We start from the raw sequence: 72,089 nt of genomic DNA on the forward strand, positions 1-72,089 counted from the left end.
GAAGTCCGGTAATGTCAGTCCTCCAATTTTTGTATTTTCTTATTATCCTTTTACTGTCCATGGGACCTATAGTGATGTCCCCTCCTTCATTTCTGATATTAGTAGTTTTTGTTCTTTCTCTCACTAGCTGAAGGCTTATCAGTTTTATTGGTCTTTTCAAAGAAACAGCTTTTGGTTTCATTAATTTTCTACCCTGATTTTCTGTTTTCAATTTTATTGCATTCTATTCTACTTTTTCATTTCTTTTCTTCTACTTACTTTGGATTTAATTTGATCTTCTTTTCCTAGATTCCTAAGCTAAATGCATAGATGACTGATTTTAGATCTATTTTCCTGAAATAGTCGTTGAATGCTATAAATTATCCTCTAATCACTGTTTACACTGCATCCCACAAATTTTGATAAGTTGCATTTTCATCTAGTTCACATGTTTTAAAATTTCTTCAGAGATTTTTTTGTTTGATTCATGTGTTATTTAGGAGTACACTGTTTAATCTCCAAGCATTTTTGGATTTTCCAGCTATCTTTCCATTATTGATTTCTTGGTTAATTATACTGTAGTCTTAGAGTAGTAAGATTTCTATTCTTTTAAATTTGTGAAGGTGTGCTTTCTGCCCATTATAACACATATGAATTCATATATGCACAATATACATATACACCATATACTCACAACTATACATATATACCATATACTCACAAGTGAAAATATATGTATGTAAACAATTATCTGAAAGGAGATAGGAAATTGTTGACAGTGCTGGGATTGTGTAAAGTGATATGGATGATTATCAAAAAGGAATTTCCAAGTTTTGCATTACATGCATTAATATATTATAAGAATTCCTGTATTCCTTAGGAAATTTAAAAAATAGGACACATTATCTACTCATTAGATCATCTTGTTTGCTTTGAAACCTAAGGAACCATTTGGTAATTGTTATGATTTAAAAGGTCTGACTGGCAAAGTACAATATCATTTTTATAGTTTACACTAGCAGTGTGTGATCATCATAGTACTGAAATCTCTAAGTCATAGCCAAGTAAAAACCTTACTATTTACCTCCTTAAAGAGCACTTTCAATTATATACTGTTTCCTTCCTTTTTTTTAACCCCTAAATTATTGTGTTTCCCAACAGGGTTCTGTTTGGCAGATATGAATGTTCACAATTAATTTTTATCCAAGTACTATAAGCATTTCTATAGATTTTAAGTTTCAAATGTTTATAATTAAATGTTACACTGGAAGAGGCATTTATGTTTAGCATTAGAAAACAATTGCAATGATGCTTTTATTGAACACTCTGACAGTGTTATAACATAATCTCACTAGCCTCCAAACTGTTGCCTTCCCTCTATACATAACTAATATTAGAGGGAGCATAAGCCTCTTCTAGATACTCAGCAATAAAAGGAAATGTTTAAGTTATCTCTTTATGAATTCTTCAATAACTTTAAACAATTTGGGTGGTTTTACACAATTTTCTACATTTTCTTGTTTTTTCCCCACAAAATTATGTTATTAAAAATGTTTCAGCAAGAATAGAGCTGGGAATATGACCTTTGTATAAAATACATACTTACAGCTATGGTTATATGCTTTGTAAAAAGAGAACCATTATGTTACCATCATAAATGAAAACTCACAACAATGAGAGGAGGTTAAAAACCCTTTCATAGTCATTCATTCTTTCATTCAATTAAAACAATGTAGACTCACTGAAATTTACCATGTGTTTGCAAGGCTATAAGGCAGTTCCTGAGAGTACAGAAATTAGTAATATTCACTTGTCTAGCTCCAGAATCTTATCATCCTGAGGGGATATAAGTGTACATTCATATAAATATGATACAATATTAAGTTACCTGAAAATATAAAATGTTCTATAGAAATGTAGAGATGGGAAAATCTGGTCTACCTTAATGAATCATAGGACCAGAATATTTATGCTGAAAGTAGAACAACCAGTGGGAATTTTTCAGAACAAAAAACATGGGAAAGCAATAGGTATGAGACATAGGAAACTGACTTTGCTTTACACAAACATAAATGAGGATGACATTCATCCATAAATATAAGTGAGCTGTTTTAAGGGACTAGGGGGCACTCTCAGGACCCTTGCCAATCTCCTTCTTTGAACTGTCTGGCCAGCTTTTGTGCTCCGGGACAGGATAGAGAGAAGGACAGCTCTTACAGCTGCCACTGCCCAACACATCTGCTATTTGAAATCCCACTCATTCTTATGTTCCACCCAACTTCAATTATTCTGTGAATACTTGCTTCATATTTGAAGAAAATTGCTCTTTCTCTTGGAGCTTCACTTTATTTGTATCTATTACCATGTGGTAGCGTATTCTGCCCACAGTATAATTATTTTTGTTTACATTTTAAATCTCATGCAAAATGTTGTTTTTCCCTTGCCTGCTCTGTGAGGGCCTAGCTTGTCTTTTACATCATATTAGCTTAAATATCTGTTTACTTTAATTTCATTCACTGACTCTTAAGATATGAGATGATTTAGTATGATTAATTATAGATTTTCAGTGGGTAAATTAATGTAAGAATAGTTAAAGATCACATAAGATGATATATATTATGTAACAGAATAAGAACTCCAGATTGTTTATTGCTTTTTCAAACATATTTATTGCTTTTTTATTTTATAGAAAGGTAGCACCTTTCACATAATCTACATAGTCCCTGGTATCAGAAAATAATCTCTCATTCTACTGTGTTCCTTTCTTAAATCACTAACTGGGACCTTTTGGAAGCCTCATGTTTTTCTCTGATTATCAATAAACTGGTGTGATTTTCTTATTAATCTCATGCCAGTGACTGCAAAGAAACATTATCAGTCATGTCAGCAAGGAAGGGCTATGATATGTGGCATCTGGGTTCCCATATTAGGAAGTCTTTCCATCCACTAAAAACAATAGTGTTCCCTGAAATTTGACAAGATTCATCCTTTAAGTTGTGAGAAAATAATAAAAAGTTCAATACAAACATAACCAGGCAGCATTTTTCTGAATTAAAATAGTGTTTTAGCATCAATCAATCTTCTGTCTCTGGGCATATCATGTCACCAAAGCAGACAAACCACTGAAATCAGCTCTTGGAGCCATGTAGTGTGTGGTACTAGATGGATAAAGGGGTAGATCAAAATTTTCTAAGGATTAAACTCATTCTTTAATGTTTCAATTATCAAATTTGATTAGAGTTTATTTTTCCCTGTGTGGAACTTTTTTTTAATCTTTCTACTGGAGGAAGACTAACAGTGATGATGGCATTCTTTTCAAGAACAAAAATAAACCTAATTGTGTGTAAAAGCTACATGCCATTCTAAGAAACGTCCAAAAACTTCAACTGTGTGGCATGGGAGATGCATTATCATGAAGTCAGTGAAATAACTGAAGAGAAGCAGCAGCAGAGATCAAGAGCCAATGGCCAATCACATTCTATTAGAAGTTGCTTTATTATGAGGCACATCACCACAGAATTTCTTTTTATAACCTTAACAAAGGTGGGGAGAAATGTGTAATCTCACTGATGAAGAATTGGTATTTTGTCTCACAGGCGATACAGTTCTTACCCTTTTATGTTCATTATTAATTTATCTGTTCCCATCCCTGGAGATCAATGTGAAAACCTAAGGTGACTGTTACCTCATAAAATAAACCAAGGAAATACATCATAATTTTGAAAAGAAGTAAAACCTTACAGTTTGAACCCCTACTCAGCTTTGATGATTACAGTTAAATATCAGTTTCCACCTCCAATTCTTTTGTTATCTCACCCTTGAGGACAATTTGGGTCATGTGTTGTTAACATCTTTAATATGCCTCCATAGCCCTTAACACAATCTTGGATACACAGAAATTACACAACAAAAGCTTCTTGATTACATCCAAAATATTTTTGTGTTCACTTACTATTATGATATAGGGTGTGGTGAAAATAAGCCAGATACTAACTTCTTGCTCCATATCCACCCATAGCAGTCTATGAGAGCTTGGACAAATTATGTTGCCTCACCTGTCAAAAAAAAATAATGAAAGAGAGAAAGAGACTGAGAGATTAAACTCTAAGTTTCCATTCATCTCTAAAAATTCACATATCTTTCATCAATATTCAAGTTTCTGAGATTCAGGGAAATCTAGATATGTAGATAGGTTATTTATTGCCATTAAAATAATGTGGGCCTTTCTTGAACTTCCCTTATTACTAAACCTTGATATCCAGACCTATCTCCAAGCGTTATGAAACACTAATAGTTGATTTTAGAGCAGTTATAGAATAATAATGGTCACAGCAAAATGTCTATCCATGATATAGGTGTTTAGGGAATTTATAGGAGATTTAGGGAATTTGTGTTCGCATGCGTGGGCTGGTTGTTTGAAATGTGTGGAGTAGGAGAGGTATGGTAGCATCTGTGCCCTCTAATATGGGGTGATTTATTTTGGGGGTTAGGTATTGTACGGGGCTCTTCTTGTCCTGCTTTTCAGAAGTCATATACCCTAATACTTTTCAATTGTAACTTCTGCTAGCTGAGGATTCCATGTGCTGAGTTCCAGGGTTTGGGCTTTTTTCCTCCCTTTCTCTTAAAAGCCTATTTTCTGTTGTGCTCTAAGGACTTTTTCAGATTTGCTCCTTCGTTAAGAATTTTATTGCTTTTTTTCTTTCATTCAATCATTTGTTTTTTTCTTAAAATCTAACACAAAAGAACTTTTCATTTCTCTTTCTGTCCTCTGGCAGCATGCCAGACTTGGGCAGAGCCTAGCAAGCATTTGCCTTATTGTTTTGGTTTGATAACATCTCTCTTTTGGATCAAGTTATAGTTTCTCACTTGTTTTTCTCACTTTTTTATTTTGGAAAAAAAAGAGAAGTTTCCACAAGCAATATTTTGAGAGGAAAAATAGAAGCTTTTTCCTCAGCAAAACTTATGAGGGAAAAAGATCTTATTCTATCTAAAGAGAGTCTCTACATGTGAGTGACTTATGTGACTGTATGTGTGTATGTGAATGTGTACATGCACCCACATTTCTATGATTGCAGTCTATGTGGACACACTATGATACAAGGATTTAGAATGGAAGATGTAAAATACATATAAAATAAAATTAAATAAATGTTCTTGCATTATAAGACCACAGACCTGTTAAGTGGTCAAGACAAACACATGTGAAACATTTAGTAGCCAAGAACTGTTCTATAATGTATGATTTTGACATTAAGAGAGATCCACTTCTCTCATTTATTATATGTTAAATATCTTTCTCTGTCATGAAGACATATTGTTATGTCAATATTTGCATAGTCTTCCAAATTGTGTGTGTGTGTGTGTGTGTGTGTGTGTGTGTGTGTAGTTACTTTAGGTTTTTGTTGTCACAGGACATATAAGCAATATAAAAATATTTGCTACTACTAACAATCCACAACGTGGCTACAGGCACTTATATCTTATAAATGTATTCATATGCTTTTCTCCAATGCGGTTTTTCCTAGGACAATTTCCTGTTCTCTTAACACAGAACAATTTTGTCTTTTTAAAAAACAATAATATTTTTAAGGTTTAGGTTTGACATTCAACATTTCAAGACACTGTCCGTAGTCATATAAGTTAATGTTTAGTTTTTTGGCTACAGGTAATTCTTTCTTTGTAGCAAAAAAGTCAAAATTTTTATGTTTGTTAGTTTCATAGCTTTTTTTTCTTTTATGAATAGCCTATTCATGTTAATTCTCATATTTCTTCCTAGTGCAGTGTTCATTTTTATTAAATAAATTTTTGAAATTATTTACATAGTAGGAATGCCACCCTTTAACTGTTGTGTATACTATAGTTATTTCTTCATTCCAATTGGCTTTGCCTTTTGATTTCATTAATTGTGTCTGTTATACAACAAAATTACAATTTCACATAGTCAAATATAACCTTTTTTCCCTCTCTTTGGACTGATTGCATCACTCTTTGAATGAAATTAAAACACATGTTTTTCTCACTTTTTTATTTTGGAAAAGTACAGTTTCCTCTGAAAAAATTCAAAACAGGAAAATATGGAAACTTAATTCAGCAATGTATGAAGCAAAAAGGAAATTACAGTCATTTAGCAGGGTAATGTGCAAAAAATCAAAGGCTCAGAGAGTTTTGCATGCCCGTGTAGAGATGACACCTTAGGGGTTAGACCCTGTCCTGCAAGATGTGGTATATATTCTCAACCAGCAGGCATTCCATGAACTAGTGCCCCCGGTGGCTAGAAGGCATGGATCCAGGGAATGAGAGGTGGGAACAGAAGTGGTGCCTCTTGTCTTCACTCCTGTTGACATGCCTGGGGAACTTGTGCTTCCTAGCCAGTCTCTGCCTATCTAAATGTCCCAGTTAGGTAAGCAGAGACTGGCTAGTCTCTACTATAATATGTGTGTGTGTGTGTGTGTGTGTGTGTGTGTGTGTGTGTGTGCGTGTGTATGTGTATTCATAATTAAGGAGAAGTTTCAGAGAGTAACTCATTCAAGATCACACAGCTGGTGAATAGTGCAGACAAAACTGAAATCTAACTTCACATCTACAGCGCCAGCCCTTTTCCTGCACACCTGCTCTGAAAATGAAGGAGGTGCATGAGAATCAGCATATCGTGATTATGTTTTTTCCAATCATGTTCAAATGCTTGGTGATGTGAAGTGTCTGTGTCCCCCTTTTTAAGAAAAGCAGAAAAACACAGAAACTCCTTGTCTTGTTTCAAACCAATGAAGCTGTGACCTGGAGACTGATTCTTCTCCGAATTAGTTTGAAACACAGACAAGAAATTTAAAAAAACATTAACATCTAATCCCTTGCTGCTGTCATCTGATGGCTTTCACTAGAATCCAACAAACAAACACCAACACACACATGCTGCCATGAACACACACACAAACACACCCACACCCAGAAGAAGAAATGTTGGAAATGACTGGCTTTATTTTTTCATTTTAGCTAAAGAGCTGTTTTCCCTCATTGCTGTTCTGAAGTAAAACATGGACTTTCTGATGTTGTGATGACTTCAGCCATTGTTTTAGGAGCAAAAAATTTGTTACCCTGAATTTTCATTTCCACGTTTTCCCATGTTGTAATTTTAGAGTCAGTTAAATTCTCTGATGCTCTGATGATGTGGTTTAGTTCACATATAAATATCAGGTTGTCAGAGCAGAAAATCTATTGTTGAAAAATTATACACCAACAGAATGATTATAACAGTCTCCTAAAGGAAAAGCCCACGTTTTATTTCTGAATTATTCTTGCAGCATTTTAAAAATATTATTTAATAAGTAAGTAGTGCACATTAAGATACTGCATATGTGTATGTTTAAATAAACATTTTACCAGAAGCATATTTGGGCACAAAAGTAAACTTCCGACTATTTGCTGTTGTCAAAATTAGCCTCCTTATAATATTGCACCTACCTAATCATGAATCTTTTAATACACAAACTGTAATAATTAGCTGGTAAGATTCAGTTAAAAATAACCCTGGAAAATAGGAAGAAAATAAGTTAGAGGTATGTATGTATATATATATATATATATATATATAGTCTATGCATATAAGTCATAGCATACTGCTAAAGCTTGGTGCAAATTTTAATTTGTTACTTCCTCCTAGATGAGAGAAAGAGAGAGAGAGAAGGAGTATGAATTATAAAGAAATAACTTTCCCAGGATCATATTATATGTTTATTGAGAAACTGGTACTACAGTACCAATACAGCCTACTTTTATGGAATAATGCCAGTAATAATATTCTGTACCTTAGTTAGTATTTTTCTTTTCCTTTTTGCTGTGGTACCTTTACTTAGAAAATGAATTAGCTTAAGGCTTTTGAACCTTGCATTAGAGTTAAACTGCAAACATGGATGCCAACAAACTCCTATGAGCAAATGAACTTGACCATAATCTTGCCATTCTCCTGTAATTAAAAAGTAAAAATCCCATTCCTTTTTCACAATTCTGGAAGGACAATGGGATCACCGGACTCAGGTCATTTCCACTTATTAGTGTTGCATGCAGCTTCTGATATCTCTGCAAAGAAGCAAGAAGAATGTACTGATGATGTCCTACTGTTTGAATGTGGGTACCACTCTTGTCTTATGGCTATTATCATGACGGTAAGATGGTTTTTATCCCTGTTGCTTCTGCAATGAACTAAATCACCTTTTCTATGTCAAATGAGAAAGGTGAACTCATACCTTAGGTGAATCACCAAAATCTTCAAAATGTGCCTCTCAGTGAGAAGCCAGGTATATGGCAGTGTGAGAATTGTTGTTAGAGAATTGTACTGAAAATAAATGTCATCACTTACAATTCTTTCATTTCACCAGTATTGATGGAGTGCACTAAGAAGCTGTTCATATTTGAGCCTGAACCTTAGAGAAAGATGTCCCTAAGGCCAATGTGATATTGGTGATTTTAATCAGAGCAGAGAAACTCCCAGAGGAGGCAAATGAAGGAAAAGGATTCTGAGATATGTGGTCCTGGCTTTTTCTACCCTGGAGTCTCATTCTCTTGCTAAACTCTCAGTGGCTTTTTCTACTTCTGTTCTATCTTTTGATTTTTAAAATGAAAGTGCTTCTCTCATAAAAATAAATGGCAGAGCGGAGGTTGTGTTGGCATCCATTCCAAGAGAACATAATAAACTCCCATGTATTCATGGACTCAGTGGAACATCTCTATGCTCAGGATGTGATCCTGTATATCAGAGTCATTACAAAAACTCTATTGAGATTCCCGGAAAAATAGTGTTTAACTTCTGCATTTATTTTTTAGATATATTTATATCTATGTCTCGATATAGCCACAGAGCCAAATTAGCAGACATGTTCTTTGATGTGGCCATGTACATCTATAGGAGTTCCTTAAGGAAAAGGGCTCCTTTAAGATAATTTCCCTATTCCGTGTATCACAGTCATTTTTGTTTCCTAAATGACCTCCCAAATGGGTTTATTTTTATTCAGCAGTATCAGATCAGTTTTCTAGAGGTAGCATATGAGCAATTTGGAATGTTTCTAACCTCATGTTTATCTTTAAGCTGCAGGATTTCCCTCCTTGCCTAATGGAAAAGGGATCTAATGTTCATGAGGTAATTTAAATTTTCCTTTTTTCCTTTTACATCCATGTTTTAACTCTGTAGAGGAACCGAAGACTCATGGTCAAATGTCAGCACTATTTCAGTGAATGACAGTGTTTAGTGCAACTATTCCAAACAGTCTATTTCTTTTGCCAACCCAGTAAAGCATCAAAAAGACCTCTGGTAACTATAGCAACATAACCACAAGCTGCTCAATTTCAGATACTCTTTTTGTATATCTCATTCCCTCTCCATTTTGCAGAAAATCAGAAGCTAATGGGACATAGCTGCTTCCACTTTGATTTGCTTATTAAGCTAAATTCAAATTGTGTCTTGCTTTATTCATTTAATTAATATGGTATCCGTTTTCAACAAACTGGTGTATTTTACTTGAATCCCTAAGATTTATGAAAAAGATGCAAAAGCAGAATTTCATCAGAAGACTTGCAGAAAAAAAAATATGTGCAGCATTTTTAATTATTTCATTTAAAAACATTCTCAAGTCAAAGATCTTAATATGTAACAGATGATTTGACTTTAGATTAATAGTAAGTCATTAAGATCCCACTAGGAAATAGCAACACAAAAAGAAAACTCCATTGATAAAAGAGATATTTGGGCATGGAGGTGCTAAGATTCAGTTGTGGGTTCCACCGTAATAACATGCTAACTACCTGTCCTTATGCCATAGTAACAATTAAATGGCAGTGTGCTAATGCTGATATACTAATTAAAGAAGTCATATATGTATATATTAATTATACATATAATTCTTACTCTTGAATTTTGAAGGAAAGATTCATTTACACTGGGAACTAAATCAGCCCAGGAAACCTATATAAAAAAATTCATAAATCAAGAGTTGAAGTTCTGAGCATCTCTTGCTTTTTATTTATGTGGAATTTAATAGTTGCTTTATTTGTCACATTATCAAAAGGACTATGTCTAATTCATCTTCCTAACTGTTGTTAGAGCTGTGCACCAACTAAAATTTCATTTTCCCTAATCACTCAATCATTCCTTTATTTGTCAGGCCACTTGCCCGTTCAGCTACTCAAATATTTATTAAGCAGTTACTAGACTAGGCATGCAGCTAGATATTACAAGTTTTGGTATGAATAAAATGCAGATTACATATGTCAATACATAATTGAAATACAGTTATGGATAACAAAAGAAATTTCATAAAGTATATACTGTAGATGAAATGCATTTTGAAAACTATATATTTAGTGCAATACAGTGAAGGAAATGAGCAATTTCACCTGGGGAAGAAAGGGCAGATTAGGGGAAGTACCTCAGATGACTGATGTTTAAACTGAACCTTAAAGCATGAATAACAGCTGTTCTTCGGTCATTCTGCAGATGCAAAGCCATGGTGGCATAAACCATGTTAAGTGTGAGAAATTGTAGATTGTGCCTTGCAGATTGTCCCAAACCCCTATTAATGTCAAAGGGTGCTCTATTGTCTGGAAATCTGGGAGGGGTTTGGTTTGAAGAGCATTTCCAAGAATTGGTAGCACATCTGTTCAACAACCCTGATTTGAAAAAGAAACTAATAATTATTATGTATCCTGTATGTATCAGAGGCAGGCTATACCCTTTAAATGCCTTTTCTCTAAGCATTATTCATTTGATATGTGGAGAAGCTGAGGTTTAAAAGTTAAGAGCTGTTCAAGATTAGTAAGGAGCAGACACAGGGTTTCAATCCATGTCTGCCTTACTTCAAATGTAATACTCTCCAAATTATCATTCCAATACCACTACCCCAAAGATAAGAGCTTTTGACACAAAAGGAAGCCATGGGTGAAAAGAAGTCATTTAGGCTAGTGATAAAGAATAACAGTCACACCTTGATGTCACTCTCAGGCAAGACGTACCTACTTTCTGATGCTGTCAGGTAAGAAGTATGTAAGAGGGCTATGAGGCAAAGACTTCTATTGGACTCATATGACTCGGTCTTTTTCCCCCCCCTTGGCCAAGATAACTGGTTTATTATACTCATCTTCTGCAATGGACTGTCTATTTGAAGTCACTTCCATTCACCTTTGAAATGTTTTGGTAACCTCCTAGCAAAGGACCAAGCGCCCGAACTCCTACAGCACCCTACAGCTGCCACCATCCTCTCTTGCAGGGCCTATTTATTTATCTGCCTTTCCACCTCTGGGAAAGTATCCTGAAAGTCAGGGCCATGTATCACTTACTATTATACCCACAATGCCTAATGGAGTATCTAGCACATACAGAATTCCAATGAGACTTTAAGAATGTGGATAATGAGGGAAAAAAATTATACATGTACACTGTGAATCTTAAACACTGAACTCAAGACACAGGGAAACAGTAAAGTTCAGATACCAGGGAGTTCTTTACATTGAACTCTGGAAAGAGACAGATGGTGGATACAGGTGAGCTTCCTGCATTAGAGCCTGGAAATCTAAAACTCATATTTTGTACCTTTTGTAGGTCTGAAAAACAGGCAGCTGGTTTTCATCAATCAAGAAGCAAAGTGACCACAGCACAAGTCTGGGTTTTAGGGGAGATGTCAGTTCCTGGAGGTGAGAAAGGGAGAAAGAAGTGAGAGCAAGATTGAGTGTTATTCCTAGAAGGACTGGTAAAGCAATCTAGGCTTAGGTAACAACAGAACAGAATGTACCAGACTTGAGGTAATGGGTGGAAATCTGGTCTCAGAAACAGAAACAAATTTCAACTGTGGTATGTATAGGCCTGCTATAAGGCCAATGCTGCTTAATAATAGTGCATGGTGGTATGAGACTTCAGTAAAGCTTATATATATTTTTATGGGCCCTGGTAGAATGGCCCCCACATCAGCCTCCTCAATGGTATAAATGGCAGTCAGTTAATGGCTTCAATGTTCCTCTCACTTGGGAGTTTCCTAGGTCCATGTAGAATCTATTCATGGCTGAAATGCAGAACTGGCTTCATAAAGGACAAAGATAGCAATGGTGGGGTTTGGGGGTTGGGTCAATTCACTAGACTCTTTTTGCTGACCCATATATTTTAAGCACTTTGTTGCTGGGTTAGGAGGAAAATAAGAAAGGTCACATTCATGATGCCTTATTTGTCCTTGTCACTGATACTTTCTCTCTAACTAGACTTTTCATTCTGTCCTAACTCACAAAATTTTTGTGTATGATCAGAGTTACATTGTTATCAGCTTAAAACATACTTCTGTATTTATATTTTATGTAAGTTTCATGATTACTAACCACAAAGCAAAAACCTACAGCAGATACATAAAAGTTAAAGAGAAGGGAAATCAAAATATATTACTATGGAAAATCATCAAATCTCAAAGGAAGACAGCAGGAGAAGGACTATATAACAAAGGGACTATAAAACAGCCAGAAAACAGTAAGATGGCATTAGTAAGTCCTTACCTATCAGTAATTACTTTAAGTGTAAATGGATTATATTCTCTAATCAAAACACATGGAGGGGCTGAACTGAAAAAAAAACACAAGGCACAACTATGTGCTGCTTACAAGAGACTCATTTCAGCCTTGAGTATACATAAACAAGTTCAAAGTGAGGAGATGGAAAAAGATATTCCATGCAAATGGAAACCAAAAGAAAGCATGATTATCAATAGTTATGTTAGAGAAAATACATTTTAAGTCCAAAACTGATACAAGAGGCAAAGAAGGTCATTATATCATGATAAAGGGGTCAGTTATCAAGAGGATATAACAGTTGTAAATATGTAGGTACTGATATTGGAGCACCAAAATATATTAAGCAACTACTGATCTGAATGAAGAAAAAAAAAGAACATAATAGTAGGAGACTTCAATACCCCACTTTCAAAAATGGATACGTCATCCAGACGAAAACATCAATAAAGAAACATTAGAATTGATCTGTACTTTAGGCCAAGTAGACTTAATAGCTATTTGCTGAACATTATGTTCAACTGTAACAGAATATCTTTTCTTCTCAAGCCCATATTACACATTCTCCAGGAAGATCACATGTTAGTCTGTAAGACAAGTCTTAGCAAATTTTGAAAGATGGAAATTGTAGCTGTTATCCTTTCTGACCAAAGTGGTATGAAACTAGATTGATAAGGAGGAAAATTGGAAAATTTACAAATGTGTGGAAACAACAAAACAAAAAGGTCTGTGGAATGGGAGAAAATATTTGAAAACCACCAATCTAATAAAGATTAACTTCCAAAATATATAGGGAACTCATACAATTCAAGAGCAAAAATCAAATAATGCAATTAAAAATGGGCAAAGGATCTTAACAGACATTTTTCCAAACAATCTAGTCAAATAACCAACAGATACATGAAAAGAAGCTCAATATCACTAAACATTATAGAAATGCAAATCAAAGCTGCAATGAGATATCACCACACAGCTGTTAGAATGGCTATTAATACTAGAGCTAATGGCTATAAAGACTAGAGCTAGAAATTACTTCTGAGGATGTGAAGAAAAGGGAATACTGGTGCACTGTTGGTGGGATTGTAATTTGGTACAGCCAGTATGGAAAACAGTACGAAGGTTCCTCAAAAAATTAAAAATAGGACTACTATATGATCGAGCAATCCCACCTCTGAGTATATACCTGAAGGAAATTATAGCACTGTCTCAAAGAGATATCTGTAATCCTATGTTTATTGAAGCATTTTTCACAGTAGCCAAGATGTGGAAGCAACCTACATGTCCATTGCCAGAGGAATGGATAAAGAAAATGTGATATATATATATATGTATATATACATATATATATATATACACATACACACACACATAGGTAGGTAATGATCTATCTATCTACACACACACACACGTACACATATATGTGTTTGTGTGTGTGTGTGTGTGTATATATATATATATATATATATATAATTGAATAGCATTCAGCCATAAAAAAAGGAAATCCTACCATGTGCAGCACCATGGATGAACCTTGAGACTATTATACTAAATGAAATAAGTCAGACAGAGAAAGACAAATACTGTATGAGCTAAACTAACAGAAACAAAGAATAGCTTGCTAGGTGGGCAATCAACTGGTGGTTGCCAAGGGCTGGGGGTGGGGAAATGTGACATTGTTTGAGGGGCATGACACTCTAGCTATAAGAGTTATAGGAGGTAGGAGTCTGTGGATCTACTGTACAGCATGGTGACAATAGTTAACTATACTGAATTGTGTACTTGAAAACTGCTAACAGAGTAGATCTTGAATGTTCTCACTGTAACAACAATTACAACAAAATGGTAATTATGTGGGTGCAGCTGTGCTAACTAACCTTACTGTGGCTATTATTTCACACTATATATGTGTATCAAATCATCAGTGAGGAGCTGAAACTTATACAATGTTATGTATGTTGATTATATCTCAATAAAGCTGGAAAAAAATAATTTTGGAGGGATTCATTGCTGTCATCTGCCAAGTTTACAAGAATGCAGGAGGATGAGACCATACTGATTATATCACCTTCATCAGGGTAAAATTAATGTCTTTGACATTTTTAACATGTTTTCTTCACCACCAAGGTTAAAAGATCATATTCTACTGGCATTTTGTTTTGTTGTATTTTGTTTTTCCGTTTTTAGTTTTCCCTTTGGTTTGAACATTGATTGAGAATAAGACTTTCAACATTTTCAGCTTCACAAATCATCCTTCTTAGATTGCTTATGGGAACAAGATGATTCTCTGAAGTTATTTGATTATTTAGTCACACACACTGGCAACTCAGCATCATATAATTTATATGCTCCTATGTGAAAAGAGAGGTCCCATGATTCACGTATTTAGATATGTTTCAATATTTGAAGTTAACTATATAATGACAGAGAGAATTGAAACATTCTGTCTCAAAAATATCAGTGCAGATTATTGTACAATGAATGTTTCAAAAATGGTCTCTGATATCTTTTCTATCATTTCTTGAATGGAGCCCAGGGAGACACAGCTAAAAGATTTCCAATGGGCTGATACTTGAAGCAGGTGGGGAATGAAGCTTCTTCAAGTTGGCGGCTACTCAGATAACCCAGGAAGAGACAGATGGAGAGAAGAAGGCCAGCACCAGGGAGACAAGTGCGTTGTCAGGTTCAGATGGATGCCTGAGAATAGGAGCTGAAGGCAAAAGCTGATGTGCTGGGATAATGATAGATTGAAGCAACAAGCAGGAAACAGAAACAAACATCACGTGAGTGGCCGGCATGCCCCAAGAGCCGCTTCCAAGGCTGACTCGTGCGGGTGCCTAGATGCATAATGCCAAAACTAGGGAAGCCAATTTTCACTCATGTGATATTATTTTTTCCTTGTGAGGATTAGTTTAAATTAGGTTTCATGTAGACATTATAATATACTCATGAACTAGTTTCTTTATTCTTTTCTAACAAGATGAGTTTCTCACTATTGGTATTACTAAATTAGGCTTTCCACACTTAGCAAAACTGAGGTATTCCTACTTAAGATTTCAGTTATATTTTCATTTAGTAGAATCATTACAGCAATTTCTAAGGAGTGTAATATAATCTGATTTAATTATATTATAATAGTTAGCAAACTATCTAGATATTTGGAACTGAAAGAAGGCTCATTGAATAAACAAATGAACATCTCAGGTTTCTAAGTGACTCAAATGGTAGAGATTTGGATTCATTAGTTAGATGCAACATTTCTGTGCTGTATAGCTCTTTTATGTATAAGTATGTCAGATCAACAAATGTTCTTACAAAGAGAATAGATACATTGGGAGAGATTAATGACTGGAGTCAAACAATCATGTCTTTTTCTTTTTTTTTAGATAATTATTTTTTATTGAAGGGTAGTTGACGCATAGTATTACATTACATTAGTTTCAAGTGTACAACACAATGATAAAACATTTATATGCATAATTCTAGGTTCCAGCTATCACCCTAAAAAGCTGTTACAATATCTTGACTATATTCCTTATGCTATACATTATATCCCGGTTACTTATTTATTTTACCATTGGAAGTTTGTCCTTTTTTTTTTTTTCTGTGAGGGCATCTCTCATATTTATTGATCAAAAGGTTGTTAACGACAATAAAATTCTGTATAGGGGAGTCAGTGCTCAATGCACAAGCATTAATCCACCCCAAGCCTAATTTTCGTCAGTCTCCAATCTTCTGAGGCATAACAAACAAGTTCTTACATGCAGAACAAATTCTTACATAATGAATAAGTTACATAGTGAACAGTACAAGGGCAGTCATCACAGAAACTTTCGGTTTTGCTCATGCATTATGAACTATAAACAGTCAGTTCAAATATGAATACTCATTTGGTTTTTATACTTGATTTATATGTGGATACCACATTTCTCTCTTTATTATTATTATTTTTAATAAAACGCTGAAGTGGTAGGTAGATACAAGATAAAGGTAGAAAACATAGTTTAGTGTTGTAAGAGAGCACATGTAGATGATCAGGTGTGTGCCTGTAGACTATGTGTTAATCCAAGCTAGACAAGGGCAATAAAACATCCACGGATGCAGAAGATTTCTCTCAGAATGGGGGGGTGAGGTTCTAAGCCTCACCTCTGTTGATCCCCAATTTCTCACCTGATGACCCCCCTGCGACTCTGCCTGTCTTAGGTTGTTCCTCCCTTGAGGAATCTTACCCGTCTCTGGCTAACCAGTCATCTTCCGGGGCCATACAGGGAAATGTAAAGTTGGTAAGTGAGAGAGAAGCCTTATTGTTTGAAATGGTTAGCTTTTTATTTCTTTGCATATTTATGCCCTGTAGCTTCTATGCCCAGCATTTGTCTTGAGGTATCTTTACCACTTGGAAGAATTATGATACTCGGTAAATTTGATATGAGGCACAAATTCTATTTAAGGGTTGTAATTAGGAAGGAAGAAGAAAAGCTATAGAAGTAGCAGGCGGAAGAAAACATGGGAAGATTTGATTATTTCTTTGACATATCTTCTTGTAGAGTAACTTCAGCATGTATAGGTTTTAAGCTACTACTTAAATTGCACACACACATTAACATAATAGGAGTATAGTTACATAACCAAAGCATATCTGTAATTACCAGCCATCTCCAGTGAAACCAAGAAAACAAGTTAGGCACCCTAGGCATTTGTGAAAACTTATCTATGATATGGTGGATATTGTCCAACTGAACTTGAACAGTCTGAGAGAAATCAGACAAATTAAAACAACCCATTCCTGGGGAATGTTCACATCCCTTGTGTTCTTTTAACAGTAAATAGTCTGTAGTTGTAAGATTTTGGAGCGCTACAATTTGCACTTCTTCTAATTCTTGGTTGAGTTCCAACAGTATAGATCCAGTCAAATTTGTTGTTTTACTGTATGCACAGGCCAGCTTAGATATCTCCTTCATTCCCATGGCAAGTCCAGGAGCTGGTGGGATGAGTGCATCTACAGCTGTAGCAGTGCGTGGATCTTTGTTGGGGTTTCTTGATGATCATCTTCTGGCATGAGTCTTCCAGAGAGTGCTGTTGTTGGAAGTTCTCTTTCATATCGTATCTTAGTTCATTTTTGGGGTAGCCCAATTAGGCTTTGATCTTCTGTATAAATGCAAACAGACCCTTTGCCTACACTTTTATATGCCCTTTATACCCTTGTGTAGAACTCATTGCAGGTTACCACACAGGAAATGTCCTTTTTTTTGTTTGTTTGTTTTGTTTTGTTTTGTTTTGTTTTGTTTTGTTCTTGGTATCACTAATCTACACTTACATGATGAATATTATGTTTACTAGGCTCTCCCCTATATCAGGTCTCCCCTATAAACCCCTTTACAGTCACTGTCCATCAGCATAGCAAAATGTTGTAGAATCATTACTTGCCTTCTCTGTGTTGTACAGCCCTCCCGTTTCTCCTACCCCCCATGCATGCTAATTTTAATAACCCCCTACTTCTCCCCCCCGTTATCCCTCCCTACCCACCCAACCTCCCCAGTCCCTTTCCCTTTGGTACCTGTTAGTCCATTCTTGAGTTCTGTGATTCTGCTGCTGTTTTGTTCCTTCAGTTTTTCCTTTGTTCTTATATTCCACAGATAAGTGAAATCATTTGGTATTTCTCTTTCTCCGCTTGGCTTGTTTCACTGAGCAAAATACCCTCCAGCTCCATCCATGCTGCTGCAAATGGTTGGATTTGCCCTTTTCTTATGGCTGAGTAGTATTCCATTGTGTATCTGTACCACCTTTTCTTTATCCATTCATCTATCGATGGACATTTAGGTTGCTTCCAATTCTTGGCTATTGTAAATAGTGCTGCGATAAACATAGGTGTGCAGTGATCTTTCTCATACTTGATTGCTGCATTCTTAGGGTAAATTTCTAGGAGTGCAATTCCTGGGTCAAATGGTAAGTCTGTTTTGAGCATTTTGATGTACCTCCATACTGCTTTCCACAATGGTTGAACTAACTTACAATCCCACCAGCAGTGTAGGAGGGTTCCCCTTTCTCCACAGCCTCGCCAACATTTGTTGTTGTTTGTCTTTTGGATGGCAGCCATCCTTACTGGTGTGAGGTGATACCTCATTGTAGTTTTAATTTGCATTTCTCTGATAATTAGCGATGTGGAGCATCTTTTCATGTGTCTGTTGGCCATCTGTATTTCTTTTTTGGAGAACTGTCTGTTCAGTTCCTCTGCCCATTTTTTAATTGGGTTATTTGTTTTTTGTTTGTTGAGGCGTGTGAGCTCTTTATATATTCTGGACGTCAAGCCTTTATCGGATGTGTCATTTTCAAATATATTCTCCCATACTGTAGGGATCCTTTTTGTTCTATTGATGGTGTCTTTTGCTGTACAGAAGCTTTTCAGCTTAATATAGTCCCACTTACTCATTTTTGCTGTTGTTTTCCTTGCCCGGGGAGATATGTTCTAGAAGAGGTCACTCATGTTTATGTCTAAGAGGTTTTTGCCTATGTTTTCTTCCAAGAGTTTAATGGTTTCATGACTTACATTCAGGTCTTTGATCCATTTTGAGTTTACTTTTGTATATGGGGTTAGACAATGGTCCAGTTTCATTCTCCTACATGTAGATGTCCAGTTTTGCCAGCACCACCTGTTGAAGAGACTGTCATTTCGCCATTGTATGTCCATGGCTCCTTTATCAAATATTAATTGACCATATATGTCTGGGTTAATGTCTGGATTCTCTAGTCTGTTCCATTGGTCTGTGGCTCTGCTCTTGTGCCAGTACCAAATTGTCTTGATTACTATGGCTTTATAGTAGAGCTTGAAGTTGGGGAGTGAGATGCCCAATACTTTATTCTTCTTTCTCAGGATTGCTTTGGCTATTCGGGGTCTTTGGTGTTTCCATATGAATTTTTGAATTATTTGTTCCAGTTCATTGAAGAATGTTGCTGGTAGTTTCATAGCGATTGCATGAAATCTGTATATTGCTTTGGGCAGGATGGCCATTTTGACGATATTAATTCTTCCTAGCCATGAGCATGGGATGAGTTTCCATCTGTTAGTGTCCCCTTTAATTCCTCTTAAGGGTGACTTGTAGTTTTCAGAGTATAAGTCTTTCACTTCTTTGGTTAGGTTTATTCCTAGGTATTTTATTTTTTTTGATGCAATTGTGAATGGAGTTGTTTTCCTGATTTCTCTTTCTGTTGGTTCATTGTTAGTATATAGGAAAGCCACAGATTTCTGTGTGTTGATTTTGTATCCTGCAACTTTGCTGTATTCCGATATCTGTTCTAGTAGTTTTGGGGTGGAGTCTTTAGGGTTTTTTATGTACAGTATCATGTCATCTGCAAATAGTGACAGTTTAACTTCTTCTTTACCAATCTGGATTCCTTGTATTTCTTTGTTTTGTCTGATTGCCATGGCTAGGACCTCCAGTACTATGTTAAATAACAGTGGAGAGAGTGGGCATCCCTGTCTAGTTCCCGATCTCAGAGGAAATGCTTTCAGCTTCTCGCTGTTCAATATGATGTTGGCTGTGGGTTTATCATAGATGGCCTTTATTATGTTGAGGTACTTGCCCTCTATTCCCATTTTGCTGAGAGTTTTTATCATGAATGGATGTTGAACTTTGTCAAATGCTTTTTCAACATCTATGGAGATGATCATGTGGTTTTTGTCTTTCTTTTTGTTGATGTGGTGGATGATGTTGATGGACTTTCGAATGTTGTACCATCCTTGCATCCCTGGGATGAATCCCACTTGGTCATGGTGTATGATCCTTTTGATGTATTTTTGAATTCGGTTTGCTAATATTTTGTTGAGTATTTTTGCATCTACGTTCATCAGGGATATTGGTCTGTAGTTTTCTTTTTTGGTGGGGTCTTTGCCTGGTTTTGGTATTAGGGTGATGTTAGCTTCATAGAATGAGTTTGGGAGTATCCCCTCCTCCTCTATTTTTTGGAAAACTTTAAGGAGAATGGGTATTATGTCATCCCTGTATGTCTGATAAAATTCCGAGGTAAATCCATCTGGCCCGGGGGTTTTGTTCTTTGGTAGTTTTTTGATTACCGCTTCAATTTCGTTGCTGGTAATTGGTCTGTTTAGATTTTCTGTTTCTTCCTGAGTCAATCTTGGAAGGTTATATTTTTCTAGGAAGTTGTCCATTTCTCCTAGGTTTCCCAGCTTGTTAGCAAATAGGTTTTCATAGTAGTCTCTAATAATTCTTTGTATTTCTGCGAGGTCCGTCGTGATTTTTGCTTTCTCGTTTCTGATACTGTTGATTTGTGTTGACTCTCTTTTCCTCTTAATAAGTCTGGCTAGAGGCTTATCTATTTTGTTTATTTTCTCGAAGAACCAGCTCTTGGTTTCATTGATTTTTGCTATTGTTTTATTCTTCTCAATTTTATTTATTTCTTCTCTGATCTTTATTATGTCCCTCCTTCTGCTGACCTTAGGCCTCATCTGTTCTTCTTTTTCCAATTTCGATAATTGTGACATTAGACCATTCATTTGGGATTGCTCTTCCTTTTTTAAATATGCCTGGATTGCTATATACTTTCCTCTTAAGACTGCTTTTGCTGTGTCCCACAGAAGTTGGGGCTTAGTGTTGTTGTTGTCATTTGTTTCCATATATTGCTGGATCTCCATTTTGATTTGGTCATTGATCCATTGATTATTTAGGAGCGTGTTGTTAAGCCTCCATGTGTTTGTGAGCCTCTTTGCTTTCCTTGTGCAGTTTATTTCTAGTTTTATGCCTTTGTGGTCTGAAAAGTTGGTTGGTAGGATTTCATTCTTTTAGAATTTTCTGAGGCTCTTTTTGTGGCCTAGTATGTGGTCTATTCTGGAGAATGTTCCATGTGCACTTGAGAAGAATGTATATCCCGCTGCTTTTGGATGTAGAGTTCTATAGATGTCTATTAGGTCCATCTGCTCTACTGTGTTGTTCAGTGCTTCCGTGTCCTTACTTATTTTCTGCCCAGTGGATCTATCCTTTGGGGTGAGTGGTGTGTTGAAGTCTCCTAGAATGAATGCATTGCAGTCTATATCCCCCTTTAGTTCTGTTAGTATTTGTTTCACATATGCTGGTGCTCCTGTGTTGGGTGCATATATATTTAGAATGGTTATATCCTCTTGTTTGACTGAGCCCTTTATCATTATGTAGTGTCCTTCTCTATCTCTTGTTACTTTCTTTGTTTTGAAGTCTATTTTGTCTGATATTAGTACTGCAACCCCTGCTTTCTTCTCACTGTTGTTTGCTTGAAATATGTTTTTCCATCCCTTGACTTTTAGTCTGTACATGTCTTTGGGTTTGAGGTGAGTTTCTTGTAAGCAGCATATAGATGGGTCTTGCTTTTTTATCCATTCTGTTACTCTGTGTCTTTTGATTGGTGCATTCAACCCATTAACATTTAGGGTGACTATTGAGAGATATGTACTTATTTCCATTGCAGGCTTTAAGTTCTTTGTTACCAAAGGTTCAAGGTTAGCCTCTTTAGTATCTTACTGCCTAACTTAGCTCACTTATTGAGCTGTTATATACACTGTCTGGAGATTCTTTTCTTCTCTCCCTTCTTGTTCCTCCTCCTCGATTCTTCATATTTTGGGTGTTTTGTGCTGTGCTCTTTCTAGGAGTGCTCCCATCTAGAACAGTCCCTGTAAGATGTTCTGTAGAGGTGGTTTGTGGAAAGCAAATTCCCTCAGCTTTTGTTTGTCTGGGAATTGTTTAATCCCACCATTATATTTGAATGATAGTCGTGCTGGATACAGTATCCTTGGTTCAAGGCCCTTCTGTTCCATTGTATTAAATATATCATGCCATTCTCTTCTGGCCTGTAGGGTTTCTGTTGAGAAATCTGATGTTAGCCTGATGGGTTTCCCTTTATAGGTGACCTTTTTCTCTCTAGCTGCCTTTAACACTCTTTCCTTGTCCTTGATCTTTGCCATTTTAATTATTATGTGTCTTGGTATTGTCCTTCTTGGATCCTTTCTGTTGGGGGTTCTGTGTATTTCCATGGTCTGTTCGATTATTTCCTCCCCCAGTTTGGGGAAGTTTTCAGCAATTATTTCTTCTAAGATACTTTCCATCTCTTTTCCTCTCTCTTCTTCTTCTGGGACCCCTATAATACGGATATTGTTCCTTTTGGATTGGTAACACAGTTCTCTTAATATTGTTTCATTCCTGGAGATCCTTTTGTCTCTCTCTATGTCAGCTTCTATGCGTTCCTGTTCTCTGATTTCAATTCCATCAATGGCCTCTTGCATTCTATCCATTCTGCTTATAAACCCTTCCAGAGTTTGTTTCATTTCTGTGATCTCCTTTCTGGCATCTGTTATCTCCCTCCGGACTTCATCCCATTTCTCTTGTGTATTTCTCTGCATCTCTGTCAGCATGTTTATGATTCTTATTTTGAATTCTTTGTCAGGAAGACTGGTTAGGTCTGTCTCCTTCTCTGGTGTTGTCTCTGTGATCTTTGTCTGCCTGTAGCTTTGCCTTTTCATGGTGATAGGAATAGTCTGCAGAACTGGGACGAGTGACGGCTGGAAGGACTTCCTTTCTTGTTGGTTTGTGGCCCTCCTCTCCTGGGAGAACAGCGGCCTCTAGTGGCTTGTGCTGCGCAGCTGCGCGCAGACAGGGTTTCTGCTTCCTGCCCGGCTGCTATGGAGTTAATCTCCGCTGTTGCTGTGGGCGTGGCCTGGCTCGGGCAGCTACTCCAAAATGGTGGAGTCGCGTTGGAGCAGGAGCTGCTGGGAGGCTATTTATCTCCGTAAGGGGCCTCCCTGCTCCCTGCAGCCCAGGGGTTAGGGTGCCCAGAGATCCCTGGATTCCCTACCTCTGGATTAAGTGTCCCACCCTGCCCCTTTAAAACTTTCAAATAGCATCCGCCAAAACAAAACAACGACCACCAAAAAAAAAAAAAAGAAAAAAATTTTTAAATTAAAAAAAAAAAAAAATTTTTTTTCATTAAAAAAAAGGTGGTCGCTCATTTTTCTTTATTCTCCGGTGCCAGCCTCAGGCCTCTGCTCACTGGTCTTTCTGCCCTGTTTCCCTAGAATTGGGGTCCCTATCCCTTTAAGACTTCCAAAAAGCGCTCGCCAAAAGAAAACAGCAAAAAAGCAAAAAAAAAAAAAAAAAAAAATGGTCACGCTCTTTTCTTATGTCGTCCGGCGCCCGGCCTCCAGTGCCTGCTCACTGTTGTTGCTGCCCTGTTTTCCTAGTATCGAGGGCCCTGCACTCTGGCCCGGATCTCTGGGGCTGTGTGTTCAGCTGTCCTGGGCTCCGTCTCCCTCCCGCTCTGCCTATTCTTCTCCTGCCGGGAGCTGGGGGGAGGGGCACTCAGCTCCCGCCGGGCCGGGGCTTGTATCTTACCCCCTTCGCGAGGCGCTGGGTTCTCTCAGGTGCGGATGTGGTCTGGATATTGTCCTGTGTCCTCTGGTCTTTATTCTAGGAAGGGTTGTCTTTGTTATATTTTCATAGATATATGTTGTTTTGGGAGGAGATTTCTGCTGCTCTACTCACGCCGCCATCTTCTGCCCCCTCCTCCAATCATGTCTTAAGAAGTCTGCAAAACTGAAAATAAAACACGAGTTGCCTGTTCACTACAGTTAGTCTCTTTTTGACTGTATGTGTTGATACTAATTTTCACAATGCCAAGATCAATTTCATCATTATCTTCATATTATGGAAGAGAAAATTAAAACGGAGATGCAGAAGACTGGGCTATTTGCCTTGTCAACTTCCAAGTGACAGGGCCAAGTTAGAGTTCTAATTCCTGCATCTTCACCCTTATCCTATACTGCTGGATGGTGGGCTGTCCTTGATTGCAGACCGGTTCCATCCAGTGCCAATACTGGAGCAGTCATACCAATAGGCATGGCTCCCAAAAGGTTCTAGGGCTCTAGAAATGCTAGTGAGCAATATAGAATTTGCTGAATATTTAGAAGACAAGCTAGAGGAGACTTCAGAAAAACAAAAACAAAATATAAAACAAACAAACAAACAAAAAAACCCCTCTTCCTTTACAGCAAATTTAGTTAGGCTCCTCACTGGATTTGTTTCTTCCTATGAGGCTCTGGTGACGTAGCTGAGCTGATGGAGGCAGGGAGCCCGGTTACCTTCTTTTCCCTGTTAGGCTCCTGCCTTGCAGCACTGACCCAAAGGGCTCCTAGAACTAACATCTCCTTTCTCTCCCAATTTACTCTTTTCTCAGGTGTAGGGGATTTCATCCCATCTCTCCTCCTCCTAACTTGCAACACCATGTCTGGGCCTTCAAAATGGGCCTCTAGTTACCAGAACTCCCTGTGATTTGAAGATGAGGCAATTGTGTTATTTTAAAAAAAGAAAGAAAAAACAAAATTTTGGGTTCTGATGCTGATAGGTAATATTTATACCAGTACAACCAGTGCATAAAGGGCCTAAATTGTTTAGTACAAACCTAGTGGTTGGAATTGGGTTGTGGAAAGAGGATTGCAGGTTGTATTTCTGTATGATCTTAACACAAGCCATTAGACAGCAGAATTACCCCCTCCACAGACCTCTTTAAATCAGAGTTGATGGTAGACTTTTAGCTGGCAAACCAACAGGCAGCAGGGGCTCACAGGGGTCTTCCTAAATTGACTTGGCCAAGAAGCAATTTGACAACACACAGGAGGGTCAGACATGATCAGGAAGGAGCTGGGTCATTTTGCAGTGTTTTACCAGGGAAAGAAATGCTAGCATAGCAGCTGATTTCTGAGAGAGACAGATGCACACTGGTCTTAATTCCTTAAATGGTTTATGGGGCAATCAGTAAGGCACACAGGACATGGGATTACAAATTTCTCAACAGTCATCCTATTTAGAAATCCATTTTGTGGTGTCTTACCATGATGTTGAATCTACTTAGGCTCTGTGACAAAGATTAAAGGATTCTAGAGCAGGGGTCCAAGCAGACCATGGCAATGACTTCATTAGGATGTGTTTAGGTGTCTGTGCATATGTAGTTTAATCCACACATATCTTTGTTTCTTGGTCACTGTTCATAGGTGTTGGTCACCAACACATCCTTGGTTCTGTCATTGCTGAAAATCCATCTTGGTGGATGATCTTCAGTTCAGCCCAGAATATATACTGGGGACCTCAGAACCATTCATTTCTCTTCTTTGTAAAGATTTACACCTAAGGCCACATTTTCTTTCCAAACATAGGACTACTGGGTCAGAAATGAAATATTAATAATCACATTATTCATAAAAAGGTACTTAACCTTGGTGTCCCTTACCGTGACTATATCATAACCTTGTTTTCTAATTTGTGAGGTATAAACATAATTTAATTATACTCATATTGCTCACACTACTTGTGTATTTTTTCTACTCATGTTTTATGGTTAACCTTTGTGGGTCAAAGATAAAACCAAATTAGATGGATGCAGCATGCTAAATCTTCCGAAGCATACCTTTACTCTTATTAGCTGATAGTTTACAGGGAAAAAAATTAAAGAGATTAATTTGAAAAGGTATTTTTCAAGGGTGTTTGGCAATTCTGTCACAGACATTTTATGGCTTGGATTATATGGTTAAAGATTTGATACATTTTACAGTGCAACTATTTAATTGGTTTTGTATACATAAGATTCCCCAAATGCCTGCATTTTACACTAAAGTCTCAGTATGAAACAATACCTGTTGTTTGAATTATCTTAAAATATCTAGAAACATTTTTGGCTCTGACTTTCCTCTACTCATAAAACAGATGTGCATAAACACATTCTTTTTATCTCTTTGAATTGGGTTCTTCAGGGATCTTTTTAAAGCTGCATGAGGCCAACTTAAGCTCAAAAGGAGGAAAAAAAGAAGCCTTATTTGAAACTTGCTACCATCTATAAATGGTCAGAAAACAAGATTTTTTAAATTGTGCTGAACAATGGGTTTATAGATCATGATGCTACTGCTGAGAAAGGGACATTTTTTCAGGTTGCCTCTGATGAGATCAGCGTTATTTTAAAGCTATTTTTTGTACTGCAAAAAGCACCTGATGCAATAAGGAACTGCAGTTCATAGTAAATACTTAGTTTTGAGTGTGTCAGCATTTTTTGTTGACTTAAAAATGTACTAACCCTACAAGTTCCTCCCAGAAGGCCAATCACTTTCAGGTAGTGGTAGAGATCTGGAACGACAGTCAGTGTCCAGAGCAGCAGTTAACTGAAACATATCATCTCTTTCAGCAATCTCAAAGGAGGTCAGAGACATGAGTATTGGCTGTGAATAAATTAAGCCTCTTTCTTTGGATTTTCTATTAACTATGCCTCCGAGTGGTGCTCCCCCAATGTGTTCTTAACCTCCTTTTCCATTAACAGCAACAAAAATAATTTTCTTGAAACATTAAATATTAGTGATGCCTTGACCTTCAAATATTAGTGATACAAGAGTATAAAATGTAACCATGGCTGTTAAATCTTTTTAAAACATTTGGATAAAATATTGTTTCCTACTCTTGTGTGCATGCAGGTTAAATATAAATGAATTGAGTTTTATTTAGATTGATGCTGGAATATATTTGCCCTATGTTAGCTACCTGGTCAAGTGCTCTTGTACAAACCTGGATTCAGAGTCTCTGGGTAAGGCTAGGTTAGCAGTAGAAAAATTGCAAAGTCAGTCATTCTGGTGTGAATGATACCTTTCTAAAATCCAGGTGTTTGCAGGAAGTTAACTAAGTTCTGCCAGATGATTTACTTTTTCCAGATATACATCACATGTTCATGAATTGATCAAAAAATATTTTTCCTGCAGATGGAGAGTGTTTACTCATAAATCTGTGTTATCAAATTAAATGAATTTGAAACATTGGAAAAATCCCTTTGAAAGCCCTATGATTTCTGTGGTTTGAGTGTCAGAGGAGATGGGGGCCATTCTGACTGATTCTGATTCAATAATGTACAATGTTTATTTTTGTGTTGAGTTGGAGTTCATAGAGTTTATCTTACTAGATGGCACTTATAATTGATATTCAGTCCAAACATGAAGCTTAAGCTTAAGTCTAAACAGACTGAGTGCTAGGTGATAGAGAGACAGATCACTTGAAATCTAGAAAATTCATGCAGAAATATGACAAACTGCACATTAACAAATTATTTCAAATGATTGGCCTGGAGCAGAAATAATAATTATTTATAGATCTGTGATCACTTGTAGTAGGCATTCTAGCAACAAAATAGAACTCCATGGAAATACAGTGTATTATATACATAATTATATACATTATATAAATACAGTGCATTATATACATGGCAGTGTATTACACACATCCCTGTGAATTTCTCAGCCTCACTGATTAGAAGGAAGATAAACAATTCTTAGCTCAGTCTTACACCATAAAGGATTAAAGATATATACCTTTTTAAAGAAATACCTATTACTTAGGAAGTACTGTGCTATGTTTTTACTATTTAGAGAAACCTAAAAAGTTGTTTATGTCCCCAGAGAACCAAAAAATAGCTTCATATTTGCAACAATATGGTTTTCTTCTTGTAGTCACCTTGGTGCTATAACCACTTTAGTACAGAGCAGAAGTACATGATAAAATCTGTCAAATGCAACTGAAAAGTAAGTCTAGCAAATATAATGTAAAATAAGTGCTCCATCCCCAAATCCCGACAGAGAACTTGATGCATCAGGTTTTCTGGCTGCATAATCGTTAAATTATTAACACAAATAGACAAATTCATCTGAATGCAATTACCAGACTATTTGTTAAAAGGTTCAATTGACCTGTCTGTGGGAAGTTTATTAGTCTGCCAGTTCCCTTAGTCCATTTATCATTAATTCTCCAGACAACTCAGACTGATTGGGTATTTTGGTTCTAGTATGGATAATTCTATTGCCATAATTTAACCTTGGAATAAAGTCAATGAAACTGGGTGGTATCAATTCAACCAAATTTGGCTCACGTGGAAGAATAATTGGCTTAATATCACAGTATTTCTGACATGCCCACTTTATTCCCCAAATAAAATCAAACTTACAGCAATACTATTAATTGTGGGGCATTAGCAACTACTATCAAGATATTTCAACTCACAAATGGAAGCACTTTGATAACATTTTTTTTCACCACCTTGTTACAGAGTAGAGGGTAGAACACATAGGAGTTAGTCAACACTACCTCTCCGCTGAATTTAATTAAAACACCAGTGATAGAAATAATGTCTTATGTTCGGGTGCAAATAAAAACAGTGAGAAACAGCTATGTATCTTTGCAAAGATTGCTTTATCTATAAGGAATGGAGCCAACTGAAGTCAGAAAAAAATGATATGTCAAAGCATAATTTAGAAATTAATGATGAATGAGCCTGGACAAGGCGTAACTCAAATTTTTCTTGTGTCATGAAGACTGTTTATTACTCCAGGTGTAAGTGATTTCTTTCCATTTCTGAGCTTTTGACATTTTCAATACATCTCATGATATAGTAATTTGTGGAGGTTTGTTTATTCCTACTAGACTGTATATGTATATTTCTTTTAGTATTGTTTTATTTATTCATTCATTCAGCATGTGTCTGTTGAATGCCCACTTTATATACAGTGCAAGGAACATGGGAGAAAATCAAGATCATTAAATTATCTGTCTTCCCTTTGGAACTGTACAGATCATTGGCTGAAGAGTGTCTATTTCGGTTACTCCTCTTAAAACATAGCATAAATAAATGCTCAATAAACACTTTTAAAATGATGAAAATAGTGAATGGTAATGTCTGTTTTCATATAAATATTATTATCAGTGTGTGTCTCTCCACTAACCACAGCAGTCTAAGTCCTGAGAAGCTTACTTTGGAACTGGCTCCTGTCCTAGAAAGGGGCCCAGGTATTCTCCCAAATTACTCACGCCTGTTTTTTTGTTCTGACTGCCAGCCTCTTTGACATCTGTTCATATTTGAGCATTTGTAGTCAAATTCTGTTTGCTTTAGGTGAGATAAATTTTTGCCATCAGATCTTGGTGCTTAAATAGACTGGGGAAGCCCCAGGCTATTTTGCTAAAAGTAGGAGTATGTATTAGTCTGTGACTATCTTATATGGCTTTTTTTCCCCCACTGGGAAGAAAAATCAAATGCTCTTGACTATCATGTTCTACCCAATATCTCTCTGCCTCTTTACTATCAAAACGTGGAGTTTTGTTGCTATTCTAATTCATATTTCACAGTCCTAGAATTTCTATTTCTATGGTTTATGAAAGTTTCTTAGAACCCCCTTCATACAATTTTCAAATTGAGAAAATGAATGCATCTTACAGAAATTATTTAACTTCTGTGCCTAAGCTTAACCATTTACATTAAGAAATTTATTACTACTTTTATAGGGGAGCTTTTAGGATTTAAAAGTTAATAAATTTAAACTGGTTAAAATGGTGTCTGATACATTATAAACTAGTAGTTGAACTTTATTAATAGTGTTTCTATTAAATACCCCTTTAAGAGATAGATCAGGATAGTGAATTTGTTGAATTTAAAAATAAATTAAGAGAGATTCAAGATGGCAGCATGAGAGGTGAGATGGAGAACTCCTCCCAAAACCACAAATAGTGCAAAAATATAGTTAATACAACTAACCCTAAAACAGCAACAGGAAAGAAGGCTGAATCAGACCACATACAGACCTCACGAACAGAGCAGACCTCACGAAACAGGGTAACGTAGCAAAGCCTTGACCTGACAGGACCCAGGCCCTTCCTCCACCCCAGCTCACCAGCAGGAGGGAGAGAAACAGAGTGGGGAGGGGATGGAAGACTGGGACTGTTGAACACCTAGCCCTGGAGATAAGCTTTGTGAGCAGAAACCTATATTGTGTGGTGCTCTGGATGTTGGGAAACTCAGACAGGCAGAGTGCTTGAGAGACTGAGATTCCAGCCATTTGTGGAGGAGGGGATCCACATTAGGCTGCTCAGTGCCAGAGGAAATGCTGGCAGTCTGAGAGGCTTCCTAGAAGCGAGAGGGCTGTTATAGGGGTGGTGAGGTTTGCACGGGGCTTGCTGCATCGGGGAAGGGGGAGCTGTACAAGGTTGTCTGGGTGTGCTTTGACCAGCAGGTTGGGAACTTTGAGGAGCTTCAGGTGCCCTATCCCCTTGGCTGACTACTCAGCTCTGAGGCCCCCCACTGTGGCACGCAGCCTGCTGCGCCTTCCTCCTAGCCTGCCACACTAGATCACAAATCGGCAGTCACTGTGCTGGCATCAGGCCAGCCAGAGGGAGGCCCCACCTGCAACAGCTAGAGATGCAAAGCACAGAGGCTTACACCTCTGTGCTTGGCCCACTGGCTCTGACACTGGAGACAGGCACCACAGATGGGAATCAGGAAACAGATCTTTCCTCACCCTCCAGGTACCAGCTTCACTCGCCTATGACCCCAAACCTCACTCTGGGGGCTGAGCAGCTCCAGAGACTGGAGCTTCTGAGCACTAGTGGGCACCACACGGAAATATGAAATGTCAAAAGAACATGGTTCAGACCAAAATATCACAAACCCCAGAAAAAGGACCAAATGAAACTGAACTCACCAATCTTCCTGAAAGACAGTTCACAATAAAAACTATAAACATGCTCATGGAGGTACAGAAAAATATTCAAGAACCCAGGAATGAATTTAAGTTGGAGATTCAATCATTAAGAAATTCCATATCTGAAATGAAACATACAATGGAGGGATTTAAAAGAAGATTAGATGTAGTAGAAGAGAAAGTAAATGGAATAGAAATTAGAGAAGAAGAATATAAAGAAGCTGAGGCACAGAGAGAAAAAAGAATCTCTAAGAATGAAAGAATACTGAGAGAAACATGTGACCAATTCAAAGGGGACAATATTTGCATTATAGGGGTACCAGAAAAAGAAGAGAGAGAAACAGGAATAAAAAGTGTCATTGAGGAGGTATTTGCTGAAAACTTTCCCAATCTGGGGAAGGAGATAGTCTCTCTAGCATTGGAGGTGCACAGATCCCCCAACACAAGGGACCCAAGGAAGATAACATCAAGAGATATAATAATTAATGTGGCAAAGATCAAGGATAAAGACAGACTTTTAAAAGCAGCTAGAGAGAGAAAAAAGATCACATAAAAGGGAAAACCCATCAGGCTATCATCAGACATTTCAACAGAAACCTTACAGGCAGACGGGAGTGGCGTGATATATTTAATGCAATGAAGCAGACGGGCCTTGAACCAAGAATACTCTATCAGGAAAGATTATCATTTAAATTTGAAGGAGGGATTAAACAATTTTCACATAAGAAAAATTTGAGAGAATTTACCTCCCACAAACCACCTTTTCAGTGCATTTTGGAGGGACTCCTTTAGATGGAAGTGTTCCTAAGGGTGAATAGATGTTATCCAAGGGATAGACAAAGAGTACAGAATATAATTCATAACATACAAAGAATGGAGGAGGAAGAAAAAGGAGGAAAAATGAAAAAGAACCTTTAGGTTGTGTTTCTAATAGCACACAAAGTGAGTTAAATTAGACTGTTACATAGTAAGGGAATTACCCTTGAACCTTTGGTAACCACAAATCTAAAGCCTGCCATGGCAATAAGTACATACCTATCGATAATTACCCTAAATGGTCTGAATGCACCAATTAAAAGATGTAGAGTCACTGAATGGATTAAAAAACTAGACCCATCTATATGCTGCCTACAAGAGACTCACCTCAAACCCAAAGACATACACAGACTGAACATAAAGGGATGGAAAAAGATATTTCATGCAACTAACAGGGAGAAAAAAAGCAGGAGTTGCAATACTAGTATCAGACAAAATAGACTTCAAAACAAAGAAAGTAAAAAGAGACAAAGAAGGACATTACATAATGATAAAGGGGTCAGTCCAACAAGAGGATATAACTGTTATAAATATCTATGCACCCAACACAGGATCACCTACTTATGTGAAACAATACTAACAGAATTAAAGGGGAAAATAGAATGCAATGCATTCATTTTAGTAGACTTCAAAACACTGCTTACTCCAAAAGACAGATCAACCAGACAGAAAATAAATAAAGAGACAGAGGCACTGAACAACATATTAGAACAGATGGACCTAATGGACGTCTACAGAACACTCCATCCAAAAACAACAGGATACACATTCTTCTCACATGCACATGGAACATTTTCAAGAATCGATCATATACTAGGCCACAAAAACAGCCTCAGTAAATTCCAAAAGATTGAAATTGTACCAACCAGCTTCTCAGATCACAAAGGTATGAAACCGGAAATAAATTACACAAAGAAAATGAAGAAGCCCACAAACGCATGGAGGCTTAATAACATGTTGCTAAATAATCAATGGATCAATGACCAAATAAAAACAGAGATCAAGCAATATATGGAGACAAATGACAACAATAATTCAACAACACAAAATCTGATGGATGCAGGGAAGGCTGTGCTAAGAGGAAATATATTGCAATACAGGCTTACCACAGGAAAGAAGAAAAATCCCAAATGAACAGTCTAAACTAACAATTTACGAAACTAGAAAAAGAAGAACAAATGAGGCCCAAAGTTAGTAGAAGGAGAGACATAATAAAGATTAGAGCAGAAATGAATAAAATTGAGAAGGATAAAACAATAGAAAGTATCAATGAAAGCAGGAGCTGGTTCTTCTAGAAAATAAACAAAATAGATAAACCCCTGGCCAGACTTATCAAGAAAAAAGAGAGTCTACACACATAAACAGAATCAGAAATGAGAAAGGAAAAATCACTATTGACACTACAGAAATACACTGAATTATGAGAGGATACTATGAAAAATTATATGGTAACAAACTGATAACCTAGAAGAAATAGACAACTTTCTAGAAATATACAACCTTCTAAGGTTGAGCCAGGAAGAAACAGAAAATCTGAATAGACCAATTACCAGCAAAGAAATTGAATTGGTAATTGAAAATCTATCTGAGAACAAATTCCTGGACAAGATGGCTTCACTGCTGAATTTTACCAAACATTTAGTGAAGACCTAATACCCATCCTCCTTAAAGTACTCCCAAACTCATTCTACAAAGCCAACATCGCTCTCATACCAAAATCAGGCAAAGACACCACAAAAACAGAAAATTACAGACCAATATCCCTGATGAACATAGATGCAAGAGTACTCAACAAAATATTAGGTAACCGAATTCAAAAATACTTCAAAAAGATCATCCATCATGATCAAGTGGGATTCATCCCAGGGATGCAAGGATGGTACAACATTCGAAAATCCATCAACATCATCCACCACATCAACAAAAAAAGGACAAAATCCACGTGATCATCTCCATAGATGCTGAAAAAGCATTTGACAAAATTCAACATCTATTCATGATAAAACTCTCAACCAAACGGGTATAGAGGGCAAGTACCTCAACATAATAAAGGCCATATGTGACACACCTACAGCCAACATTATACTTAACATATATGTTGAGTGAGAAGCTGAAAGCTTTTCCTTTAAGATTGTGAACAAGACAAGGATGTCCACTCTCCCCACTTTTATTCAACATAGTTTTGGAGGTCCTAGCCACAGCAATCAGAAAACACAATGAAATAAAAGGCATCCAGACTGGTAAGGAAGAAGTCAGACTGTCGCTGTTTGCAGATGACATGATATTGTACATAAAATCCCTAAAGAATCCACTCCAAAACTATTAGATCTAATATCTGAATTCAGCAAATTGGCAGGATACAAAATTAATACACAGAAATCTGTTGCATTCCTATACACCAATGATGAACTAGCAGAAAGAGTATCGGAAAACAATTCCATTTACAATTGCATCCAAAAGAATAAAATACCTAGGAAGAAACCTAACCAAGGGAGTGAAAGACCTATACCCTGAAAACTACAAGACACTCTTAAGAGAAATTAAAGAGGTCACTAATAAATGCTCTTGGCTAGGAAGAATTAATATTGTCAAAATGGCCATCCTGCCTAAAGCAATCTACAGATTCAGTGCAATCCCTATCAAATATCTAAAGCATTCTTCAATGAATGAACTAGAGAAAATAGTTCTAAAATTCATATGGAACCACAAAAGACCCTGAATAGCCAAAGTATTCCTTAAAAAGGAAGAATAAAGGGGGGGAACTACACTCCTTGACTTCTAGCTCTACTACAAAGCCACAGTAATCAAGACAATTTGGTACTGGCACAAGAACAGACCCATAGACCAATGGAATAGACTAGGTAGCCCAGATATAAACCCAAAGCATATATAGTCTATCAGTATATGATAAAGGAGCCATGGATATACATTGGGGAAATGACAGCCCCTTCAACAGCTGGTGTTGGCAAAACTGGACAGCTACATGTAAGAGAATGAAAGTGGATTATTGTCTGATCCCATACACAAAAGTAAACTCAAAATGGATCAAAGATCCAAATGTAATTCATGAAACCATAAAAATCTTAGAAAAAAACATACGTAAAAATCTCTTGGACATAAACATGAGCAACTTCTTCATGAACATATCTCCTTGGGCAAGGGAAACAAAGCAAAAATGAACAAGTGGGACAATGTCAAACTGAAAAGCTTCTGCACAGCAAGGGACACCATCAGTAGAACAAAAATACATCTTAGAATATGAGAGAATATTTTTATAAATGACATAACCGATAAGGGGTTGACATCCAAATTATATGAAGAGCTCATGCACCTCAGCAAACAAAAAGCAAATAAGCCAATTAAAAAATGGGCAGAGTTGCTGAACAGACACTTCTCCAAAGAAGAAATTCAGATGGCTAACAACAGACACATGAAAAGATGCTCCACATCACTAATCATCAGAGAAATGCACATTAAAACCACAATGAGACATCACCTCACACCAGTTAGGAGGGCCAATATCCAAAAGACAAACAACAACAAACGTTGGCGAGGATGTGGAGAAAGGGGAACCCTCCTACACTGCTGGTGGGAATGTAAACTAATTCAGCCATTGTGGAAAGCAATATGGAGGTTTCTCAAAAAACTCAAAATAGAAATACCGTTTGACCCAGGAATTCCACTCCTAGGAATTTACACTAAGAATGCAGGATCCCAATTTGAAAAAGACATATGTAACCCTATGTTTATTACATCAGTATTTACAATAGCCAAGATATGGAAACAACCTAAGTGTCCATCAGTAGATGAATGGATAAAGAAGATGTGGTACATATACACAACGGAGTATTATTCAGCCATAAGAAGAAAAGAAATCCTACCATTTGCAACAACATGGATGGAGCTGGAGAATATTATGCTCAGTGAAATAAGCCAGGCGGAGAAAGACAAGTACCAAATGATTTCAATCATCTGGGGAGTATAAGAATGAAGAAAAATCTGAAGGAACAAAACAGCAGCAGACTCACAGAACCCAAGAATGGACTAACAGTTACCAAAGGGAAAGGAACTTGGGAGGATGGGTGGGAAGGGAAGGATAAAGGGGAAAAAGGGGCATTCTGATTAGCACACATAATATAGCAGTGGGGGAGACACGGGAAAGGCAATATATACAAGGAGACAAGTAATAATTCTATAGCATCTTACTATGCTGATGTACAGTGACTGTAATGGGGTATGTTGGGGGCACTTCATAATAGGGGGTGTCTAGTAACCATAATGTTGTTCAAGTAATTGTACATTAGCAATACCAAAAAAAACCCAAAACATTCAAAAGAAAGAAAGAAAGGAAGGAAGGAAGGAAGGAAGGAAGGAAGGAAGGAAGGAAGGAAGGAAGGAAGGAAGGAAGGAAGGAAGGAAGGAAGGAAGGAAGGAAGAAAAAGAAAGATAATAAAATTAATAAATGGCATTTTCATTAATATTATTTGACTAATTTCTCTATTTTGGTTTTATTTCTCAATGCAATGCTTCATTTATTTTTTCTCCAAATATTTATTCAACAGTATATATAAGGCACTATTCTAGGTGCTGGTAAATAAAACAATGAATAAAGCCAGCTACAGTCATTGGCTTTATGGAACTTATCTTTTTGTAATGATAAAAGATACAACTATTCTTTTCCTTTGGGTAAAAATAAATATTTTACTTGCTCACATTTGATGCTTTATCATGACTAAAATAGATCACCAAAAAATAAATAAATAAATACATCCTAAGATTAAACAATCTTGTCTATTTTTTTGGACAGAGACCCATGCAAACATGGTCAGAAGGTATTCCCACTCTTCTTACGGACCCTTTATTTTTTCTACACACACACACACACACACACATACATGCACATATATATATATATATATATATATCTCAACATTTCTTTTTGATTGAAGTATAGTTGATATACAATATTATATTGGTTTCACCTGTACAACACAGTGATTCAACAGTTATCTACAGTACTAAATGCTCACCACAGTAAGTGTAGTTTCCACCTGTCAACATATAAAGTAGTTACAGTATTATGATTATATTTCCTATACTGTATTTGCATTCCTGTGACTAACTTATTTTATATTGACATTTGTGCCTCTTTATCCCCTTCACCAATTTTATTCCCCACCCTTTCCTCATGACAAGAGCCCCCAGTCTCTTCTTTGTGCCTGTGAGTCTAAAAATGAACTCATACAACTCAACAACAAAAAACAAAGTGATCTGATTTTAAAAATGTGCATTTTTCCAAAGAAGACATACAGAGGGCTACAAGGTGCATGAAAAGATGCTCAACATCACTGCTCATCAGGGAAATGCAAATCAAAACCACAATGAATTATCACTTCACACCAGTCAGCATGGTTACAAGAGAAGAAATAACAAGTATTGTTGAGGATGTGGAGAAAAGGGAAACCTCATGCATATCATGAAAAACTGATTTTTAAAAATCTGCTAGATACCAGAGCATCAGCATCCAAATCACCTGGGAGCTTGTTGGAAGTGCCAGTTCTAGGCCCCACCGTCACCCTCCTCAATAAGGAACCCTGGTGCTGGAGCCAAGTCTGTGTTTAAAAGAGGTCCAGGTGATTTGTTGAAAATTGTAGTGGGTACAATTGGGGTTGGAGGCAAGGTGGAAAATGTTGGCTTACTAAGTGAGACATATTTAGCTGGCATGACTAATGTTAGCAATTACCATTTGTATATAGAGACATAATTCACCAAGTTATTTTCATAAATTTTATACTAGTCGATCTTTAATGCAGTGCACTTTGTTAAAAAGTATCATCTCAGTGATGGTTAATTGTACGTGTCAATTTGACTGGCCAGTAATCTGGTTAAATATTATTTCTGGGTGTGCCTGTGACGTTGCTTCTGGAGGAGATGAGCATTTGAATTGGTGAACCAAGGAAAGCAGACGGCTTGTCCCATTGTGGGTGGGCCTCATCCCATCTGTTGAGGGCCTGAATAGAACAAAAAGCGAAGGAGGTTTGAATTTGCTCTCTGTCTGACTGCTGAACTGGGACTCCAATATCTGCCCTTGGCGCTCTTGGTTCCCAGGCCTTCAGACCCCGACTAGAATCTACACCATTGGTTTACTGGTTCTCAGGCCCTTGAGTTCCACCACTGGCTTTCCTGGATCTCTAGCTTGCAGATGGCAGATCATGGGACTCTTAAGCCTCCATAATTGCATGAGGTAGCATCTTATATTCTGTGTGTGTGTGTTGTGTGTGCCCTGGTTATGTTTCTCTGGAGAACTCTAATACAATCTTCATTTTACAGATGAGGAAAACTTTAAATGTTATTAAGTTTAATGCAGAGTAGGAAGGAACCAAGGCATCCCGACTTCCACATTATTTTTTTCACTTAAGCACATACTGTGCAGGATTACTACCTGTGTGAGCATACCCTCTATTTGACTTTCAGTGCAAGTCTCCAAGCTAAGTATGCTGTCTGCCCATAAGTCATTTTCTGTGTTTCTTTCTGAATGTTTCTCTTCACAAAACTTTGAGGTTCTAAAAAATTTTACTGGAGCACATTAAACCATCATTAAATGTTAAATACATACCATCTGCTGCTATTATTGTTTAAGCATAAAACCCACTTAGCTGTGCCCCTCCTTTCAAGAGATTAGTGCCTCATTCCAGATGAGAACTGAACTAAAATTAAATCCAGAAAGAAAAAACGTAATGTTCAAAATGCTCTTCAAATTCACTGTATCGAGATATAACTAGCATCACTCTTTTGTTAAGGCTATTGTGACATATAAGGAAAAATGCATGTGGCTTAGGTTTCCTCACAGCATGGTGGCCCCAGAAGTCTGTCTTCTCACACAGGGTACTCAGGCTTTTGAATAGACACGGCCTTACACCTCTCCTCCAACAAGTGCGGCACACGCTTCAAGGACTTTTATGACCTAAACTCAAAAGCCACACAGGGTCATTTCTATCAGAGTCTATTGGTCACTTCTGGCATGCTCTATTGGATGACCAAAGCCATCCTTGCCTGTCCAGATTTAAATGGAAGGAAAACTGCCCTAACCTCTTAATGGCAAGAGTGTCAAGATTGTGTAGGCACATTTTCACTGGTCTCACACAGTGAACTTTGAGACTTTGGCAAAAGGTTATTTCATTTCTTCCTGTGCAAAACATCTTCACTCTACCCTTTAGAGCCCCCAAATCTCATTATCGTATGGCATCAAGCCCAGACTCAAAGTCTAAGAACTTCACTGCTATCAGGCCCAAGTGTGGTTATACCTACTGGTTTGACAGCTTTGGTATGGTTTCTCTTGGCTTGAAGACTTGTTAACCAAAAAGACAAGATACTTGCTTCCCACAAACCCAACATATTGTGGCAGGATCAGTATAATGTAATAGCAACTGCTAATTCAGTCCTGAAGGGGAGAAGACAGGCATCACATGGCTGCCACTGGTCTGCAGCAATATTAAATCTGGCAGGACACACATTACTATCTCCTCATTTAAAGTCTCATGCTGCTCCCTAAGTGCCTTGATGACTATTCATTCCACCCTCTAACCTCCTGTGTCAATGCTAGATGTTTCCTTTATCCTAAGAAATAAGCTGAACTTATAGCTACATAGTTTTTTTCAGCCTGCCTCCTGTTCATAAAAATTTAGAGATGCAAATGCTCATTTTAGTTTTGGGTTCTCTCAGACCCCTTTAGTCCAACCTGGCAAACTTTCTAAAACTTTGTGGGATTCTTATGTAACACTCGATAATCTATTTCATTAGACAAGTGCCACACCATCAAATCTCTTCTGTATAGGCCCTCTAGTCACTGGACTATTTGTGAGGATTGGTAGGATAATACCCTTGAGATTTGTAGAATCCCAGTTGTTTAACAGAGAAGGCCTACCAGGCTCAGCTGTAGGACTTTTAGGATGTCTCTGTCTGGCTGCAAGGGTCTACATGGCACTGCCTAAGATTTCTCTAAGTTCTGAATAAAGGGTTTTACAGTCACACTCATGACTGCATTTTAACCTTTGCCTTAAAACCCTTCCTTAAGTTCAGGTTTCTGGCTAGAAAGATGGTCATGAGCCTTCTACATATCCTCCAAGTTCTATTTGCAAAATGAACACTGTAATTCAAATTGTTCTGAAACTATAAACTGGGTCTTTTGTATCCCAATATGAACTTTCAGCACGTTTTTTCCTTTATGCATAATCAGGTATGTAAGTCAGGTATCCTTAAATATCAAATCTAGATAGTAGAGATTTAAATGATTACTAACTTTCTAAGGGAATTAAAGAGGATTTTAACTCCTCTTTGAATTCAGAATCATGAAAGTACATTAACTGTTTAATTGGTCATTTGGGTAAGAATGGATATCTCAGAGTGACCGTGGACTGTGCTGTGCATGTATATATCATTGTATGATTTTGCATCTGATCATTAATAGACCACTGTTCTTTGCCTTCCAATTTACTTTTAATTGTAGTTTGTCGGGTTTAACCAGGTTTTCAGATTTTTTAAGTAATATTAAAACTTTATAAAAATAATTTTCCTCCTAATTTCTCCTGTATTTTAATTAACAAAAACATCTTTGTAATATTCTTATCATCAGTCTCACATCACTTTCCTCAGGCTGCTGGCTTCATTATAATTCTATTTTTGAACAAAAAGTGTTTGATTTGATTTTTATTCTTCTAGTTACCTATGCATAACCCCTAATTTAAAACCTTCAGTCATTTATATTCATCACCTACACCAAAATGCTTTATCAATAAGAAACTCAGTGTAAAAGTTCAAAACACTTTTTGCTTCATGTTATTATAGGGGCACGTGCTTCTGCTTTGTCTTCACAACTGATTCTTAGAACCAGGAGAAACTGTACATTTAAAAAATCTACTGAAGAGATTCACCAACATGGATAACAGATTTCTTGTTCTCTAACCACTTCATGGGAAGATGAATGAGAAACAAGAGGATGAGAAAGCGTGGTCACCAATGCCTACAGCTTGATGTGGGTAATCACAGTCGTATCAGTGAGAAGTCATTTTTAGGAAACTTATTTGTGCACATCAAAGTGGTGCTGGCCTGGAGAAAAATGAGTATTTTGTAGGGAAATAAGTCATTGAAGAAAAGGGATCGTAGTAACTGCCTGGTATGTTGCTTCCCTGCCTCCATTCTCAAGCCCCACTTTTCCACCAAATTTGATGCTAGTGAGTATCCTTGTTATCGAATGTCTATGAAGTCATTCCCCTGGAAAAGATATCAATAACTCCCTCCCAGTCCTCAAGAAAATGTCTGCTCTGCTTAGTAGGACTTTCATGACCTGAATAATTGACCCTGGCTCCACACTGCCACTTACCTCTACAATCTGCCCCCTGCCTTCTGTCACCACCCCTAACACTGCAGGGACTTTTCTTCAGCTCTGTGAAAACACTCTCATGCCCTCTTCTTGTGTGTTTGGGCCTATGCTGTTCTCTGCTGGCAGGCTGCCCTTCTGTCTCTACTCCTGTCCTTTTGCTTTGTCAATTCCAGCTCTTCTGTTGGGTCACTATCTCTCTCTTTACTTTTTACTTTTCTTCCTTCCTTCCTTCCTTCCTTCCTTCCTTCCTTCCTTCCTTCCTTCCTTCCTTCCTTCCTTCCTTCCTTTGTTCCTTCCTTCGTTCCTTCGTTCCTTCCTTCGTTCCTTCGTTCCTTCGTTCGTTCGTTCCTTCCTTCCTTCTTTCCTTCCATCCATCCTTCCTTCCTTCCTTCCTTCCTTCCTTCCTTCCTTCCTTCCTTCCTTCCTTCCTTCCTTCCTTCCTTCCTTCCTTCCATTTTGTTTATTCTGGGAGGCCTGATTTACATGCCTTTCCTGTATCAATACTACCCATCCTTCCATCTTGTCATAGTATGTTGTTATTGCCATTTTGTTTGTCCATAGCCCCAGTAATTAGATGGTTCAGCTTCATGAGTATTAAGATCATGACTGTTTATTCACTACTATAAAGTACCAGGCACAGAACATGTTCTAGATACATATTTTCTGAATGAATGGGTAGATAAATGAAAGAGAAATCAATTTAAGGATAAAAGCTTGGGGATAGGACATGCTATTGGTAAAAATTATAATTACAAAGAAGAGTGAAGTTCAAACCTTTAAGTCCATATTGAAAATACATTTTCTAAGATGATAAATCCCTTTTTTAATAACTGTGTCATCCACATAATCTGTAATTCATAGACAAGTAGTATAAAATACATTTTTGTTGAATTTTATGTAAATGTTGTCTATCTGAGTGAAACATTTTTCCAGAGCTAAACTTGTAACTTGGTCATTTTTCAATTTCCAATGCTATCACTTGATACACTTACAGCTCTGTACAGAGTAAATACTCGATCTAGAGACTTGCTGTTTGTATACACAGAATACAGGCTTTCGTGGTTCCATTTACATTCTGTGTTCAATCTCTTACATTTATAAAGATGATCTCTTACATCACACTATGGTTGCAGAATGTGTTCCCTCAGGTCTTCCGTTAGCTCTTGAGAGTTCTAACCATTGTTTATTGTAGTTATGATGGCAGCAACTCCAGTTTTTTTCAGTATCCACAGTGGCTAGCACAGTGCCTGGCACTGAGTATATGCCTGATTTTGTATATCCCCAAGATTAATAAATGGAAGAATCTTTGGGGAACAGGGGCATTCTAATAAGATGGGTATTTTTTACAAAAATAACACAATAATACAATTGAAAATACAGGCTTATATTGCACTAAAAGCCCAGTCTAATTAGCCCCTGACTTGTGTTCCTGCTTCTGCTCTTATTGCCCACTTATATCCAGTTCTCATTATCTGTTCACAAAGTGGCATCCCTGAAGAAGATATATGACAACCCAGCCCTCTGTTTTACAAAACTCTCCAAAGTCTTCCCAGCTCACTCTCTGCTGGCTGCAGACTCCTTCAGGATGCACAGCTGTATTTCTCACACCTCAGTTCTTCTCTTTCTCTCTTCCTAGTACATATTATGGACTGAAATACACTTTTCTTTTATTTTGTATTTTTGCCTGACTCCCCCACTACTATGTCTACTCCACAACAACAGGACCTGGTCTGTCTCCATTACTGCTGTGTCCTTAGGGCTTGGCACATAGTAAGCACTCAAGAAATAAGTCCAGTTAGTGAACAAATAATTTAAAGCATACAATTGAAATGCAGGTATTTACATGGAAAACGTCAATGTTCATGCTTAATACAGATTAGAAAATTAGTGAAAGCCTGTATATTAGATCAATAGGCAAACGGAATACCATTAAACACAGTATTTAAGATTTTTCAGAAATACGGTGATAGATTCATGTAAGAAATTTTATCATATTTACTAAAACGAAAGAATTATATTTGTTTAAATGAACCTCAAGGGACTAGTGTGGAGGACAAACAATGTAATTACCTGTCAAGTAGATCAACTAGAAAAATGTAATCTCCACCCAGCACTAAAAAATTACATCAGGTTTTTATTTTCTGTTTTGCAAGTGGTATGAAAGTTTAATCTGAGGGTATTTGGGACGAGTGTTTTCTATCTGTAGATGTTTTGTTTTACTAAGATTTTCTTGTTAGATCAGCAATTAGCAAATTGTTTTTGCTTAAACTCAGGTCACACATTTTATTTCCTAGACTTACATAAAAAATGTTTCTCTAAATCTTATGGTAATCTTATCTATGGGTAACTAGACACTCAACACATTAAATTCTATGGAGTGTTTCAATTTAGAAATGGAGAATAAGAACACTTGCTAGAGGTTTTAGTGTTACTTTCGTTACCTGTAGGTATATGTTCACTTATGAACTCATATTTTGTTTATTTTCACTAAAATGCGGAGAATAGTCCCAAGCATATTTTAAAGAGGGTTATCATAGAAATATCATTCTGAATGTTACTTCAATGTAAAGAGAACTATTATAATTTTTAAAATTGCACTGCAGCAGTCAATTCATCATGAAAATATTTGATATTTAATTTATACATTGCTTTCCCCAAATGATTTATTTAGTACTAATTCATTAAAATTAATTACCTAAATAAGATAATTGGTCAACAAGAAAAGTGAAGGGACTAAACTGATATGTTAATATGTATCAAAGACAGTTTGCTTTAGATTTTGTTGGAATATTTGCTACAAGGAACATCCATTCCATATAAAGATTTCCTGAAAATATATACTAAAATGTGTAATAATTTATAGGATATAAATAGGGAATGTGCACAAAAATGATGGGACACCCCAGCAGACAATATATGTTGCAAAATATCAAACTATAAAGTATATTTTAGGAATAATAGTTGACAAAAAATGTCTGACATTTCTTATATAAGTTTAAGACTAAGACTATAATTTTACTTTAACCCTACATATGAGTTTCAACTACATAAAAATTGTGTTTAGTTAATAAACCGTAGTACTAGTATTCTCATTTTTTCATCTCCTACAGTTTACTTTTTAAATGAAATTAGGGATGAAATGTGAAAAATTATTCAATAATTTCACTAGTATGTCAACAGCTCACATAAAAATATGTCACATTATAACTAAACTGCTGACTATTCATGGATAGGCAAAAAAGTTTAGGCATGTCTTCTACAGAAATTACCTTGAGTCATAAAAAAACAATTTTGAGTTTCAATACATAATGTATGAAATTGTGAATTATTCAACTGTCAGAGCAAATGTTACCTCTAACTATCTTCTGATTGATATAGATACTTTGATTCAGCATTGAAATGACAATGATGGGTTCAGCACAGTAAAAAAAAAATAAGGTTGTATTATTTCATTGAACAGGTCAAAAATTTTAAAAATATTATTGCTATATCCTGACACATTTGCTGTAGGATATTTGTACAGCAGATATTGTGTGGTTAAAAAAGTGGGTAATTAATAGGAAAATTATTTTCCCAAAATCATTTTCCTAGCTGCAAATTTAGCAGTTAGTACGTTGCCATCTTCTCTATTCAATTTTTGCATCAACAAGATATAATTGGTAATATCCAAAGTAGAGAGCCTCTGTGGTGTCCTCACACAACTCTGACAGAGGAGCTGTCAGTGCTAACAGGGAGAACATTTGCAACTTTAACTTGGATGTTCTGATAGTAATAAATGCCAAACAAAGTATCCTGGCATGCCTGCTTTGGTTTCCAGAGAACAAAAATGTCTTCATCTGGGAAAATATTTTTCCTACTTTCCCTCACTTTGTGTTGCCAAGCAGGGTAAGTCACCAATGATGATTTGTTGGCATGTAATAATGGTGACTAGCTAATACAATGAGGGCTTTCTGAAACCAAGATATTATTTGAAAAGGAGTATTTTTAGTATAGCAATATAAATAGTATCTAAATTCTTTTTCATCTTGTTTGTAACCTTTGAACAGATGATATTAGCAACAATAAGAACAGAAATAAGAGGGTTTAGTGGAGAAACTATGATAACTAACTGAACAATCTAGAAATAAGAATTTAGTTTAGGCATACTTCTGGTCAACTGAGAGGCAAAATTACAATCAATTTATGAAAAATGGCTTAGACATTTCTAAATGACTTGTATCAGAGGCAACTTAGAAGAATTATTGAAAGAAGACAACAATAAGGAAATAATTCTGAAAAAGAAATAACCACAAACAAAAACAGTGTGGTAGTGAAGTTACGTACAGATACAGAACTTTGATGGCAAACTGTTCCACAATGACTATGGATGATAATTTTAAAATGATGTCCAATTCAAAAAAAGCCTAATTCTGCAGAATATTTGTAGATATCAACTGAAAAAAATTAGTTTCATGTCCAAATAACACAGGCAACATTTGCATTTAAAAAACTAAGTACATTTCAGTTTGCTATGGTAATTCACAATTAATGTAATATACTTTTAATGTGTCAATATGAGTTGTTTATCTTCTAAAAGAAGATATATATGGAAATCTTTTTTTTTCAGTTTCTTAACATGGATTAGAACACAGAGCAAAACAGAGAATTTGCTGCTCACCACAAGGCAACTGTAGGCTTGAAGGGAAAAGGAAGCTATGGTCACAAGTCAACAACTTAAAATGGATTATTGGATACATCTATTTTTAGAGGTTCTTGGACCACCCCCACCACGACAGCGGTCTCATAACCATATCTCTTTGGGAACAAGCAAACCCCAACGCTTGCTTCAATGATTCCCTTTACTTTTCCACTCAATTCTTGCTAACTTCCAATGTTGAGTTTCCCTTGGAAGCCCTTTATATTTTTCTTAAGACTTTATATTTTTTATAGTAGTTTTACTTTCACAGACAAATGGAGATTTCCCATATACCTTTCCTGACCCCACACAACAGCCCCATTCGAGTGGGCCATTTGTTTCAGTTGATGAACCTGCATTGAAACATTAGCATCTACCAGATCCATAGTTTATATGAAGTTTCACTCTTGGTGTTTTACATTGTCTAGGTTTTGAAAGATGTTACACAAATTTCTACTTCCAGATCTGATGCAGTAACAAGGAGCAAAAATAATCCTTCCACAAAGCACAAGTAGGAAACAAGAAAAAAGATCTATCAACTGCTTTCAGATACTAGACAACTGGCAGAGCAGGTCTGTGATTTCTGAGAGGAAAGAAACAAATGAGGTGAGCCTCAAATTATGATTTTTTTTTTAACTGAAGTGTTTTTTGGAGCTGCAGGAGCAAGAGTGGAAAACCCTACTGAGCCCAGCAGATATTTTCTGAGAAGGAAGAAACTGCAGTTCTCGGAGTGTGAGGAAGAGAGAGTGCAGGCAAAGCACCAGAGAGGAGGGAGCTATACAGAAAGCAAGCTCCAGACACTGGCCAGACAGCCTCTCGAGTCTTTGATGAGTGCTAGGCTTTGTGTGCTAAACTGAAATTACATAAAACAAGGTGAAAATCAAACGTAGAGTTATAAGATAAACAATTCTCAGAAATCAAACAAACTGGGGAGAGATGTTCAAGTTTTGGACAGAAAGAGTAGAGAAATCCCCTTACAGTGGAAACCCCAGAGAGTCCAGCTTTATAAATAAACTGATGTGGAGGGAAGGTTACTCGAGATGTACCTTAGTAAATATTAAAACAGGTATCAAATTAATCTGCAAGTCAATTAACTAACTAATTTAGAAAAGCCCAACTTTTTAAGGAAGTCAGAAAAATTTTCACCCTGCTCAATGTAACTGTCCAGCACCCAAAAAATAGTTACTAGAAATGCCAGAAGTAGGAAAATGTGACCCAAAACAAAACAAAACAAAAAATCAGCCAATACAACTAGACACATAAGTAGTGAAAATGATAAAAATGAGTAAAACTAGGATGAAACAGCTATTATTTACAAATATTTAAAGGAAAACAGACATAATGAGGAAGGAAGTCACAGACATGAAAACAAGCTGAAAGGAACTTACAGAGTTGATAAATAAGAGATTTGACATGAATAGTTCTTCAAATGAGATAAATAGATGACTGGTCACTGAAAGAAAAAGATCAGTGAATGTAAAGAATTAGTGATAAACATAAAAATTAAGGAAATAGAAAGACAAACAAATGAACAAATCTCATTGTAATCTTAAGCTCTCTGATACATGCAGAAATGGAATCCCAAAAGGACTCATAAAATCAAGAGATGAAGGCAATGTGATATTGGTGAAAGGAGGCGGTTGGATGGAACGGAATGGAGATGCCAGAAATAGACCATGTGTATACAGTCAGATGGTATCTGACAAAGCTGCAGGACAATTCAATGATAAAAGGGTAGACTTTTCAACAAATATTGCTGGAACAACTGAACACCCATATTTATGGATTTTTAAATTATTTTAAATATATAATTAACATGGTATCAGTATAAACTACACATATTAGCTAAGCAGGGATTAAAACAAAATACACAGAAATATCTTATAATTTCACCTCCCATCACTTTGAACATTTTGGTATATAAACTTGGAGATTTTTCCCTGCAAAATATTGATTTATCTAGGTTTTCAAAGTATTTATCTACCTGTTGACCTACCTATGTGTCTATCACCTGCCTTTATATTTATATCTCAAAGTATCTTTCTATGTTTCTCTTCATTCATCCATCAATCCTTCTGACTTCATTCATCCATCCATCCACCCATCCATCCATTCATCCATATACATCTTTACCATGTTTTTACTATATATATATAAAATAGTATATTCTTACCCTGAGCAATGTAATCTGTCAGCATCCAAAAAAGTTATTAGATATGCTAGATATAGGAAAATGTGACCTTGTATGTGCATATGTATGTATGTATGTGTATATATATATATATGTATATATGAATGTTGACTATGTAAACATATGTATTACTCTCTCCCTATAGTTTGCCATAAATATAGTAAATATTTATTATATAATTACTGTGCTTCTGTCTAATGTGTTTGGATGTACAGGACTTACTTCTTCAACTACATTGTAAATATTCTGATCACAATAATTTTTCAGAGCTTAATCATTAGTAAAAGACCTTGAAAATTAATTATAGGCCTTTAAGTATATTTGACATTAAGAATTGTTTTTAAATTTAAATTTGCATAAAATTATAAAGTAAATTTTTCATAAATAGACCACAAAGTCAATGTGAAGTGTAGGTGAGTTAAGTGATATGATGATTAGTGAAGAAATTAGTACCTACTGTCCATCTACCTGCTTTTTTGCAGACTTCATCAATGCTTTTTATGAACTGTATGTTAGCTGAAGACAATGGGAAATATTTGCAAATGTTTAAGCAGAGTTTAAACATATATCAATCCTGTCAACCAAAGTCAGCCAGCCCTCATTTAATCATCCATTCTTTAGGAAACTTTACCTTGCCCATGTAGTTAATTTTTCCCAGCAAGGAGCATTGTTCATAAGAAATGACTTATCCTTTCCTGCAGAAATACTAGATCAAGCAAACTTTGGTAGGGGTTGAGGCAATATATATTTGTATCTGTTCAGCACTCAGGATGGTAGAATAACATTCAGCATTCCTTTCTGTTGCCATCGCAGATTATTTCATTTCCTTCCCTACATACACAAAGCAGGATTCTTTCTCGTGACTTACATAAGATTCCAAGTGACAACAGTTTTTGATGATTCTAATAAGGTTGTTGGATATGGTAAATAGACATAAACTAGACAGAAAATGGAAAGAAAATTGATTCTGACATCCTTATGACTAGATGACAGACTGTCCCATCTCCATGGAGGGGTCTCATTTTGTACAAGGTTATATGGATACAGCATCAAATTAGGGAGAATTATTCAGTGAGTATTATGAATGCCCTCTTCCTCAAAAAATCGCTATTCAGAAAGAATAAAAAACAAAACAAACCCCCTTCCCTTCCCCCCACAACAGAAAATAAACAGTAAAAGGAAAAAATAATTTTATACTGTCTGGAAGACTTAATATAAAATTTTATCATTTTATCATCTCTGTCTCCTATAATGATGTTATTCTTAATGAACCAAACTAAAGAAATGGTCTGTAATACAAACACCAGGTTCAGCCGGTACATATAATTGCCTTTCATCCTTGCAAATGTATTTTCAACAGTCTTGTGATTCAGAGATACAATTAGAATGCTTATCCTTCATTCTTTCAAAGAGAAGGTCATATTTCTGGCAGAGAGGAACTGTAATAATTTTCTTTTCTTTTTTTTTCTTGTATATGTAGTATGTTTCACCTCCTACTGACATCTAATTGCAAATAAAACTCTCTTTGGAATGCATTATGGGCCAGAAAATTGGACGGAATATGGATCCTCATTGATAATTGCTACATTCATGAATAGCCAAAACTTTGTATCAACATAAAAACATCTTTGATAGGAAAATATTTATTGCAGTATGCTACTTAGAAAATTAATACATGTTGTGGAAGGAATTTATGGAGGATAGTTAGGATGCTAATCTTACAGCATCTCATTATTTTGTTAACTCCCTATCTATAGCTTCTGGTGTAAGATTTTTTTCAAAGTTAAAAACACAATACCTATAAATTAGTTCTTCCTCGATGTTTAAAGATTAAAGCCTCATAAAATGAATAACCTTCATACAACACAAAATAAATTTCTAGACACAGACTGCATATAAATTGAAGAGAACCAAAGACAATGTTTTTGGTAACTTCTAAACTGCTTCTCTGATTTACATATGCTTAAGGAGATTTTTTATTTTTAAAGACAGCTATAAAGTTTTTATGAAAACAAAGAATTATAATAACATCACAATTTTATCAAAGCATCAGATCCAGAGAGAATGTAAACTTATGTCAAATTAAATAATCAAGCAAGTATGTGAGATTATGAAGATATCTTTAGAGATGCATGGGGAATATTTACTTTTAACAAAATCTTTTAATGAAATAAAGTAACTCAGAAGCAACCCTAGTGAACTGGGACATAGTATATCATTGAGGAATGAAATAAAATACCAGTGTTGGAGAAATTTAGATGGGAGCAAAAGAAGATACCTGGAGAAAGTTTTTCAGAAGGTGAAAAAAGATATTCAATTGATTATCATGTATGGTGGAGCATTTTTGTAACTAATCTTATGACTAGATGGCAGGTCCTTGCATTTCAAAAGAGGGGTCTCATTCCTCTACTGGGTGTTTGATTGAATTTCGGGGGGGATAAGGAAAATGGCTAATATTACCACTTCTATTGGATTGGGCAATAAATCTGAGAAAAGTGAATACAATGTGAATACTTTAAAGAAAGAAAGAAAACTTTCAATCAAATTATTTAATTGCCTATGTGAAAATATAAAAGAATCATTTGGTAAATTTTTTATATATATTTTTTATATTTTATATATATTTTTTATTTAGCAATATTATGGTTACTAGACTCTCCTTATTATCACATACCCCATTACAGTCACTGTCCACCAGCATAGTAAGATGCTATAGAATCACTACTTGTCTTCTCTGTGTTATACTGCCTTCCCCATATCACCCCACCACTACATTATCTACGCTAATTGTAATACCCCCTTTTCCCCCTTATCCCTTCCTTCCCACCAAACATCCCCAGTACCTTTCCCTTTGGTAACTGTTGGTCCATTCTTGGGTTCTGTGAGTCTGCTGCTGTTCTGCTTCTTCAGTTTTTCCTTTGTTCTTATACTTGACAGATGAGTGAAATCATATGATACTTGTTTTTCTCCACCTGGCTTATTTCACTGAGCATAATACCCTCTAGCTCCATCCATGTTATTGTAAATGGTATGATTTGTTTTCTTCTCATGGCTGAATCATACTCCATTGTGTAGATGTACCACATCTTCTTTATCCATTCATCTACTGATGGATGCTTAGGTTGTTTCCATTTCTTGGCTACTGTAAATAGTGCTTTGATAAACATAGGGGTGCATGTGTCTTTTTGAAACTGGGCTCCTGCATTCGTGGCATAAATACCTAGGAGTGGAATTCCTGGGTGAAATGGTATTTCTATTTTGAGTTTTTTGAGGAACCTCCATACTGCTTTCTACAATGGTTGAACTAATTTACATTCCCAGCAGCAGTGTAGGAGGGTTCCCCTTTCTCCACATTATCGCCAACATTTGTTGTTGTTTGTCTTTTGGATGGCGGCCATCCTAACTGGTGTGAGGTGATATCTCATTGGGGTTTTAATTTGTATTTCTCTGATGATTAGCGATGTGGAGCATCTTTTCATGTGCCCATTGGCCATCTGAATTTCTTCTGTGGAGAAGTGTCTGTTCAGCTCCTCTGCCTATTTTTCAATTAGTTTATTTGCTTTTTGTTTGTTGAGGTGCTTGAGCTCTTTATGTAATTTGGATGTCAGTCCCTTATTGGATATATCATTTATGAATATATTCTCCCATACTGTAGGATGTCTTTTTGTTCTATTGATGGTGTCCTTTGCTGAACAAAAGTGTTTCAGTTTGATATAGTCCCACTTGTTCATTTTTGTTTTGTTTCCCTTGTCCAGGGAGATATGTTCATGAAGAAATTGCTCCTATTTATGTCCAAGAGATTTTTACCTATCTTCTTTTCTAAGAGTGTTATGGTTTCATGACTCACATTCAGATCTTTGATCCATTTGAGTTTACTGTTGTGTATGGGGTTAGAGAATAATCCACTTTTATTCTCTAACATGTAGCTGTCCAGTTTTGCCAACACCAGCTATTGAAGAGGCTGTCATTTCCCCATTGTATATCCATGGCTCCTTTACAATATAATAATAGACTATAATAGACTATATATGCTTGGGTTTATATCTCCGCTGTCTAGTCTGTTCCATTGGTCTATGGGTCTGTTCTTGTGCCAGTACCAAACTGTTTTGATTACTGTGGCTTTGTAGTAGAGCTACAAGTCAGCGAATGTAGTTCCCCCACCCCCATACCCCTTTATTCTTCCTTCTAAGGATTACTTTGGCTATTCGGGGTCTTTTGTGGTTCCATATGAATTTTAGATCTATTTGCTCTAGTTCATTAAAGAATGTTGTGGGTATTTTGATAGGGATTGCATTGAATCTGTAGATTGCTTTAGGCAGGATGGCCATTTTGACAATATTAATTTTCCCTATCCATGAGCACAGGATGTGTTTCCATTTATTGGTATCTTCTTTAATTTCTCTCATGAGTGTCTTGCAGTTTTCAGAGTATAAGTCTTTCACTTCCTTGATTAGGTTTCTTTCTAGGTATTTAATTCTTTCTGATGCAACTGTGAATGGAATTGTTTTCCTGATTTCTCTTTCTGCTCGTTCATCATTAGTGTATAGGAATGCAACAGATTTATGTGTATTAAGTTTGTATCACACAACTTTGCTGAATTCAGATATTAGATATGGTAGTTTTGGGGTGAATTCTTTAGGGTTTTTTATGTACAGTATCATGTCATCTGCAAACAGGGACAGTTTAACTTCTTCCTTGCCAATCTGGATGCATTTTATATCTTTGTGTTGTCTGATTGCTTTGGCTAGGACCTCCTGTACTATGTTGAATAAAAGTGGGGAGAATGGGCATCCTTGTCTTGTTCCCAATCTTAAAGGAAAAGCTTTCAGTTTCTCACTGTTACATATAACGTTGACTGTGGGTTTTTCATATATGGCTTTTATTATGTTGAAGTACTTGTCCTCTATACCCATTTTGTTGAGAGGTTTTATCATGAATGGATGTTGAATTTTGTGGAATTATTTTTCAGCATCTCTGGAGATGATCATGTGGTTTTTGTCCTTCCTTTTGTTGATGTAGTGGATGATGTTGATGGATTCTCAAATGGTGTACCATCCTTGCATTCCTCGGATGAATCCCACTTGATCATGATGGATTTTTTTAATGTATTTTTGAATTCAGTTTGCTAATATTTTTTTGAATATTTTTGCATCTATGTTCATCAGGGATATTGGTCTGTAATTTTCTTTCTTTGTGGTGTCTCTGCCTGGTTTTGGCATTAGAATGATGCTGGCCTTGTAGAATGAGTTTGGGAGCATTCCCTCCTCTTCAACTTTTTGGAAAACTTTAAGGAGCATGGGTATTATGTCTTCACTAAATGTGTGATAAATTTCAGCAATGAAACCATCTGGTCCAGGGTTTTGTTCTTAGGTAGTTTTTTGATTACCAATTCAATTTCTTTGCTGGTAATTGGTCTACAGGTTTTCTGTTTCTTCCTGAGTCAGCCTTGGTAGATTATATTTTTCTAGAAAGGTGGGTATTTCTTCTAGGTTATCCAGTATGTTTTTATATAATTATTCACAGTATTGTCTAATAATTCTTTGTATCTCTATGGTGTCTGTGGTGATTTTTCCTTTCTCATTTCTGGTTCTGTTTATGTGTGAAGACTCTCTGTTTTTTTTTTGATAAGTCTGGCTAGGGGTTTATCTATTTTTTTTTCTTGAAGAACCAGCTCCTGCTTTCATTGATTCTTTCTATTGTTTTATTTTTCCTCAATTTTTAAATTTCTGCTTTAATCTTTATTATGTCCCTCCTTCTACTGACTTTGGGCCTCATTTGTTCTTTTTCTAGTTTCCTTAATTGTGAGTTTACACTGTTCATATAGGATTGTTCTTCTTTCCTGAGGTAGGCCTGTATTGCAATATATTTCCCTCTTAGCATGGCCTTTGCCTCTTCCCACAGATTTTGTTGTGTTGAATTATTGTTGTTATTTGTTTCCATATATTGCTTGATCTCTGTTTTTATTTGGTCATTGATCCATTGATTATTTAGGAGTATGTTATTAAGGCTCCATGTGACTGTGAGATATCTTATTTTCTTTGAGTAATTTATTTCTAGTTTCATACCTTTGTGATCTGAGAAGCTGCTTGGTACAATTTCAATCTTTTGGAATTTACTGAGGCTGTTTTTGTGGCCTAGTATATGATCTATTCTTGAAAATGTTCCATGTGCACATGAGAAGAATGTGTATCCTGTTGCTTTTGGATGGAGTGTTCTGTAGGTATCCATTAGGTCCATCTGTTCTAATACGTAGTTCAGTGCTTCTGTCTCTTTATTTATTTTCTGTCTGGTTGTTCTGTCGTTTGGAGTGAGTGGTGTGTTGAAGTCTCCCAAAATGAATACATTGTATTCTAATTCCCCCTTTAATTCTGTTAATATTTGTTTCACATATGTAGGTGATCCTGTGTTGGGTGCATAGATATTTATAACAGTTATATCCTTTTGTTGTACTGACCCCCTTTATCATTATGTAATGTCCTTCTTTGTCTCTTGTTACTTTCTTTGTTTTGAAGTCTGTTTTGTCTGATACAAGTACTGCAACTTCTGCTTTTTTCTCCCTATTAGTTGCATGAAATATCTTTTTACATCCCTTTACTTTCAGTCTGTGTATGTCTTTAGCTTTGAAGTGAGTCTCTTGTATGCAGTATATAAATGGGTCTTGTTTTTTAATCTATTCAGTGACTCTATGTCTTTTGATTGGTGCATTCAGACCATTTACATTTAGGGTGATTATCGATATGTATTTACTTATTGCCATGGCAGGCTTTAGATTTGTGGCTACCAAAGGTTCAAGGGTAATTCCATTACTATCTAATATTCTAATTTAACTCACTTCATATGCTATTACAAATACAACCTGAAGATTCTTTTTTTTTTCCTCCTTTTTCTTCCTCCTCCATTCTTTGTATATGACGAATCATATTCTGTACTCTTTGTCTATCCCTTGGGTGATATCTATTTAGTCTTAGGAATACTTCCATTTATTAGAGTCCCTCCAAAATGCACTGTAGAGGTGGTTTGTGGGAGGTAAATTATCTCAGCTTTTACTTATTTGAAAATTGTTTAATCCCTCCAGATTTAAGTGATAACCTTGCTGGGTAGAGTATTCTTTGTTCGAGGCCCTTCTGTTTCATTGTATTAAATATATAATGCACTCCCTTCTGGCCTGTAATGTTTCTGTTGAGAGATCTGATGATAGCCTGATGGGTTTTCCTTTGTATGTGATCTTTTTTCTCTCTCTAACTGCTTTTAAAATTCTGTCTTTATACTTAAAATTTGCCATTTTAATTATTATATATTTTGATGTTGTCTTCCTTTGGGTCCCTTGTTTTTTGGGATCTGTGCCCCTCCAAATCTAGAGAGACTATCTCCTTCCCCAGTTTGGGGAAATTTTCAGCAATTACCTCCTCAATGACACTTTCTATCCCTTTTTCTCTCTCTTCTTCTTCTGGTAACCCTATTTTGTGAATATTGTTCTGTTTTGATTAGTCATACAGTTCTCTCAATATTCTTTCATTCTTAGAGATTCTTTTTTCTCTCTGTGCCTCAGCATCTTATTGTATTCCTATTCTCTAATTTCCATCCCATTTCCTGTCTCTTCTACTACATCTAATCTGCTTTTAAATCCCTCCATTGTATGTTTCATTTCAGATATGGAATTTTTTAATAGTTGAATCTCTGTCTTAAATTCGTTCCTGAGTTCTTGAATATTTTTTGTACCTCCATAAGCATATGATTTTTATTTTGAACTCTCTTTCAGGAAGATTGGTGAGTTCCATTTCATTTGGCCCTTTTTCTGGGGTTTGTGAGATTTTGGTCTGAACCATGTTCTTTTGACATTTCATGTTTCTCTGTGGTGCCCTCTATTGCCCAGAAGCTCCAGTCTCTGGAGCTTCTTAGCCTCTAGAATGAGGTTGGAATTTGTGGTGGAGTGGAGCTGATGTCTGGGGAGAGGAAAGATCTGTTTCCTGATTCCCGTCTGGCCTGCCTGTCTCCTGTATCAGACCCAGTGGGCTGAGTACACAAGTGTAAGGCCCTGCGCTTGGCGTCTCTAGGTGTTGTAGTTGGGGCATCCCTCTGACTGTCCTGATGCTAGAGCAGTGACTGCTGGTTTGTGAGCCAGCACTGTAGGCCAGGAGGAAGGCTCAGCAGGCTGTGTATCACATTGATGGTCCTTGGAGCTGAGTAGGCAGCCATGGGGATGGAGCACCTGAAGGTTCCCAAAGTTACCAACCTGCTGGGCAGAGTGCACCCAGACAACCTTGTCCCCATGTCCCTTCTCCCACGCAGCAAGCTCCATGAAAACCCCGACCCTTCAGCAGCCCTCTCGCTGCTAGGGAGTCTGCAGACCGCCTGCCTTTTCCTTGTCCCAGAGTGGCGTGGCCGGATGTGGATCCCGTCCTCCACAAACAGCCAGAATCTCAGTCTCTGAAGCACTCTGCCTGTCCCAGCTCCCAATCCTCCAGAGCACCACAAAATGTAGGTTTCTGCTTGCAAAGCAGATCTCCAGGGCCAGGTGTTCAGCAGTCCCAGGCTTCCACCCCCTCCCTGCTCTGTTTCTCTTCCTCCCGCTGGTGATCTGGGGTGGGGGAAGGGCTCGGGTCCCGCCAGATCAAGGCTTTCGTATGTTATCTTGTTTTGTGAGGTCTGTGTGCAGTCTGGTGTAGCCTTTTTTCCTGTTGCTGTTTTAGGGTTAGTTGTATTAACTGTATTTTCACACTGTCTGTGGTTTTGGGAGAAGTTCTCTGTTTCACCTCTCATGCTGCAATCTTAAATCCTACTTCACATTGGTAAACTTTTAAAATAAAAAGATTTTACTAAGATGTCTAGAAATATGAGTAATATAAGTAATTGCATTTCCATACAGCACAAAATATTAGAAAACAGTCATTTAGGTTTTTTTTTTTACTGCTTTAAGTATATGTGTGTTTCTGTATAATTTATAGTAGCAAATATATGTTTGTTAAAATATATACTCTCTCTTTTAGTTTATGCAAATAATATAATTATTTTCTATTCTGTAAGTTATTTCTACATAGGGTTCTTGAATCCTTGTTAATATACTACAGGAGGAACAATTGAAATGTACAAATAAAATACTAAAACTTAAAAATATATATATATTCTCTCAAATACTCATTTGTTTTTATAATTATTCATATACTATATATTATGTATTATGTTTTATATCATTTCATACATTTTGTAATATAAAAGTGTCATAAAAATATTTAACAAATTATGGACAATACTTTTCTTTGGTAAAATTTTAATATTTTATTAAAATTCATTATATCTACCTACATAATGAATAATTATACCATGATCATAGGTATATTTTAAATATCTCAGCTCTCTCCAAATTTATTAATAGATTTCACAGAATGCTCAAGCCCTTCCAAATCGGAATGATGTCATTGTTGAACTGGAGAAATTGATTTTAAAATTAATATGGAAGAACAACTATGAATAAGCAAGATACCTTTGGAGGGGAGGAGATATCAAGAAACATTTTAGCACATGAATAGAAAAAAAATGACATGAAACAGAAGTGAGAACCCCAAAAAATAGGTTTACATACATAGGAAGGCACAGAAAAATAAAGCAATTTAATAAATGAGACTACAGTAATAAATTTTCATTAAGGATGACAATGCAATTGGTATGTTACATTATAAATTTTTTTCCCAAATGGATAAAAAATTGAAACATAAAAAGCAAAATTTTAAAACATTTGCAAAACACACCTGTGAATATGTTTATTATGTGTTGGTAGGAAAATATTTTTTAAAAAAGACCAAAAAAAGACCACATCTTAAAAGAAATGATTGATAAATTTGACATTAAGTTGAATACATAAAGCAAATTAATCATGAAGAACTTTTTAAAAATTCCACATAAAGTATTTGCTTAATATGTGACAAATGACTATAATATAGTATAACATACATTATGTAACTGTGTAATAACAGTTATTTATATATAATATGTGCCTATTCTCTAAATACTTTCTTTTTACAAAACCTTTGATCATTGAATGTTCTAAATGGCTATTATCCATGCAGTGCAATATCATATTCAATGGTTAATATTTTGGAAATCTGCATCATGTTATTGCTATTTAATAGAAGGCTTGCTCAGAAGCCAGTCAGACATGACAAATACCTGTACTGAAATTCTAAGTAATTTGGTTTACAGTCTAATGTCATGAAGATAATATTTAAAAATCTGCTGTTCTTTTGTGTATGGCTCTTTATGAGCTAAGTATTCTGAAGACTAAGCAAAAGTGGATGATGTTGATTTTTGTTTGGAGGTGTGGTAAGAATAGGAGAGAATGGGTCACCCGCTGGATTCAGACTTTCAAAAGTAAATGTTGCAGGCCTGGTATGGCTTCAGCTTGGTTAGCAAGTATTTCCTAAATAAAAGGTTAATCTGTCTTCTTAAGACAAGAGAAGCCATATATAATTGTATAAGCTACAGAGATAACCATTGTCGGCATTTCTTCTTTTTTCCTTGTTTTTTTTTTTTTCTTCCTTTTTCTTCAATGATTCACTTAAACAGTAAACTAAAAGAATAACCAACATACTACCCCATGAGGATCCTGGATAGTAAACAGGAATATTCAGTAGAATAAATAACAAGTAACTCACATTAGTAATTAGGCCATCTGGATTCTAATCTCTCCAGTGGTTTACTATGATACTGGAAGATAATATGGCCAGTATTTAAATAATACATGGATGTTAGTTCATGTTTCAAAAGTACTCTGAAAGTTTTTCTTTTTTTTAATTGAATCTGGCTAATGTTTTGAGAATAGACTGCAGCGAAGTAAGAATCAAACATGGAGATAAAAATAGACTTGTGAAAATCCAATTGAAGATGCCCAGGGTGAAGGCAGTCGATATAGTAAATAACGGTCAGAATCTGTTGATGTTGGAGACAATGGATTTTTGTTGGACTGAATGTGGATACGAGAGAAAAAGAGGAGTGATATGCAGCTCCAAAAGTTTTGGCTTGAACAGCTGGAAGGATGGTGTTTATCATCAACAGGATGGCAGCCTAGAGCAAAACTGATGCAATCTATCTGATTAAAAATCTTGGCTCTGTGTAATTTTAACAGTGGATGATACACAATAAACATTCAATAAATTTTATTTTCTATTGTTTTCCTAAATCCAGTCTGAGAACAAAGACCCTGGCTGAGATCCCTGTGTAGACAGACAGTGGTTCTACTGTCAGAAAGGAAGTTCTGATGTCAAAGTCCATTGGTTAAGGATCACTACATTTGAGTAAAGTCAAGCCTTTGAATGTACTTCCTGCTTAATCAAATAGTATGTTTGCTTAAACAACCTAGTAACTGGGCTTCCATGAAATTTGCCTCCAAATGGACTGTGACTAACTGACACCAAAATGGATGGTTTAGAGGCAGGTTTTAGCCTCAGTCTAACAGGGTATCTTCTGAGTTTCCACACTTGTGTTTGGAAACAAGAATGTTGCATGATGGTAGACTCTAGTAAGACAAACCTGGTTTCCATTTGTCTTACCACTTACTCATTATGTGACCTTCAATTCCCTCATTTATGATTGGGGACAACAGTGTTAGTCATCTCATGGGATTGTTCAGTGCGTTAAATGAAATGATGAGTGTAAATCAGAGCAAACTACAAAGGGTAGAGTAATTGTTCAGTAAATGTTAACTGTTATGCTAATGAGGATGATAAAGATTCTGATGATGATAAATGGAATCTGGTGCATAGTCATTCATGAACCTATAATCAAGAAAATTATGAAAAGAAATCATTTTTTATGGTATTTCATATTTATGTTCTAGAAGCTTTTAAAAGTCCAATAAATTAAGCAAATTATCCGTGAGTGTTTAATAATGGAAAGAGGTACCAAAACCCTCAAACAGATAAAATATTCTAGGTTTTTATATGGCTCCCAAACAACATACCTCCAGTTACTTTCTCCATTCTCTTTCTAAGAAGAATAACATATTCAATTTTATGTACATATTAACATCCTTTAGGACTCTTTAATCTCTTTTTGAAGCACTGTAGAAAGTAATGAGATCCCCAAAGAAAGCCTGAAGGGCTTCTAAATAACTGGGAAGGAACAGCTAATCTCTTACAACCAAGCCTTGTAAAATAGCAATTTGTTCATTAATGATAGAAATAAAGCACCTTCATTTGAGGATTAATTTTCATCTTCCATAAAACAAAATCACCTTCTGTATACATGTGAAAAGAAACATGGACTAGGTTATAGTTAGTGGAGTAAATCCTGCATAATATACCAGCATTAATAGTGCCATTAAGAAAATAAAGAAAAGAAAAGAAGGAAAGAAAGAAAGAAAATCTCAAATCTCATTAGCACCTTATCTCAAGAGCACTTAAAGGTAATCAGCAAAGGAAGGGGGTCTTTCAATGCAATTAGTGGCTGTTAAATTTAGAGAAAATTACAGGGGCTGTTCTCTATCCAGTTCCTACTCAACTTTGAGTCACTGAGCTGAATATCTTAAGGGCTGGTTCATTAAGGAACAATCCCAGCAGGTGTAGTTTTCCATAAGATAAGAACTAGCATATTTTATGCCTCTAGGTGACCCAGTGGGACATTAAGGGGATGTTTCCCAGTACAGCACATTTATTTGAATTTTCTGTTTACCTCTGAACACCTACAGGACTAGGTTCCTCACATATTAAATATTTTTATCACACTTTTTACTGGAATTATGCCTTATATTTGTCTCACTTTATACACTTCATATTTTGCCAAGTCTAAATTTGCAAAGTAGCCTACCTACAGTTATTTCCTTGGACTATTACTTTCAGCATTCTGATAGGGGTATTTACCTGCAGTATCACCTATTTTAAAGATAGAAACATATCTATCTGTATCTGTCCATCCATCCATCATCTGTTCATTATCTATCTACCCTGTATCTATCTATCTGTTATCTTTCTATCATCTATCCATCCATCATTAGTATTTTATCTATCAATCTATGTAACTATCCATCATCTGCCTACCTTATCATGTTATCTAGTTATTAATCATCCATTGATCCACTATCTATTTCTCCATCATCTACCTATAATATATCTGTTACTTACCTCTCTATGAGCTTTACATGCTATTTTGAAATTATGTTAAATAATAATTTGATTTTCAAGGTCCACTTATTAAAACTACTGTAGTTTTCTGAACATTCCAAAAAGGCAAAGAAGTGAAATAAAGAAGATAATTTATTGGTTTTCCTCTTTAAATCCTTTCATCATGTTTCATGATCTAATAGCCTCTTTATTATTAAATAAATACTATATGTAAAGAAATTACATGCTGAGTTTCAGGCCAAGGTAATGGTGTAGGGAGGCACCGTCCCACGGACACGCTGAATCTGCAACTACATATTGAGCAAAAATCATGAAATAAATCTAGAAACAAGAATGACTCATACACATTGGAGGAATAAAAAAATACATTCATCACATTTAGATCAGTGTATACAGCTTGGACTCTAGCTTTATGCCCCATGGTCAGGAAACTATCTCCAGTCAAAGAGCCAGAGCAACTGTGGGACTCACCTCATAGTTTTCATTCTTTCAGGAATTTTATTCTTGCACGGACGACTTTCCAGTGCTGAAGATACTTGCTTTGTGTATTTTGTCTAATTTCATGTTTGCTTACTATGTGTTAGTCTGCCATTGGTTGCTCTACGATAAACTAGTGGTAGAAGCCCCACATGTAGTATTATATATAAACCTACCTAAGTTACAGCAATTTTGGAAGCCATGATGTTTAGGTCCACAAAACTTCAGAGTGGTTTATTTGCCGGAGTTTAAAAGTCAACTATTATTTCAGAATGTTGGTCTGTTCTAGATACTATGCCAAGAATTTGAGATAAAAGGATTTGCAATAAAAACTTCAGATAAAATCTACTGGATCTGAGCTGAAAAGAGATAGGTTTACCAGATACAGATTTATCAGTCGGAAGCCTGAGAAACCTCCATCTGCTTCTCTATCCCTAACCTTTTAGAAAAGCATCTGACTAAAGCAGATCTTTCAAATGTAATTCCTGATACATTGGCATGAATAGGAACCATTTTTATAAGTCTAATATATTATCTAGGAAGATACGTCTTTGTATCTTTTACACACTCCATGAGCTTCCTACCTAAGCTACTAGACAACCAAGTGCTGCCTGTTTCTCTGCCTCCATGTCCAACTATGTCCAGACCCAAAGCTCATAATCCTCATACGTAAATTCAAATGTACTTTCTATTTTCGGAAACCCAGGGTCAGGAGTGTTCCTGATGCTATATCCCTATACCCTGTTGCTTCTGTTTCTCTGGTAAATTCTGACTAATACAAGCTTTTTCTTGAGAGTTTTAGCAAAGGTTTTCAGGCTAGTGATGACTGAGCCATTGTGGATAAAATGAGAGTTCCTGTGGCCAGGATTCTCACCTGGCCGTGGTTGACTAGCTCACTGCACACCTGTGGGCAATCCATGGCTGTTGACTCTATAAAAAGAGCTCTGTCCAGTGCTCTGGGTATGACATGGTGGCAGGGCTGCAAGGCTTCAGGAGAGCAGAGCAGAGGCTGGAGTGGTGGCAGTGCTGAGGACAGAGGCCCAGAGGACGGCTGTGCAGAATGACTGTGCAGAAAGGCCCAGAGGATGGCTGTGAGGACAGAGGGGCCCAGAAGATGGCTGTGCAGACAGAGGGGCCCAGAGGCAGAGACCGGCTTGCTGCATGCAAACTCACTCTGAGTAAACGGGATTTTAGTGACTGACCTACCACCTGTAAATAAAGTTGGGTATAACCCTTTCACCCCAAGAATGTTTTGCTATCATTTTCTTTGGTCACACTGAATCCATAGCGAACTTGCCTGGGGCTGAAACCCATTGGCAAGACAGCCATCATAGTTCACGTGCCCGTCCTGAAACGGTTCTAGAGTCAGGCTGCAGGGGCTTCAAGCTGGCTAGCAATAGTTCACTTGCTGACATTTATAAGTGAACTACAAATACTGATAATGAGGTCATCCAAAAGCTAATAAATAAGGATAGAAAACCGAGTGTATAAAAATCACAAATATGGGCTATACTAAAATTACATTATTTATAATTCTATATTCTTCCTATGTTATAAAATAATGGTTTTCTTCAATGACAAATTTAAGCAAAATTTGACATCTATATGAATGCACATATTTGAAAAATAAAGTAGGCAGAAATTAAACAATATATTAGGATACATATGAACATGAATAGTTATCTAATTACTTATTACAGAAATCAAGAACTCAAAAATTTTATGAAGTATCTGAGTGTGTATACCATCTAGGTGAAGACTGATTCAAGTAAATGAGAAACAATCTAATTGTAGTTTTTAAAAATTATGCCAAGCTGTGGAAAACTGAGTAGTTTTTCTAGTTCTAATATATATGCTATGGTTCTCTTAAGTGTTAATACAATTACTCTTAGTGTTTTTATTTGCAAATTGAGAAATATAATGCCTGCTTTTCCCACTTATAGGGTTGCTGAAGACATTCAGAATGTATGTTAAATCATATTGAAACCATAAAATCCTATGCAAGTATTAGGTTGTATATATTCTGGAAGAAAAGTTCCCAAATCCTGTATTATTACTAATCTAAGAAGACTACAGAGGAAGTGAGGTCTTAACAGCTATAAATGATGGGTTAACTTCCTGAGTCCAAGTTATGATGTAAGTCACATTACAAATACTGTTGTCTTGCCAGTGGGTTTCAGCCACGTGCAAGTTCACTATGGATTCAGTGGGACCGAGGAATGACAACGAAACGTTCTTGGGGTGAAAGGGTTTATTACCCAACTTATTCTCCTGGCAATATCTGCATCCGGCAGTCTGCATGTCTGTAATCCTCCTACTGTCTCTGCCTCCACCCAGAGCATGGGGCAGAGCTCTTTATATGGTGACTCATTCAATACTAGGTTATAGCCTGAGGGTGTGGAAGCAGTAGCCTACCAGCAGGCCAGCTACATCATCATGTAGTTTAGGTTCAGGTGAGTATCCTGGCCACAGGAATGTTCACTTTATCCACAACTGTATAGAAGCACAAGTTTTACGAATAAAATACTTGGGAATACTGATCAGCTGATGAAAATTTACTCAAAGGGAGTGAAATTCACCCACAAGAGTTGGAAATTCTCTTGTGTCTGCATTTTGTTGTCACCTACAAACAACTATACATGATAAAATCTTCATAGATGTTTCCACTTTTTTTCTAAATATTCATACTGAGAGACACTTCATTTGAAAGCCCCAGGATTTACTAATCAGACACATAATCATGAGCATTTGAGAAAGGGATTCATTAGATAGGTGCATGAAGGAAAGGGAAGGACAGACATTATGGAATTCAGGAAGTGACACTTGCAAAAAAATTCTCCCTTAATAAATAATTCCTTTACACAATCATTTCTCATTTTATGAGTCACTCTGCCTTTGACTGCTTGTAGTTTTTCATAGTTTGTGCTCACCACAATATATTCTCATCCTACATTCAAAGCTAAAAACAAATGTCACGTGCCTTATTTAATTTAAAATGTAACATACTAATATACAAGCTAATAATCATTTTATTTAACTGAATTATATGTAGTCACTTGGTTTATATTTGAGAATTTAAAAGGTGATATTGCTTTTGAGAGAAGAAAACTAAAAATGAAAAACATGGCTCAGTGGACAAAATGAGCCCTTTATTGAAGAGGTTAAAAAGAGAAAAAAGGACACTTTACAAAGCATTTAAAAATAAAATTTCATGCTAAAGATATAAAAGTTCTGAATCTGCAGACATTTGTTTGTTTATTCTGTTTTGCTTTATTTGAAACCATTAATATTATTTCCTTAGCTAGCCCTGAAGAAGCTAGGAAGTAATCCATCATTGTCTTGTGGGATGAATGCATTTCCATGAATGAAAGAATCCAACACTATTTTCAAATTTGATCTCAGCAAGTGTGAATATGCTGCAGCTGCATTTCATTGTATTAATTAATTCCTGTTGGAAAACTTCATTATGGGGAGCCAGAAGGCTAACGCAGAGGGTCTGGCTTCCTGAGGCCAGATTTAGTCTGGAGCATGTACAGCTGTGGAATCTCAGAAAGTAGGGGAGCTGTGGAGAAATGATGGAGCAAGCATATATAATACCAGAGAGAAAAGGCTCGCAGTTCAACACATGGGGAGGTAATCTCCAATCTGAGTTGTAAGCAAACTAACAGGAGAAAAAAGTATATCTTTCACCCTAGGCATTGGCACTTTTTTGGCTATTCATTAAATGTCTTTTTACATGTTCGCCTGGTCATGATGTTGATCTTATGGCTGTCTCATGCATTGTTCTCCATTCTAGCCAATTTTTCTTAAATCAAACATAGGCCTTATTATAAGATGTTAACTCATGTATGTTAGGTTAACAGAGAGCCTCATCCAAATGTGCCTTGCTTTAATAAACAATGTGCTTTCAGAGGACAAATACCTAATCCTCAACTTTGATTTCATCTAATCAGAACCCAGTATAATTCATAAAAGGAATAGGCTAAAGAAACCAGAGAAAACACAGAAATTCTCATGGATTATTGCAATGTTTACTTTGGATATACTTTTCCCATCAGACAAAGAATTTGGATTTGGAAAGATGGTTGTCATCTGCTTCAGGTGGACAGAGCAAGACAGTCTTCACAGTCCTTCTGTATTCTGGTTTCTTCTAATGGTATGCTGGGTGTTTTATTTGGATTAACTCTCTAGCTCAAAACAATGAAAAATTTATTTAAGTACTTCTGAAAACTACCTTAGTATCTATAAAGGAAAATCCCCTGGCCATTATTATTTTGGGCATGGAAGCCTGTAACCAGAAATGTCCATGAATTTTCAGAGTAGAGGATGTGTTTATGTCCTGAGGACATTTCCAATCCTTGATATATACACTTGAGAAGTATCCAAACTAACAGAGCTTCCTTTGTAAACAATTTTCATGTGTATTATTGAGAACTCATCCATTATTCTAAAATTGAAATTGTTTCTTGATTTGGAGAAGGGACAGCTGGCAAATAAGAATAGGAAATATGTATAGTCAACAAAAATATGAAAGATATTCTAATGTGAATGATAAGACATGGAAATATAAGATTAAAATGTCACATTCCTACAATAAGGACAATATTTTAAAAATATGATTGACATGTAGATAAGTGTACAAAAGGAAGGCAATGGTTACACAATTTTAGTGGGAATTAACTGGATAAAACCACTTTGGAAAAATGCTTCCTATTATCAAGTATAGCTGAAGATGCAAATGAGCTATTAATGCAAGATTTAAATTCATAGGTATATAACATAGAACAGTGCATTCACTTATCATTAGGGAATGTAAGGTTAACAGAGCCTCATTCATAACTGACCTACTAGAATCCACCTAAATGTCCTTCACAATATCTAGATAAGTACATGTCAAATGACTGAACATTATACAAAATAAAATTCAAAATTACAGGCACATGAAACACAGGAATCTTTGAAACAAAATTTAAATGTAAAAAAAATATACAAAATAAAGTATGCATCTGATTCCAATTATATAAAGTTCAAAAATAAGGCAAAATTCAGACTTATTAAGAGGAAAAGAGAGTCAACACAAATCAACAGTATCAGAAATGAGAAAGGAAAAATCACAACAGATCCCGCAGAAATACAAAGAATTATTAGAGACTACTATGAAAACCTATATGCTAACAAGCTGGGAAACCTAGGAGAAATGGACAACTTCCTAGAAAAATACAAACTTCCAAGACTGACCCAAAAAGAAACAGAAAATCTAAACAGACCAATTACCAGCAACGAAATTCAAGCGGTAATCAAAAAACTACCAAAGAACAAAACCCCCGGGCCAGATGGATTTACCTCGGAATTTTATCAGACATACAGGGAAGACATAATACCCATTTTCCTTAAAGTTTTCCAAAAAATAGAGGAGCAGGGGATACTCCCAAACTCATTCTATGAAGCTAACATCACCCTAATACCAAAACCAGGAAAAGACACCACCAAAAAAGAAAACTACAGACCAATATCCCTGATGAACGTAGACGCAAAAATACTCAACAAAATTTTAGCAAACCGAATTCAAAAATACATCAAAACCATCGTACACCATGACCAAGTGGGATTCATCCCAGGGATGCAAGGATGGCACAACATTCGAAAGTCCATCAATATCATCCACCACATCAACAAAAAGAAAGACAAAAACCACATGATCATCTCCATAGATGCTGAAAAAGCATTTGACAAAGTTCAACATCCATTCATGATAAAAACTCTCAGCAAAATGGGAATAGAGGGCAAGTACCTCAACATAATAAAGGCCATCTATGAAAAGCCCACAGCCAACATTATATTGAATAGCGAGAAGCTGAAAGCATTTCCGCTGAGATCGGGAACTAGACAGGGATGCCCACTCTCCCCACTGTTATTTAACATTGTACTAGAGGTCCTAGCCACGGCAATCAGACAAAACAAAAAAATACAAGGAATCCAGATTGGCAAAGAAGAAGTCAAACTGTCACTATTTGCAGATGACATGATACTGTACATAAAAAACCCTAAAGACTCCACCCCAGAACTACTAGAACTGATATCAGAATACAGCAAAGTTGCAGGATACAAAATCAACACACAGAAATCTGTGGCTTTCCTATATACCAACAATGAACCAACAGAAAGAGAAATCAGGAAAACAACTCCATTCACAATTGCATCAAAAAAAATAAAATACCTAGGAATAAACCTAACCAAAGAAGTGAAAGACTTATATTCTGAAAACTACAAGTCACTCTTAAAAGAAATTAAAGGGGACACTAACAGATGGAAACGCATCCCATGCTCATGGCTAGGAAGAATTAATATCGTCAAAATGGCCATCCTGCCCAAAGCAATATACAGATTTGATGCAATCCCTATGAAACTACCAGCAACATTCTTCAATGAACTGGATCAAATAATTCAAAAATTCATATGGAACCACCAAAGACCCCGAATAGCCAAAGCAATCCTGAGAAAGAAGAATAAAGTAGGGGGGATCTCACTCCCCAACTTCAAGCTCTATTATAAAGCCATAGTAATCAAGACAATTTGGTACTGGCACAAGAACAGAGCCACAGACCAATGGAACAGACTAGACAATCCAGACATTAACTCAGACATATATGGTCAATTAATATTTGATAAAGGAGCCATGGACATACAATGGCAAAATGACAGTCTCTTCAACAGATGGTGCTGGCAAAACTGGACAGCTACATGTAGGAGAATGAAACTGGACCATCGTCTAACCCCATATACAAAAGTAAACTCAAAATGGATCAAAGACCTGAATGTAAGTCATGAAACCATTAAACTCTTGGAAGAAAACATAGGCACAAACCTCTTAGACATAAACATGAGTGACCTCTTCTTGAACATATCTCCCCGGGCAAGGAAAACAACAGCAAAAATGAACAAGTGGGACTATATTAAGCTGAAAAGCTTCTGTACAGCAAAAGACACCATCAATAGAACAAAAAGGAACCCTACAGTATGGGAGAATATCTTTGAAAATGACACATCCGATAAAGGCTTGACGTCCAGAATATATAAAGAGCTCACACGCCTCAACAAACAAAAAACAAATAACCCAATTAAAACATGGGCAGAGGAACTGAACAGACGGTTCTCCAAAAAAGAAATACAGATGACCAACAGACACATGAAAAGATGCTCCACATCGCTAATTATCAGAGCAATGCAAATTAAAACTACAATGAGGTATCACCTCACACCAGTAAGGATGGCTGCCATCCAAAAGACAAACAACAACAAATGTTGGCGAGGCTGTGGAGAAAGGGGAACCCTCCTACACTGCTGGTGGGAATGTAAACTTGTTCAACCATTGTGGAAAGCAGTATGGAGGTACATCAAAATGCTCAAAACAGACTTACCATTTGACCCAGGAATTGCACTCCTAGGAATTTACCCTAAGAATGCAGCAATCAAGTATGAGAAAGATCAGTGCACCCCTATGTTTATCGCAGCACTATTTACAATAGCCAAGAATTGGAAGCAACCTAAATGTCCATCGATAGATGAATGGATAAAGAAGATGTGGTACATATACACAATGGAATACTACTCAGCCATAAGAAAAGGGCAAATCCAACCATTTGCAGCAACATGGATGGAGCTGGAGGGTATTTTGCTCAGTGAAACAAGCCAAGCAGAGAAAGAGAAATACCAAATGATTTCACTCATCTGTGGAATATAAGAACAAAGGAAAAACTGAAGGAACAAAACAGCAGCAGAATCACAGAACTCAAGAATGGACTAACAGGTACCAAAGGGAAAGGGACTGGGGAGGATGGGTGGGTAGGGAGGGATAAGGGGGGGAGAAGTAGGGGGGTATTAAGATTAGCATCCATAGCGGGGTGGGAGAAAGGGGAGGGCTGTACAACACAGAGAAGACAAGTAGTGATTCTACAACAGGTTGCTACGCTGATGGACAGTGACTGTAAAGGAGTATATAGGGGGGACCTGGTATAGGGGAGAGCCTAGTAAACAAAGTATTCGTCATGTAAGTGTAGATTAATGATTAAAAAAAAAAATGCAGTTCCTATGTTGTGACCTCTAATGAGTTCTACACAATGATATAAAGGACATATAAAAGTGTAGGCAAAGGGTCTGTTTGTGTTTATACAGAGGATCAAAGCCTAATTTGGCTACCCCGAAAATGAACTAAGATACGATATGAAAAAGAACTTCCAACATCAGCACTCTCGGGAAGACTCACGACAGAAGATGATCAGAAAAAAAAAAAAAAAAAAAAAAACTTCAACAAAGATCCACACACTGTCACAGGTGTAGATGCACTCATCCCACCAGTTCCTGGACTTGCCATGGGAATGATGAAGGAGATATCTAAGCTGGCCTGTGCATGCAGTAAAACAAAAATTGGACTGGATCTATACTGTTGGAACTCAACCAAGAATTAGGAGAAGTGCAAATTGTAGCACTCCAAAATCTTACAACCACAGACTGTTTATCGTTAAAAGAACATATGGGATATGAACAGTCCCCAGGAATGGGGTGTTCTAGTTTATCTGAATTCTCTCAGACTGTTTAAGTTCAGTCGGACAATATCCACCATATCATAGATAAGTTTTCACAAATGCCTAAGGTGCCTAACTGGTTTTCTTGGTTTCACTGGAGATGGCTGGTAATTACAGGTATGCTCTGGTTAGGTAATTATATTCCTATTATGTTAATGTGTGTGCACAATTTAATTAGTTGTTTAAAACCTATCCATGCTGAAGTTACTCTACAAGAAGATATGTCAAAGAAATAATCAATCTTCCCAGGTTTTCTTCTGCCTGCTACTTCTGTAGCTTTTCTTCTTCCTACCTAATCACAACCTTTAAATTGAACTCGTGCCACATGTCGAATTTACTGAGTATCATAATTCTTCCAAGTGGTAAAGACACCTCAAGACAAATGCTGGGCATAGAAGCCACAGGGCATAAATATGCAAAGAAGTAAAAAGCTAACCTTTTCAAACAATAAGGCTTCTCTCTCACTTACCAACTTCACATTTCCCTGTATGGCCCCGGAAGATGACTGGTTAGCCAGAGATGGGTAAGATTCCTCAAGGGAGGAACAACCTAAGACAGGCACAGTCGCAGGGGGCCATCTGGTGAGAAAATGGGGAGCAGCAGAGGTGAGGCTTAGAACCTCCCCCCTCATGTTCTGAGAGAAATCTTCTGCATACATGGATGTTTATTGCCCTCGTCTAGCGCGGATTAACACATAGTCTACAGGCACACACCTGATCATCTACATTTGCTCTCTTACAACACTAAACTCTGTTTTCTACCTTTATCTCGTATCTACCTACCACTTCAGCATTTTATTAAAAATAATAATAATAGAGAAATGTGGTATCCACATATAAATCAGGTTTAAAAATCAAATGAGTATTCATATTTGAACTGACTGTTTATAGTTCATAATGCATTAACAAAACCGAAAGCTTCTGTGATGACTGCCCTTGCACTGTTCACCATGTAACTTATTCACTATGTAAGAATTTGTACTCCATGTAAGAATTTGTTCGTTATGCATCAGAAGATTGGAGACTGACGAAAAATGGGCTTGGGGTGGATTAATGATTGTGCATTGAGTATTGACCCCCCTATACAGAGATTTGTTGTGGTTAACAACTATTTGATCAATAAATATGAGAGATGCCCTCACAATATATATATATATATATATAAACACACTTCCAATTGTAAAATAAATAAGTAACCAGGATGTAATGTATAGCATAAGGAATATAGTCAAAATATTGTAACAACTTGGTATGGTGATACCTGGTACCTAGAAATATCATGTATATAAATGTTGAATCGCTGTGTTGTACACCTGAAACTAATGTAATGCAATGCTGTTGTCAACTACCCTTCAATAAAAAAATTAAAAAAAAAAAAATAAGGCAAAATTGAGCTACATTATTTAGGGAAGACATGGCTGGTAAAATAGAAATAAAGGAAGGAGATGAATAACACCTATCAGAAAAGTGATTTCTTCAGCAGCTGTAGTAGAAATTACAATGGGTAAAATTTCATTGAAGTTTTTATCTTTCTTATTTCTCTATGTTTTTTTTTCCCTATGTGGTTATTGCAGAGATGTTTTCTTGACATCCATTTATCAATTTGTGCTTATAGGTGTATGCACATACATACATTTATGCAATATTTCAATGCCAAAAGAAAAAAAAGTCTCCTGTACAATCAGTCAATTCTCAATACCTAATTCTCTGAGAATACTGGTAAATATTTGCTTTTGGATTCTACAGTTGAGAGAACATAAGCTACAACTCAGGCAGAAATTCCAAAACAATCCTGAAATGCTGACCAAACATATTTATCAGGGACATA

The sequence above is a fragment of the Manis pentadactyla genome, chromosome 3 (genome assembly GCF_030020395.1).
Source record: "Manis pentadactyla isolate mManPen7 chromosome 3, mManPen7.hap1, whole genome shotgun sequence".
NCBI lineage: Eukaryota > Metazoa > Chordata > Mammalia > Pholidota > Manidae > Manis > Manis pentadactyla.